The 71,551-nt window shown below is 40.7% G+C and overlaps 5 protein-coding genes and 1 pseudogene across 7 annotated transcripts; 5 read left to right on the top strand and 1 right to left on the bottom strand.

The window, feature by feature from the left end:
• Positions 1-12,447: 12,447 nt before the first annotated feature.
• EMB2410 (embryo defective 2410) lies at positions 12,448-30,125 on the bottom strand. Of its 2 annotated transcripts, XM_078576142.1 has the most exons (25): positions 29,958-30,115; positions 27,943-29,708; positions 27,610-27,828; positions 27,196-27,394; positions 27,012-27,071; positions 26,003-26,107; positions 21,420-21,560; positions 20,942-21,004; positions 20,354-20,584; positions 20,158-20,241; positions 19,225-19,379; positions 18,601-19,126; positions 18,340-18,510; positions 18,175-18,234; positions 17,812-17,934; positions 17,374-17,649; positions 16,785-16,850; positions 16,503-16,625; positions 15,363-16,187; positions 15,012-15,292; positions 14,684-14,937; positions 14,087-14,325; positions 13,806-13,997; positions 13,401-13,673; positions 12,448-12,770 (listed from the first exon to the last, which is right to left on the bottom strand). In XM_078576142.1, exons 2-25 carry the CDS (start codon positions 29,583-29,585, stop codon positions 12,624-12,626), a joined length of 6,456 nt encoding a protein of 2,151 aa, XP_078432268.1. In that variant the 5' UTR covers positions 29,586-29,708; positions 29,958-30,115; the 3' UTR covers positions 12,448-12,623. The 2 variants fall into 2 exon arrangements, 1 of the variants encoding a protein (XP_078432268.1); XR_013581654.1 differs by lacking the exons at positions 12,448-12,770; positions 13,401-13,673 and having other exon boundaries at positions 13,859-13,997; positions 14,087-14,186; positions 14,291-14,325; positions 29,958-30,125.
• Positions 30,126-30,407: 282 nt separating this feature from the next.
• Positions 30,408-31,705, top strand: LOC144703867 (F-box/kelch-repeat protein At1g80440-like). The gene has a single exon (XM_078576143.1). The coding sequence runs from the start codon at positions 30,570-30,572 to the stop codon at positions 31,656-31,658; it is 1,089 nt and encodes a 362-aa protein (XP_078432269.1). The 5' UTR covers positions 30,408-30,569; the 3' UTR covers positions 31,659-31,705.
• A 385-nt stretch (positions 31,706-32,090) lies between these two features.
• On the top strand, positions 32,091-33,293 carry LOC144703866 (F-box/kelch-repeat protein At1g80440 pseudogene; annotated as a pseudogene).
• A 149-nt stretch (positions 33,294-33,442) lies between these two features.
• Positions 33,443-35,005, top strand: LOC144703868 (F-box/kelch-repeat protein At1g15670-like). Its single transcript, XM_078576144.1, has one exon. The coding sequence runs from the start codon at positions 33,830-33,832 to the stop codon at positions 34,907-34,909; it is 1,080 nt and encodes a 359-aa protein (XP_078432270.1). The 5' UTR covers positions 33,443-33,829; the 3' UTR covers positions 34,910-35,005.
• A 23,024-nt stretch (positions 35,006-58,029) lies between these two features.
• LOC144703864 (uncharacterized) lies at positions 58,030-60,595 on the top strand. The gene is made up of 3 exons (XM_078576141.1): positions 58,030-58,798; positions 59,813-60,071; positions 60,145-60,595. The coding sequence occupies exons 1-3, from the start codon at positions 58,490-58,492 to the stop codon at positions 60,462-60,464; spliced, it is 888 nt and encodes a 295-aa protein (XP_078432267.1). The 5' UTR covers positions 58,030-58,489; the 3' UTR covers positions 60,465-60,595.
• A 2,067-nt stretch (positions 60,596-62,662) lies between these two features.
• Positions 62,663-65,929, top strand: LOC144703863 (nudix hydrolase 20, chloroplastic-like). 2 transcript variants are annotated; one of them, XM_078576139.1, is made up of 9 exons: positions 62,664-62,925; positions 63,034-63,098; positions 63,457-63,640; positions 63,828-63,908; positions 64,139-64,264; positions 64,374-64,453; positions 65,190-65,305; positions 65,394-65,514; positions 65,607-65,929. In XM_078576139.1, exons 1-9 carry the CDS (start codon positions 62,695-62,697, stop codon positions 65,674-65,676), a joined length of 1,074 nt encoding a protein of 357 aa, XP_078432265.1. In that variant the 5' UTR covers positions 62,664-62,694; the 3' UTR covers positions 65,677-65,929. The 2 variants fall into 2 exon arrangements, 1 of the variants encoding a protein (XP_078432265.1); XR_013581653.1 differs by lacking the exon at positions 65,607-65,929 and having other exon boundaries at positions 62,663-62,925; positions 64,374-64,449; positions 65,029-65,305; positions 65,394-65,427.
• Positions 65,930-71,551: the final 5,622 nt, after the last annotated feature.

Raw genomic sequence — 71,551 nt, 5'->3', positions numbered from 1 at the left:
AAGCATTTGACGAGTTGAAGAAGGCAGTCTCAAGTGAGCCAGTAATCTGACTGCCCAAATTTGACAAGTCTTACAAGGTACATACCAATGCTTCTGATTTTGCACTTGGGGCGTCTTTATGCACGATGGATACCTCATGGCGTACGAGAGTCGGAACTTGAGTGATGTAGAAAGAAGATATTCGGGGCTTGAGAAGGAGATGACACCCATGGTTCATTGCCTAAGAGTCTGGCACCACTATCTCCTTGGAGGTAAGTTTGTGGTATGCACTGAGAATGTGGCCACCAGTTGCTTTGAGATGGCAAGATTTCTTGGCGGAATTTGACTTCTTCTTGAAATACAAACCAGGGCGTGCCAATCAAGTTGCCGAAGCAATGAGCCACAAAGAACCAGAAGTTTTTGTGGCCACACTTTCATCAGTCCAAGATTCTAGATGAGATCAACTTGGCGCTGAAGGATGATCTAGAAGTTTTTTGCCTCATGAAGCACATTACTGCGAGCAAGATGAGGAGATTTTCGATTGAATAGGATATAATCTATGCTAATGGAAATCGACCATATGTGCCGCGTGCGGGTGGGCTGTGCCAGAAGCGCCTCTACGAAGCACACGATGCACCCCACGCCGGACACCCAAGACAAGAATGCACGCTTGCACTTCTGTCCAGTAGCTATCACTGGCCGACAATGGAACAGTGATGTAACATGCCGATCGGGATCGAGCGGAGCGTGTAACACCAAAGGGGAATTAACGCTCAATGCGATGTGACGATGTGAAGTGATGTGTAGGTTTAGAATTCAATGAGAACTACGACAGAAGTTAGAAGATCCGAGGCATAACAAATTGTTAACACGGGATGGGTTATGTCACGATCAAACTCTCAATGATCGGTGTAATCGGCTCGAAGGGTCCGCTGGTGTTCACACTATCGACGTGAATGAGCAGATACAATACTTCTAGAGAAACTTTCCAAACACGACGGCGGTGGTTAAGACCTATATCTAGTATTGAAATCACTCGGGACAACAGAGTAGTCATAGATCCATACTGAAAGATGCAACCAATGCTGTAAAATTAAGGGAGAGGAAGTAGTGACCTGATGTTTGGGTCGAACCAACAGGCTTTGTAAGAAGAGAATGGTCCGCTCTGAGAATTTGGACTGGATCGACGGACTTTGCTGCTTTGGTGGTGGGCGTTCCTCAAAATTGAGGGAATCAAAGCCGTCGCGTATGGGCAGAAGAGCCATAGTAGTAATGTCTTCGAGTGAGCGGCGACTAATTGGGCTTTGGACTGTGAAGTAACGGAGTCATCAAATTCCAATAGAGTCATCATTATGTGATCTCTCCAGCTCACGAAGAAGATGTGTACTAGTCCCGATCGTGGATGAAACAATAGAGTATCGGCCTAAATTCATGCTTGATCGTCAAATGAACCGGTGGGATGACAACTAGGATTCTTCATGGGTCGTATGCGTAGAGGACCACGCACGGTGGAACATGAGGTCGACAGATCCAAGGTAAGACCTCCGTCCTGTCCACCAAAAGGAGGGAGATATGTTCTCCTTGTCTGAGTGGCCAAAAACAAACCGCAGGATTGACGTGGATCCAAAAACGTCGTGTACACATGGCGCAGTGTGGTGCGGCCATGTTGCACACGGCTATTTCAAAAGAAAAATGAGAATGAAAGTTATATTTTTTCGTTTTGTTTCTCAGCCCATGTGCGCATTTATTGCATTCTTTTTTTATTTGTCCACGCTGCCCCTGTATCAAAAAAGTCCAAAAATCAATGTTAGTCCTAAATGCATTCCTGGCTTCCGAATCGTGATGCCATGATTACTCGGCTAAATGACTGGCTGATGGCAATCATTCACTAAGTTAATGATCGGTTGTTGCCAATCATCACCGATAGCTGTGATTCGTATTTGTTCGACGAATCGAACGGCGACAAATGGTGGCAGGAGATAAAGTAAAGCATATAAAATTTTCTAAAATTTATATTAAATAAAGTAAAAGCCAAAAAAATATAAATAAATATACATATTTCAACTTAGAAAAATCATGTCTTTCCAAATTTAATGTGAAAAAAAATAGAAATAAATATATTTCCAAATTTAAGTAATTTAATCTAAATAAACATTTAAATATGATCAGATTAAGGTGCTAAAAATGTATGTTATCAACCTCTAAAGGCAAGTCCATATGGAGACGACCTCACTCCCATCGCACATATTTGATTTAGATTTGATAAGCAAAAAATATTGATTTAGGGAAAAAAAATTTACAACAGCATTAAAAGAAACATTCTCGTTTGCCTTCATCAAATATTCATCCATGGACCTGTCCTCGTACACTAAGTAGAAAGTCTAACTAAGCTACTTATATGGTAGTGAATACCTTGCTTAGAGATACTCTGATGTGCATCGCCCATATCCCTTGTGCAGTCTTCAGGAACAAAAATTTCTTGAATCACTCACCAGAATATTGCCTAAGAGCCTAGAGTGGGCTATAACATCATCTTGCTTCCACGCTTTATATTTTGGATCTTCAGAATTGACTCCTCTAGTAAGAGATAAAAATATATATGTGGCCGGCAAGCGAATCACATGTTTCATATCTCGTTCATTGTTAATTAATACAATATATTCATTATAGTGCACTTGTGATGATTATAATGAAGTCCATGAATGCATGATCCTACTTTGTGAATTATGATGAGATTATAATGTGGGTATCACAAGTCTTTAAACATGTGATCTAAATATTTCTATCTGAAGGATGTATTCTGTCATAAGGAAAGAGCTCTTGGTTCATTTCAGAGGAATATGCATCTCCAAAACCCAATGTCTTGGCTTCAAATCATATAGAGCGTATATATATATATATATATTATTTGTAATGTTTAATAACAAGAAATAAACTAACTTAACTAAAAATCTTGAATTACAAGTCAAATTCTTGTGGAGATATGTGTGTTTATGAGCGTCTAGGAGCAAGCGAATTTATTAGTGAGGCGCAACTTTAGGAACAATGATTGAGTGTTAAAGATGGGATTGTCCACCCTTCATATAAGAAGATAAAAATCAAGGAAGATGATGCAATGAAGTACTTGGCCAGGGAAATGGAATAGTAGAGAAGTTCTTCGATGATTTTGAACACATCAATATTAACTCGGATGATTGATTAGGGTTTGATAGTTGATGACTGACTAGGAGCATCAAGTGGATGAGGAAGAAAACATGGTTTAATATCTGACCATATCCTCTTTTCAAGAAGCAAGATATTGTTCTAAATATTCTTATTAAGGTTTGACATCTAACAACATCATATACTATCCAAATACTTGTGTGGGTTCCAAGTATTCTTATTTTTTTCTCTCTTTGTATGACAGGTTAAAAGTTGTCCCCCACGTGTCATGAGATGCATGAAGCCAATGTTGGGTTCTAAAGGTGTTGATATAGATGAATAAATCAAAATATTCTGCAGCGAAAGAGTTGAACAGAAATCGAACAGCATCAACAAAATCATAAAATGAAGTACCTTTGCACGGATCGCATCCGTGATTTCTTAGATACCTGAGCAAGACGAGTCGAGCTGCTCAAGTGTGCAGCCTATATGATGGAAATATATGTGGTCGGCAAGCCAATCACACATTCCACATCTCGTTCCATATTCATTAATAGAACATATTCATTATAGTGCACGTGTGATGCTCATAATGAAGTCCATGAATACATGATCAGACTTAGTGAATTATGATGAGATCGTAATACGGATATCACTAGTCTTTAAGCATGTGTTCTAAACATTTCTATTCAAAGGATATGCGAGAAGGACATCAAAGTATCCAGATAGAATAGCACTATCTAGCCTCACTCATATGATGAGTATGGCCGGTCCCGTAGCCATTAGTGTGGCGACACTAAGGATAGATAGTGGGTGCTGTTTAGTGGAAAGAGTTCACTGAATTGATCCGTACGAATCCCTGAATGGTATTATACCGAACTGTCAATCAGGTTGATTCACGTCACGGTTGTGTAAGTGGTCCTTAGACCTGAGACACCAAAGACGTCTTGTGGACAGACGATTGTACTTTGGCTATGGCCAACGAGTCTCTAATCATGGGATTCTAAACGGTCTTAGTTCGGGTGCATCAAGAAGTACACGAAGGCGACTGAGTGGTCAAGATGGGATCGTCCACCCTCGGTATAAGAGGTGACAGCTCAAGGAAGACAATGCAATGAAGTCCTTGGCCAAGACAATGAAATATCGGAGAAGAGTTCTCCGATGATTTCCGAATGCATCATTACTAACTCGGATGATGGATTAGGGTTTGACAGTTGACCATACCCTAAGTCGTCCAAGGAGCGTCAAGTGGATAAGGGATTATACATACACGGTAACCGATGACGAACAGGTTCTATGAGTGAGTTGATACACATTCCTTTGTATCTTCTAGGACACGAGGTGTAGCTTGGCACCCCACGTGTTTGAGTCTCAACCTATCGATTGGGTTAAATCGATCCGATGTTAATTAATCTATATGATGATATAGTTAATTAATTTGGAAGGCCAATAAAGGTTATTGGGCCGTTGGAGTCGTTAACTAGACTGATACATGGGCCTAGAGGGTCACACGCAAATGGTCTTTTGGACGTTGGAAGATATACTTAAGTTTTGGGGGGTTTTATGAAAAATACCCACTTAGTATAAATAGGGGAAGGCCCTGAACGAAATTCACCCAGGCCAGAATTGTTCAGGGGCCTTTTCCCTTCTTCTCCACTCTCCCCACACCCCCTCTCCATCCCTGATGTGATTGGGACGACGTAACGACACCGACGGAGAAAGAACGGGGCTCGTCAACGAGAAGGAGGAGATCCGATGCACCGAGGACCGCGTGGATAAGTCTAGAGGCTGCACATTTGAGCAGCTCGACTCGTCTTACTCCGGGATCGAAGAAATCACGAATCAGATTCGTGCAAAGGTACACCGTTTTAATGTTTTCGTTGATGTCGTTCGATTCGCAAAAAGAGTCTTCCGCTGCGCATCGTTTTGTTCTGTTCATCCATCTCAAGGCCTATAGAACCCAACAGTATAGATGTATCCACGCAATCCTCGACATGTTGAATCTCCTCCTTCTCATTAACGAGCCCCGATCAATCTCCATCGTCGTCGTTATGTCGTCCCGATCGCATCGGGGATGGAGAGCGGGTGTGGAGAGAAGGTGGAAGAAGGGGAAGGACCCATGAACAATTCTAGCCTAGGTGAATTTCAAAGAGGGCCTTCTCCTATTTATACTAAGTGGGCATGTTTCATAAAACCCCCAAAACTTAAGTATATCTTCCGACATCTAAAAGACCATATGCGTGTGACCCTCTAGGCCCATATATCAGTCTAGTTAACGACCCCAATGGGCTAATAACCTTTATTGGCCTTCCAAATTAATTAACTGTATCATGATATAGATTAATTAATGTATGATCGATTTATTTGAATCGATAGGTCGAGTCTCCAACATGTGGGGTCGCAAGCTACACCTCGTGTTCTAGAAGATACAAAGGAGTGTGTATCGACTCACTCATGGAATATGTTCATCATCGGTTACTGATAACACCCTAAATTCAGTTTTTATTTTAAGCAATTTAGCATAATTTTATGCATTTAACGAGATTAAAATGGTTTGTTATCACATATTTACATGAAATTAATGTTTTCAAGTGATTTCTGGTTTTTCCCTAACTTTCTGTTAATTTTATATTTTTAGGGATTTATTTGAGCTTGAAATAATTATATTTAAATGAAAAGGCAGGTTTAAAATTTAATTTTGAGGTAAACTAGTATGGGGATGAATTACTAAATTTGCTAGAATGTTCTAGAATTTTATAGATTTTTTATAGGATTTTATTGGATTTTTTGGGAATTTATTCAAGGAAGAAATGAATTTTTAAATAGGAAAAGGATATATTTTTTTGAAAAATATGAGTTTTAGAGCGATTTCTAAAGTCGGAGGGGCTTTTCGTAAATTTTGGTTGCAATTATGCCCTCAAAAACAGCTCTCGGTCGTGTGTGCAAGCGTAAAGCTATTATTTAAACAGTTACAGGGTTTTATTGCAATTACTTAGTATTTTTTAATGGTTTTTATGAGAAAAAAGAGGAGAGAGATAGCAAAAAGGACATATACATAAATATTTTTGGGGCGGCGTCCTTTTGCATGCGCACTTTTTAAAGGGCACTTTTCTGCAGATTTCCAGGGAATTCTCTCTCCCTTGTAATGCATACACATCGCATGTACCCTTGATGGCATGGCGCATTGGGATTGGGAGACACCAGTGCAAGCGCACATACACGTGCAAAGCGCTTTGTACGGTGTTTATTTTTCTTCTATTTTTCTCTTTATTCTGATTTCAAGAAAGGGGTACGTGGTGCAACGAGAATGAACCTGCCATTTGAAGTTTAAAATTCGTCATCCAATGAGGAATCCAAACGTCATTGCGTGTTTCAAAAGAAAATAATTAAATAAATGGATTTAAATCCAATGGTTAAAATTGGTTTAAATTCATTTATTAATAACTTTTGATCCTGAAGTCTGATTGAGATAATTTTTTTATGGATTTTCTCATCTTGATCCCCTCTTTCTATTTGTTATGGGTGTTGGATCATCTAGATCAAGTCTACATTTTTGGATAAAAATTAATTACTAATTAGGGGTAAAATGGTAAGTTTTACTATTTAACCGAAGTATAAAAGCCGAATTTTGAGAGGAGGGGATCATTATGGATGGTGCTCTATCACAGCTGCAAGACAGAGAGGAGCTCCAGCTTGGATCAATTTGTTTGGTATTTTTTCATTCTTTGTGGTTGAACTTTTGGTGTATTTTGGTTGTTGTTAGTTCTTCTACTCCTCTCATCTCTTCTACCTCCGTCTCTGACCTCCTTGTCTAATTAGGTTGATTTGATCTTCATTGAAGATCAAATTAACTCTAATTAGGATTGAATTATCAAGAAAATCATCAATTGAATTAACTTACTAGCTTCCCTTGGACGATACCCTTTACTTATCACTACACATCTTAAGTAGGGTTTTAAAATTTTTATTGTATAAGCTAAAATTTACAACGACAAGGGATTAAATTTGGTAAAATTGACCCCTATTTTTAGTTTATCAGTTACCGTGTATGTATAGTCCCTCATCCACTTGACGCTCCTTTGACGAGTTCAACTGTTAAACCCTAATCGGTCATCCAAGTTAGTACTAATGCATTCAAAAATCATTGGAGAACTCTTCTCCAACATTTCACTGCCTTGGCTAAGGACTTCATCGCATCATCTTCCTTGCGCTGTCACCTCTTATACCGAGGGTGGACAATTCTATCTTGACCACTCAATCGTCTTTGTGAACTTCTTGATGTGCCCAAACTAAGACCGTTTAGAATCTCATCATTAGAGACCCGTTGGCCATAGACAAAGTACAATTGTCGTTCATAAGACGTCTTTGGTGTCTCAAGTCTAAGAACCACTTACACAGCTGTGACGTGAATGAACATGATTGACAACTTGGTATAATACCATTCAGGGATTCGTACGAAACTCTTTCCACTAAAGAAAACCCATTATACATCCTTAGTGTCTCCACACTAATGGCTACCGAAACAGCCATACTCATCATTTGAGTGCGGCTAGATAGTGCGGCTAGATAGTGCTATTCTATTCGGATATTTTGATGTCATTCTTGTGTACCCTTTGAATAGGAATGTTTAGAATACATGCTTAAAGACTAGTGATCTCTGTAATATGGTCTCATCATAAATCACAAAGTCCGATCATGTTTTCATGGACTTCATTATAAGCATCGCATGTGCACTATAATGAATATGTTGTATTAATGAACATTGAATGAGATGTGGAATGTGTGATTGGCTTGCCCGCCACATATATTTCCATCAGCCACTTGTACATGGATCACATAAGTGTACATGTGGCCTGCATGTGTCATCTGATGATTGGTTTAAAGGGAAATGTGGTGACATGAAGCGCACCATCAGCTACGACATAGTTATTAAATAATATATGAACTAATCTACTGTTATTCCCTCTATTTTGTCTTTTTCCTAAGGCAATTTGCAGTGCGATGAGAGTCATCGATCACAGTTGACTAGGAAGGATCTTAGTAAATCATCACATTAAATGTCTAGACAAGATGATGGTGCTGGCAAGGATAACGAGAAAGAAATCTTTGATTAAATAAATTGATAGGAATCGTCCAATTTCCTAGCTTGATATGTGACGATCCAGAACTCCAATTGAGCTGAAATTATAAGGGTAGCATTGTCTTTATGTCATCTATCCATCCATACAGTTAGGTCTATAAATTGAGCTCATAATATTTGTAAATAAATAATTAAGGTCACTTCCTCCTAAAGAGGTAGATTGAAAGAAAGTGAAGTTTTGAAGGTCCATCAAGGTTGTTCTAGGTGTCTATAGTGCTTGGAGAGGGTCAATAGAGAAGTGGGGAGGTTGATCTGCATCAGGAATATGTCTTGATCCTGGAAGAACATATGGATCTACGGTTAGTCTCTTTCCTTACATTGATTATTCTTCAACACACTTTGGTAGCTCCTTTCTCATCAACATACACCACCTCCATCCATTATCAAACCTCAAATTCATCCATTATCATTACCATCTATCCTCATCTATCAGCGTTTTACACCTTAACATGTTTCCTCGTCTTCCATTAAGAAAACATACATCCTTCTACCTTATTTCACTACCTCCATCATCGCATTCAGTACCATCCACTTCACGTGTCACCTACGCCATTACGATTTCGTCTCACCTTCCCATCCTTCTCGATTATAAACTCTAGCTTATAAAACCCTAAATTTTATATCTCTTAACATTCATTCCCATTTCTTCTCACGCCACCGTTCATGTCTACCTTTACCCTCTAATCCAACTCCTTGATAGTGATCCATCACTAATGTTATACTCATCCCATATTCTTAAATTACTACTACCTCCATTGTGATTACTATCTTCACCTATTCACAACCTCGTACACTATACGTAATCCTTTTCACCGTCTCGAATTAACCCGATAGAGAGAGCTCATTCCCTAATTTATGTTCCCTTTGGAGTATTATTGATTAAACTCAATTTCACCATGTCGTTATTTTTACCCTAATTTTGTGTTTGTCACCCAGTAATTCTCACAAATACCATGTAATTTTGATATTCATTTTATGTAATATATGCTCTTTTTTTCATTGAAATCGTCATAAAATAATTCATAAAAGTCATAAATATAAGGTTGAATTTATTTAAATATTTTTAAGAAGGGATAAAGGAGGAGAGTGAAAAGGGGGGAGAATAAATGGAGAGAGAAATCTGATGTCTAGGATTGCTCCAAATTGAATTGAAGATATCTGATGAGTGAAGAAGATTAAGGTAAAATTTTGACGATATTTCCACATTTATCTTCTCTATCCATCCACTACCTTGGATCTATAAATTGACCCCTCATCCTAGAAAAAATGTATCATTAGATTTTTTGTTCCTAATTACGATTAGCATAGTGATTGTGCATTCAAAATCTCATATGGTCTGTTCTTTCCCTTCAGGATCAAATGATTGATAACATAAATTTTCACCATTCAACAAAGCATCATTGACTCGGCCGCTCACCAGCATGTGTTTGCCTCCATCTCCATCGCGACCGATGATGATAAATCAACATCACTCGCCTGCTCAGTCACTCGTCTGCAGGCATCGATAGCCATCTCCACCATAATTTTGTGACAGCAAAACTCAATCAACTCTCCCCGATTCCCATCAATCGGTAAGGTGCTGCTATAGGTAACTTAATTAGATTTTATAATTTTGTGTATTGAGAAAATTCCATTAAAACTCCCTTATTATTTTAATTTTTTATTAAATTAGGCTAATTAGGAAAATTATTTTATACATATTTTATAAATATTTGAATTAATTTTAAATAGTTAATTTTACTAAATAAAACTTCATTTTTAATAAATTTATAAAAGTATAAAAAAATTAAGTGATAAACTGGCTTACTCAAATACTTTCTCCATGTGGATTCAATGTTTACTAGAGTTGTTCTCGATAACACACAATTTTAGTAGGTTTATATGACCATGTTTACATGTTTATTTGCATTGCATTGATTATATGTGCGAGTTATCCAGCCTAAAATTATTTTATATTTCTTTCTAGAATTATTTTATATTTTCATGATTTTTGTAATTATTTTAATGGTTTTTATGATATCATATGCATAAAAAACACAATTGTAATAAGATTTTTCCTGAATTTTTTGGCATTATATTTGATGAAATATCATTTTCAAAAATCAAAAATATATTTTTAATATGTTTAAGCAATAATATCTATTTTGGAAGTATTTAATTTGTCTTTGAATTTTTTCGGTCTTCCAAAATTGTTGGAGAGAGAAAATCAGAGAGTCAAGAATGATCCAAATTCAAATCACGATCTATGACAATCCAGGAGTTTTGGGGTGAAAACTTCAGTGTAGCTTTCTTTTTTCCCTCTTTCAATCCATATGGTTGGATATATAAATAAAGTCTTGGATTCCTGTAAAAAGTATCTTTGAACTCACTTCCTCCTAGAGCGGCTGATTGAAAGAGAGTAAGGTTTTTGAAGGTCCATCAAGGAGCTCTTGTTGTTTTGAGTGTTTGGGGAAGATCGACACAAAAGTTGAGAGATTGCTCTTCATCAGGAAAATGCCTCGATCCTGGAGGAACATGGATCTAAGGTTAGTCTCTTGCCTTAGATTGGTTTCTATCCTCCACATCCTTTTAGTTACATTTACATCCTTATTTTGATCATCGTATTTTCACCACTATTTTCCATCATCTCACCATACCACAGCCATCTCCGATCTCGATTTTGATCTCATCACCTTCACCTCATATAAAACCCTAATTCATATATTCCATCATCCTCTTCTCCATATCACAACCACCTATCATCTTTAAAACATCTAAATCATATTATTAGTGCATTTATCATTCTATCACTGACCCACAACATTACCTAAATATTTCTCCCAGCTGGACCAGGTCACTAAAAGAGGGACGATCACTATTTTATATACTTGGTGTCTGGTGTGTACTTGAAATATTTTTTGATTTTTCTAGAAACAGATGAATCGATTCACAAGTTCGATCCCAATATCTTTAGCTACGGCAACAACACATGGTCCTATTTTCATTAGATATACAAATCAGAAGCTGCTTATGTAGTGAAGAAAAATATTTTTTCAAATTGCTTACTTCTGTAGCCTAGAGACCAAAATATCCCTGTAAAATTTTAGAAGAATGTTATAAGTTCAGTAGAAATATGCTCCCCAACTTTATTAGTATTCACTTCTTAAGAAATCTTTGTTATCAACGAATGCTATTATTTTTACAACTCTGTTGACGGATATCTAAACTTTAACGTAAGCCAATTTAATTTGGACTGAAATGTTTACATATTTAATAGAGATTAATGCACCTTTGAAATTTTGGATTGTCCTTCGTTAAATTGGTGGAATCAACAAAATTGACTTAATCTCCTTCGTCATCCATTGAAGAATAAGTTTATAGCTCTATAAATCAAGCTCCTACGGGGATATGCTGATTATCAGCTCAAGTGGCCTTGAAAGATCTTGACACAAATCAACGGAGAATTTTTTCATAAGAAAGAATAAAGCTTCTATTACAATCAATTATTGATCGTTAGAAGCCGTTCAGAGAAAAAATATTTATTCAAATCAATCCCCAAAACTACAAATCCCCATAATCTCGTTACTAAATTAGAAATTTCATATATTATTAAAATCAATGTATTAATTCATTTCAACCATGAAATTACGTTTTAAATATATATTACACCATGAATTAACATGATTGATCTCAAAATGCACGGTATTTGATATAAATCATCATTTCCGAGATTTAAAATATTCAACCTCTCAAGTTTACTAGCTATGTAAGATGGATCGTTAAGGCATATATACTTGCCTATTTACTTACTGGCATGGATGAAATTCTGATTCTTAGTCATTTAAACGTCACAATAAATTGGAATCATTTCTGTGAATAAGTTGTCTATGCTGGTAAAGTTGTGCTTGTAAGATAATATATCTTCGTTTAAAACCTAAAATGATGACTCTTCACCTGACCACATTTATTTCATACATCCCTCATGAGTCTTATTCTTAATCGACTATTCACATTATGAAGGTATCTCTCGAGACCAGACTATCCGTTTATTATTGTTTAATATTTCATAATTAGACATGATTCATTTCATCATTTGTAACTGAAAATTTGACCAACGAAATCCTCGGTACATATTTTCTCATTGTCTCGATCCAAGGATTGCAATTTCTTTCAAGAATTCACAGTAAGTTTTGGATTATAGTCGATAATGATACATCCAAACTAATGACATCAATAAATATGTATGTACATGGTGAATAGCTCAGAAATAAGATGAGATTTTCCACAATCAAAGAATGAGACATGATACCACAAAGCCTATGTACATTGCTAATTTACATTTTAAGAATGGTGGGTGACTTACCTGAGAGATTTTCAGGCCAGCTCAATCCTGGGAAGAGGCGGAGTATTCGAACAAGAGACGTGGAGATGGGGAGGACTGGAAAAGGACGCGCAGGCGGCTTGTAAGCTTATATATTAACGTACATTGCATGGCCATCTCTGAGTCTTTCATCTGTCTCAATACCGAAGCCTGAAGAGCACAACAAAAAAAATTTCGATGTTAATTCCTAAAGGAAACAATCGTTTAATCCATTTTCTTGAAATTTCTCTTTGCATAATAGTGACTAAATAGGAACTTTCGGAAGTGATTAAAAAGTTCCGAAATGAATTTTCTTAGTCGTGTGAACGCCATCTGCATAAGCGATATGATGTAGTGTCCAAGCAAGGGATATCATAATTGGTGCTTATCATCAGCAACGATGATGATGTGAGCACGACGATGTGGTCGCCATCATCCCTGTCATTCCTCCTTGTCAGGATGACAATAATGATGATGAAACCGTTTGACGTCCTCTTTCGTTGTCTGCAGGACAATGATGAATATTACAAGGCACAACTTTCTTCTATCGTCAGCATCCCTTTGTTGACCTCACGCAGATGACCAAAGATGATGAGGAGATTGTCATCATCATTGTTAATCATGTCCTGAAGGATGACCAAATGATGATGGGTTTTCGGATGACGATGAAGATTATTTTCATTAACAGCAAACGCATTGGAAGAAACAATTACTAAATAAAATTTTAATCAAAAACTTGACCACTCTCAAGAAGAACCAATAAAGATCCGAAGATGTTCTTTCAAAAAAACTGAAATATACCTGAAGATGTTTTCCTAGCTGAACTTCAACTTCTGCGCCAAAAGAGATGTTGTTTGCAATAGATTTGAGCGGATCAGCAGTGGGCTCAACGGATAGCATGCTTGGAATCTGAGGAGCATACACAAGTCTCCATCTTGCGTGACCGAACTCCCCTTTCCCTTCGATTCTTGGCATTAACTTTCCTAGAGCTGCAGTTGCAAGTTTTTGAAAAGCAAGCTGGCCGTCACCTTCGAGTAAAGATTCAGCCAGTTCACTCTCAAATACTCTAGCAGCCTGCACCAATTTCAAACGATTGCTTTATATGTAATCAGCTAATTTTTTAAAATAAAAAAACTAAAACTCTCATCAAGATGTTTTTATTAGAAAATCCTCCGCATAAACTGATATGGTATTCCAAAGTCATACCTCAGTGGGCGAGAGAACATCTTGATCAACAGAACGTAATGACGTCACTACCAGACTGTCCTGCCAGTTACTCGCTCTACTTTGCACCTTAAATTGCCATTCAGACCCTACCAAAGCTAGGTCTAGAATCGGATCTAGGCCAAGATCAGGCTCAAACTTAGCGATGTTCCGGTGCTCGCGCTTAAGCCTAACCTGTAGTACATAAGAAAAAACAATCGATAATTAAATAATTAAAAGGACGGAAACGACTACTAAGTGTTTGAGTCCTCTGAATCGATGACCTGGGTGGCTACAAGGTCAACTTCCCCGGTTTCAAATGTCAAAGTTCCTTTCGGTCTTATCCACTTGGGACTGGCCATTCCATTAAGTTCTACTTCGCCACTGACAGCAAAATTGAGAAACAAGGGATAAACAATCTTCAGGTACGGCCCGAGCAGTAGTTTGAGGTCAGTTAATCGAACATCAACTCCTGGGGTAGTTTGCACCTGCTCGATTCCTTTTTCAGTCTCGGTCATTTTACCTGTCAAAATATAAGTAAACAACTAAAGTTATTGAATGTGATTTTACATCTCAGGCTCTATTAGTTTGACATTACTGCAACAAACAAAAGAAAGATAGCCAAGTTATAAATAATATTCATACTTTATGATTGTAAAATAGAAGTGAGACAGTGGTATAGCCACGATGGAGAAAACCATACGAAATTATCCATTGAAGAGTATACCACACGACTAAGGCCATGCATTTAAGAATGATATAATTTATTACTTATGTTATCGAGAAACCAAACCTTCACACATAGGCTGAGGGGATGATAACTCCTTCAAGGATTTGTGGAATTACAATGACAACAAAATTATGAAAATTGATGCACCTACCTAAGGACCGAGGCAATTTCTTGACAGAGGAAGTAGTTTCTGATCCAAAGAATCGTGACACATTCCCTGAGGTATTTAAAATGCTGTAACTTCCAGCAGAGAAGCTTGACCCTTTTGATGCCACTGTTTTCAATGTCTCACCGTCTCTCTTATCATGAGGTATATATGCCTCCCCATGGCTCAGTTGGATTTTACCAGAGATATTTGGTTGCAAAATGGATCCACTTATCTGCATCTGACAATCGACTCGGCCACTGCAAAAATAACAAAATTTGGTTACATTCCAAAAATGCAACTTAACGAGGGCTAGAGAGAATTGATGGAAGACCTCATGATATTCTTTGCCTGCACTTTCAGCTTTTCGCATTTCAGGTCAATTTTATCGGTGTGATACAACTCACTGGCATTGAGAGGAAGGTTTCCTTTGACAATAACTTTCCCCTTTCCGCTTACTCTGCTTTCCATGGAGCTGATACATAGCCTGTTTGATTCAATGAGGACTGTTCCACCCAAGTTCGTCAGTGGCTGTGGAAGCACTGGCGAAGATACAGACGCTCTGTGAAATGATGCTGAACCGTCTAGCACCGGTTGCTCAACAGTACCTCTTACCTGTAAAAGTTAGAAAAAATCTCTTCGGGAGTGAAATAAATGAAAAATTAAATACACTCTTAGTGCATACCTGAAGGGTGACATCAGCATAACCATGGAGCCACGTAGCATGAGGAGATAACGCTGTGATCAACATCATCCCGCCATCTTTGACATCTGCATCAATCCTCACCTCTCCATCTTCCAATAGGTTCCAATTCAACCCTCTGAGGCTTTCTGCTAACTGCACATCCCAACCTTCCTCAGTTCTCTCTCTCACAATGTTCTTCTTGGAGGTTTTATCAACCAATCCCCGCGCTTCATCCTGCATCCAGCTGGACATTGGCCCTCTTGGATCACTTTCTCTGTCATCCTCCTCCACATTTTCAACTTGGGAATAGTTATAGCTCAAGGGCACGCTTCCCTGAATGTGCACATGCCCACTTTGAACGACAGGTTCGAACTTGGCGTTGAAAAGAAAACGGCTAGTTGGGGTCAACGAAGCAACAATCTCAGCACGACCCAAGTCAATCCCCCCGACAACCCCGTCAAGCAGCCTCACTTGGACATCACACTCTGGTTTGGCAAGGCTTCCCCTAAGATCTCCTTCCATGTGAAGAACACCTTTGATTGGGGATAACATCTGGCAGAGAGAGCGTACGGAATCTGTGGCAGCAACCTCTATGATTTGAAACACCGTGGGAACTAATCCAATTGGGAAATTTAGAACAGCAAAATGGAGGTTGGTTATTGGTCCTAACAAGGTCCCATCTGCATGGAGAGTGGCCTTGTCTTTCTGGATGAAGATTTTCTCAAGACGCAAGCCGTCATTGTTGCTGTATGCACCAGCCGCTAGGACTCGCTGGGTTCTGTACGTTCCCCAAACCCAGTCCTCTCCATGAAAATCAAACTCTGCCTAAAAATCAAGAAGATTAAATTGAAAAGGTTATAACAGTTTTCAGAAAAATTCAAAATCAATTTTCTATACTGGCGAAATACAAGCGAAATACTAGCGAAACAGATTAAAGGAAGAAATACTAGCGAAAATAATTTTAATATAAAACATTGAATACTTTAAAATGAATGAAATTCAGGCAAGTATAGTTTACATCTCAAATCATTTCCCACGGATTAGAGCATCAATTACTAATCCAAAGATCTATTTATATTCTAGTCATGCCCGCAACGCGGTGCAAGAAGAAAAATATTATAGTTTAGGTTTAGAACTCACCATCGTGTCACCATTTCCACCGCCACTGGCATCAAGAGACCCACGCCAGGAACCTTGAAGTTCAGAAAGCCCGGGAATGTCCTCTGAAGAAACATCATCTGACCAATGATGGTTTTGAATTTCCTGACCAGAGGCCAATTTTAGGAAAAGTATCAAGATGAATAAAAATTTGGCGCAATAGAACTGATTTTGATACATTCAAATGCAATTAAGGGCATAGGTCAGAAACATTTGAAACAAACGACAAGCATTCCATAGAATACAGAATTATTCAGCACATACCTCAAACAGACCGCGGAGTGTTTCAGCAGAAAACCCCATTTGTTGCAAATTTTGAATGAAATAATCCTGTATCACCAAAGCCATGATTAACTTTTAGAAACAAGAGATGCCATACAAAACACCCACCAGTGCTAATTTATGATACTAATATACTAAAAATGTAAGGAACATTTGATGTCTTAAGTACATAACTACAGGCCATAAAAGAAGTAGAATGGACTTTCTTCTAGAAAAAAGGGAGTGGATTGCCAATAAACTTTATACCATTTTTCAGGAGAAAAAAGCCTAAGGCCTCAATCTTGAGTTCATCAAAGAAAAACATAACAAAGCCAAGTAGAGTTTTCATTGCACATCAAAAAGTTTAGGGAATATCAAACAATTTACTTGTGTCTGGGTTACTTGGGGAGCTTTTTGACTCGGTAAAATAGATACCAAGTTGTAAGATCGCACTCAGAAAAAGAACTACACGTTGTTAGCATGACCCAGGTTAACGATTTCTGAGTTCTGGAACAGGTTAGTAGGGCATTCGGCGATAAGGGAAATGGAAACATGAAAAATAAAGCATATTGATGAGACTTCAGGGTTGAACCTTTGATCTTGATCGAACAGCGGGATCAGTACTCCGTGAAAGCAGCCTTGCCAGAGGAAGCATCTCAAAAACCTCAGCACGAGGAACTTCAAGTCTTATGCGCCATCTTCCCATTGAAGAAATAATGTTGCCAAGCTGTCCGGCAACAGCTTTCCCAAAAATCCTTCCGCTTTCCTTGTTTGAACTATAGCGATCACGAGTTCCAGGTAACACATATTCTCCTTGAAGCTCATAGTGACTTACAGCTTGCTCTAGTACAGCTTTCTCAACTGTGATCTGATCGAAAAGGCATCACTTTTTTATTAAGGTCGATTCCTGTTTTTTCTCCAAAATAATATCTTAAATAAATATATATATAATAAGACGAGATAATATTGAACCAAGTAAGAAATCAATCGTAAAAAGTTATATGATAGAAGAGAGCAATAGGGAACTGACAACATCTCCGCTCCATCGGGCAGCCACATCCAGAGCCTCCCCAAGCACACCACTGAATTTTGGATGAAGTACCGAAAGGACTCCATGTCCTCTTCTCTTCTGAAAATTAAGCTGAAGCTCTGCCTGCAGAGAGAATAATATGCCCATGTAAAATATCATGAATCGACTGCTTAGACTCAAAGGGATAAGTTACATCGATTTACTGAAGTATCCATTTTTTAAGAAATTTACTTATGGATTCATTTTTTATAAGAAAATTCCTAAAGAGGTCATACATATATCACATGATAAAAAGAATTTTAAGATGAGAAAAATTGTCTCAGAAAGACAAGACCTGAAGAGCAACACAGATTAGAAACATACTCTTTGAATTGTTCCACGCAAAGATGCAAGCTCTAATTCGTCGAGAGGCAAATTTCTCACCTGGTGGAGCAGAAAATATAGACATTTCAGAGCAAAAAAAAATTTCGACGACAAAAAAGAAAACTGAATTGTTAAGAGAGGACCATCCAGAAAATGAGGGGGAACCTCTATGTTAGCTGAATGCTCTGGTTGATAGAAAATACTTGCTCTTAGTTGACCTTTCTGGATTGAAAGAGATACCAATTTTCGATTTTGGGTGGCATCTTCTGCCCCAACCAAAAGAGGACCACAAACCAGTATTGAGAAATTCTCATCGGGCCTACCCACGGCATCCAACTGCAAACAAGTTAAGAGAAAAAAGATAAACGTAATAAAATAATAAAGAAAGAACGCTTAGTAATCACTGTAAGGATTCTGCGAGTATACCTTCATTCTTGTGCTTGAAACACTGAAAGATCCAGCCAATTGGGGAGCTAGTATCAGTTGGTTCAACTTTATTCCTGACATAGAAATTTCACCAACTAGTCTTCTAGACTGTTCTAAATTGACCTTGTCATCAAATGCCTCATGGTTTTCTGCCAATTCCTTCTCGCCAACAAGATTTTTGGGTTTGGCTACTCGTCCCTGGAATTTGATTCGCCCAGTTGCTTTCAAGTGCATAGGTCTCGGTGAATCGAAGGACATTGATGGAATAAAGTTGGCAAATTCAAACCCCCTCATCCTCAAATCCAAGTCAACTCCCTCGACAATCAGTGGCATTGCTCTTCGGAAGTCCAAGTGGCCTCTTTCAAGCAAAGGATCATTTCCATAAACAGTCTGTACTTTCATATACAAATCAAATGCGACCGAGGAAGAATTGACTATAGTATGCTCATGAGCAATAATAATGTTTCCACGAGCATCTGAAAATGAATCTTCCGCGTTTGGAGCAGACCATTTTATATCAAATCTCCTGAACAGGAAAGAGGAAACAAATCATATGGGAATAGCTAGTGAAAATAACAATGGGTATGACTTTTTGGCCAAGAAAAAGCATAGTTATAATATTACGGTTTCAAAAGGGATCCGGATAGTTTGGTTTCCCCATGTAGTTCACCAATCTTTAAAGGAACAGGATGACTATTGGGCAGGTAACGGTAGATGGCCTTATCAAAGAGAACGGTGCCTGATAAGTTTACATCCATAGCTGAATCATCAACCTCGCCCTGTTACATAGCATAAAGAGAGAGACTAACGAATTAGAGCCAAAGAGTTAAATCTAATTTTGAAGCCGTCAAGGAGTTGATTTCAATCAACCGCAAAAAGGGTGATGTATAGCAGGGTTTTCAAAGAGAAAATGAGAAATAAAATATCATGTTTAATTAATTTAGACTGGCCTAGAGGATACGAATCTGGAATTGGGCCTCCGGCCTGTAATTTTCAGAAGGTATACGTGCACAGATGAAAGAGGAATGATGGTTTTAATAAATAATAGTGTGTAAAAATGAGGAGTGAGGATGTTGATAAATTTCAAAAACAACAGAGACCATAGTCCAGCCATCAGCATTCTGTCTGAAAGTAGATCACAATACTGCGACGAAATATCAGAGTGCCCTGTAAACTTATCTACAGAATGGTGATGCAATTTTTTTTGAAATATAAAAGGGGTGAACACCCAATGAATCAGTGAACCCCCCATCAGGACCTTAAAGTCCCTTCAACATCAATCCAAATGCAAGTCGACAAAAGCAGAAAGCAACCATATCATGGGCTGACCTCGGCACTGTCGCAACAGCTTAGGGTTTTGACTAATCTACAGCAAAAGCAGTGTTTATTCAAGATTTACTTTTCAATTTAAACAGGTCAGCCCATCCGCAGAACTTAATCTACCTATTTTCGTTCAAAGCACCACATAAACATTTACCACTCAAGTTCAACGTTCAGCAACTATCAGGACAGACCAAAATTTCTGGACGATGTGAAGTCATCATCTCCTTTTCATACCTCTGGACAAATCCAAGCATTTCCCGCGCCTCTAATTTCTCCACCATCCAAAAGCATTCCTCTTATGCCGTACAAGTCAGCAACCTGCAGGTTAGCATTGGGCTCAGATAAAAAGCAACCACCAAATTTGGGACATCGAACTGCATGGACAGGATCATTGATGATGCATCAGTATGAAACTGGTGTCCCCACTTACGCAGTTATCCGTGTTAAAAGTGAAATTAGCAGACACGTGAGAAAACGGAATCCGATCAAACGCAGCAACACAACCAGCTTCTTTGTTCTTCAGTACAGCCTCGGATGCAGGGGACAGCAACGAATTACCATCTGAATAAGGAGTTTTCCTCGAAACCATTCCACTTCCGACAAAAATAGGAGCGTCCAAGGGTCCTTGACAGTTGAATACAGCAGTGACTGAGCCAGCCAGCTGCATGATGGAAAACAAATTTTAGGAAGACAGCGTTCAGTGGATGGCTTCCGATATTTAATTTAAGGGTTAAAAGATAGAGATGCAAAGCAAAAGTCCGGCAACTCTAATCAACGCAACCATGGATCTTTTTTGAAGTAATAAAGGCAAACTATGGATACGACACGATTGTGATCAGGTTGAAATTTACTTATAAGGTTTTTCAAAATAAAAATTTGCTAATATTATGATTCAATAAAATTACAGAAGCATCAGACCCTGGAAAGGTGATCATAAAAATCTACAGTTGAAATTCCCCTGGAATAATTCACAATTACATCAAGAATGGCATAGCAGGAAAAGGACATGCAAACCTACCGAGAATAGTAAGGGCTTCATCTTCAAAGTCTTCATAAGATCGTTCACTTCAACACATGGCACCTGCAAAGAAAGGTTTAAATAAGGTCTTCAGGAATTTTCATGGATAATCCCGTTAAGCAAATTTAATAATTGTAAAGAATATCAATTGGAGGTGCGTAGATGTGTACATTTTTAAATATGCCAAACGACAAGACAATTATAACTTAAGTTCATATGATGAACATTCTGTCTTTTTAAGTTAACATATTATGTCCATTTGATAAGCGCTTTAAAACTATAAAATGTCACGACCCAGTGACCCAGATACTGATTGCAAAAGATTGGCACGCTTTAACCTGGTAAAAGTCAAAACTCTGGACTTTTCGAAGTAATTACTTGGGCAAAAGCTATGAGTGTACAATTGATCCATTTTGGCTTGATGTGCGAAAACTCCGAAATATTCAAATCAAAGGTGCTGAATAACGACACAAATCACCTGACACATTAGATGAAACTCTCCATCATCTGGGTTGATACCAAAATCACCCGACGCTTCCAAGGGAGCATGACCAAACATGCCACTAGCGTTGTGCAAAAAGATTCTCTGCCCTCTAAAACACAAACTTGCTTTAACGCCCTAGACAAACCAAAGAAAAGGTATGTGGTTATCATAAAACGATTCAAATCAATCAATTAATACTTCAACTTCCTCCTGAAAAATTCACCATTACACGTGTGAAACTAATCTTTATAATGACAGCAAAAATCCTGGACAAGTTAGAAAATATAAAGAAACTAACAGTGAAAGATGAATAATGAACTGGTTTCAATCGTGAATCTAGTAAAAATGGATAGAAAACGAACTACAACTGGACACGTAATATGAAAGAAGCACTAAAAATCAAATTTACATAATATTTTTCTTGTCGCATTGGCAAATGAAATATCAGAAACACACTGCTAGTTTGTAGAACAATAATTTATCTGAGTTGAGATTAAAAAGATAATAGACATTAACTTAACCAGATTTTTAAACCATGCTTTTCTCAGAACGTTTGGCTCATCTAAAGAGAAAGCAAGCATCCATTTCTTAAAAGCAACATAAGTAGTTGGCATCAGCAACTTAAGCAAGGCATGGGAGAAAACAGGCCCTCCAAGTTTGGGCCATGCTCTGCACGGATTAGAGGCACAAAGAGATGATGTCAACAAATCCATGGCTACACAGGAGCCTGAGACAGCAAAATTATTCCCCCATGCCCATTAGGAGACGGAACCACTTGGAGACGGATGAAGTTGAGCATACCCATTAGGAGACGGAAACCAGGCCACCTGGAAAGAGGTGATTTACTTGAGCGTCAAAATTCTCCCAAAGGTGACAGAAGACATGGGAAACCACTTGGAGGTGGAACTAGGCCTGAGGCGCGGAAGCTGCCTCTGGGCAGATTGATCATGAAGAAGGACCCCCTGTGCAAATGCATTAGGTACACAAGGAAAAAGTTGTTTGTGAGGGACAAGACAGGGGCCCCTAAAGGTGTGGTTGATCGCCGAGACGGAAGTTTACACTTCTCACAGAAGGGCACGACAGAGCAGAAAGGTGAATCGGGTGCAGAACAGGGGCCAGACATAGTATTGGAAGGGAAAGACCCCAATGTGATGGTGAGCACCGGGAAGACCAGCATAATGGTAGAGGCCAACAAGGGGTAGGGAAGCCAGGTTGAAGAGGTTCAGTGCTCCACTAGCCAGGTACAAGTGCAGCAGCAGCTAGATATGTGAGGGAGCAAACACAGGTAGGGGTTGTGCCTGCTGACCCATGAAGTGAATCTCTTAGAACGTGGGTTCAGTCATGAGACAAGGAAGGGTATAGTGGGCCACGGGATTTGCAAAAATGGGGACCTAACGGGATTTACAAGAGACCATGTTGGAGAAATATGAGGCACGGGATTGGAGGACTGTGCGACATGATTTCATTGAGGGGTTGCTTGGCCTTGAATGTAGTAGAACGATCCGGCAGTTTAGTGGTGGCCTGAAATGAGTCAATGCTTTATGAGGAAGACTCAAGGATGGGTCAATTCTGTGTGGCGGCACAACTAAAGAGGAGGAATGATGGCCTTGAATTTGTTGTCATCTCAGTATACGGCCCAGCAAACCTGTTGTTAATGGCATCCTTTTGGGGGGAGTTGGCTGGGTGTTGCCGAAATTCCAGGTTTATCATTGTTTTTTTGGTGATGACTTCAACATGACATAAGGGGCAGCGGATAAACCTCATGGAGCAGGCGACCAAGACCCCTGATCTGAGGCCTTTTGGGCATTCATCGCAGAGGAGTCTCTAGAAATGGGACCAATGGACTGTGTGTACACTTGGAGGAGCATGGCAGGTCCTACATCCTTAAATCGATTAGAGCATGGCAGGCCTATTTCACACTGAACTCCATATACCTTATTGTAGCAACGGTTTAGGCAAACATGTCAAGGTAATTAGGGATCTTGTTAGACCATTCCAATCAGCATTTATTCCAGGCCGACAACCGGTGGATGGTGCAGTTATAGCAGCAGAGATACTTGGGAAGAGGAAAAGAAAGGAGGTCTAGATGTTTATGTGGAAGGTGGATTTCACAAAGGCATGTGACTCCTTTGATTGGGATTTCTTCTGGACATCCGTGAAGTAAAGAGATTTTCCAACAGAATGGATGGGGTGGATCAAGCGATGCATCACACTCCACTCTTTCACCAAGTTGGTGAAGGAGCGCCCTGAGGCGGATGGATTCAACCGCAAAGAAGGGTCAAGCAGGGCCACTCCCAGCACCAGCTGCTTTTAGTTCTTATGGTGGATGCCCTTGCACAACTCAATCTTGTGCCCACGTCCTGTTGAAGGGATTTCAGGCCCCCAAATTCCCCAATGGATATCCCTCTGCTGCAAAATGCAGACAACGCCACATTTTTTATTGAGGGATCAGTGGTGAAGGACAAGAAACTCTTTGCAAATCTAGACCTTTTGCAGAGGAGGAAAACCTATGCTCTAGGACCTTGGGGACGCTGATTGAGACATTACCCATGCAGTATCTAGGTCTGTTGTTGATGGAGATCGTCTTAAGAACATGGACTGACAGCTGGTCATTGAGAGGGTGAAGCGGAAGCTAACGAGATGGCAGCCAGAGTTTTTTTGAGGTGTCCTGAAATTACTTGTGCGGGTCCGCAAACGCCTAGAAGACATGATGAGGAGATTTCTATGGAAAACCTCAGAGTTGGGGGAAGAGAGATAGCACTAGTATCTTGGAATGTAGTCTGCAAACGGTGCAACCTTGGGGGGGCTTGGGGTATTGAAAAAACATTTTATGAACCAAGCCCTATTAGCTAAATGGGTAGTCAGACTCATGGGAGCTGATATAGATATGGTTACGAAAGTCCTATTAGTTTGACAAATAGCTATGGGCCATGGATGGACTGGGAAAGGCTTATATGATCCATCAGTGGGTTTATGGAAGGAAGAAGGCTCGACAGCAGGCCAACCCCGAAGAGCGGGGCCCCCCCAGGTCAACACCTACTTAACCCCCACCTCTATGGAGGTTAAGGAAGGAAATCACATTGTGAGTTCTCTCCCTCTCTCCCGAGTAATTTCCCCCCCTTTCTCTTTCCCTGACCGGTCGGTATTCTCCCTCTCTGGTGCTTGCAGGTCAACATCATCTTCCCTTGCCAAGCAACAACTGTTCGTCTGATCCTTCGTCATCATCTCGCCGTTCCCGTTCTCTCTCTGTCTATCCCGGAAACCTCTCTTCTCTTGCTCCCTGTTGTTCTCTTTCTTGTGTGACATTGATCACCTTCGATCATTGAATGTTTCTATGTTGAAATCACAACTACAAGTGAGATCCGATCATGTCCCCAACCCAGGAATGTATCTAGCAGGGGCTAAGGCAGGTGTTCCCTCAAGTACAATAACTTTTTATACCAAGCTGTGGACGGCATTGTATTTCGCAACTGGTTAGATGATTAGTCAACTAGAGGCACACTAAGGGAAAAGTTCACATGCATGTTCGCCACGGTTTGGAAGTATTGGAATGTCACATGGAATCCACACTTGGTTGATAACCTTTCAGACCAGTGAGCCAAGGATTATGAGGATGCAGCAGTCCATATTGCATTTGAGACCACTGCGTGGGACACTAGAGAGTTGGGGTGAAAAGGCATATCCTTCTCTATCTGGGAGGAATTGAAGCAGATTATACAAAGAACAAGCGAGGAGGAACATACAACCACCAGTGCTTATCGCGTCATATGGAATCTAAAGATCCCCCTGAAGGTGCAGACTAGTTATAGATTGCACTTCCATTTAATAGTGGTGACACAAGTCCTGAGGAAGAGATGGCTCCTGGAAAACTCAACAGTGCCTGTTCTGTGCACAAGGGTAAAAAAGACTATGTTCATCTCTTCTTTGAATGCACATCTGCTGGGGCAGTGAGGGCCAGCCAGACAATCAGTAGTGATTGTCTCCTCAGAGGAGGTCTTTTAGGACTCTTTACAGGACAGCGTATCTAGAGGGCAAGAAGAGCTTAGATTGCCATTTTCAATGCTCTGGGCGATATGGCTCAACTGAAATAAGGTTATATTTAAAGGAAGGGAGGTATCCTCAGACAGAGTCATACAAGCAATGGTGACTCTTCTCTTTTCTTTGTTTAGAGAGATGTGATCAGAGGGTGTGAGGGGCCTTTGAATCCTGTCTATTCATTGAGCATATATATATATATATATATATCACACCAGGAAGATCACTGATCTTGGTTGATCTTCCTCTCTTTTTTCAAAAACAAATATAGATCTAACCAAGAAAGCTCATAATTTTTTTTTGAAGAAAGCTCATAATTTTTTTTTGAAGAAAGCTCATAATATTACTTTCAAAAGTTATCTGGCGACCATATGGTATGATAGTACCATAATTTTTTTTTTTGAAAAAAATGATTGGACCATAATGAAAAGTTAAAGTAACTTAAATTTTTTATCATCACTTTTACGTTATCAGATCATCGAGTTTGTGATGGGAAACTTAATACAACTACTGGTAGATTTAGATAAGAATTGCCGACATACTGAAAAGGATGATGGGGCATCAACTATCTGAAAACCCAGGTCGCTAACGTCAAGTTGCCCATGTAGATCAGGAAAGGTCTCCCCTCGCGACATGCATAAATGAACCTGGAGAAGGATAATGTAAGTTGTGATCCCAAAAGAAAAAAGGGAAAGTACAAGTTTTCACACGGATAGTCTTATGAATTGTTAAATCGCAAATTTCCTTCAATGAACATAAGTAACCTTTAGAAATAATATAAAGCTCCAAATTTATGAATCAAAATGCCGTATTGTAAAAATAAATGATGTATTGTACAGATTACATCGCTTGCCAACCTATCTCTAAAAGATGAAAAGATGAGTGTTGCAGGAAAACTGCTACTATTTAAAAGGAGATTTCAGACAGTATCTTGGGGACTGCTGCAAAGGGAAAAGTCACGCCCAAGGAAACAAGAAATGGAACCCATAAAAGAGTTCTAGTAAGCGAAATGACTAAGAAGCATGAGGAGAAAAAGAGAAAAGATTTTGGATAGAAATCGAAGGTAACAAAAAAGGCCAAGAATTATCTATTGAAAAAAGGGGAGAGGAAGGAAAAGTAAGATAACACATGAAGCGATTTCTGAAAGGAGAAGGTTTCAAGTAACATCTGCCGCATGGAAATTATTATCAAATGAGAAAGTAACAGACAATTAGGCGAGAGGCTGTCACTTTTGTCTGTTTATAAAGGAGAGCGTTCAATTGTATTCTTCGAAAATAATCGAGATAAATAACCCACTTCCATGAGATGAATGTTACAATTTTATCTTTCAATGAAGAACATTCTTCTCAAGTGAGCATTAATGCTTAGTATAGGTCTTCTGTTAGAGTCTGTCAAGAAATTACAATTGAACAGGATCTTGGTAATCTCATGGAAGTAAAAACGCAGATTTCCAAAAAAAATCAGGATATCGCCTAGTGGTTCCAACAACCGCAAATCGGTAACGGGGGAAGGAACTAGATTCGAACCAGAACAAAAAGAACAGAGAACCACCTCCCCTGTTGCTCTCCCGTTGGACCACCTTATTGGAATGTCAAGAATCCTCTCAAAAAGCTGCAAGGCAAAAGAAAGCGTCAAAGAGCTCTAAAGCAAGAGCATATCTGAATGTTTCAAGATCCAGATATTGAAGGAATACAAAAACATGCCATTAAAGGAAACAGTATAAATCATATTATACCGGAGCAAATAAGTTTACTATCTTTAGATTGGCATGCCAGTTCTGTTCGATGGTATCAACAAAGACGTCAGTGGACAGATATCCCCCATCTCTAGACATTAAATCAGATCTCCACTCCATGCAGCTGCCACTAAGTTGCACATGTATACGACTGTAGTGATTTTGAAATTTCACATGGCCATCAACGTACTCCATCTCTCTATAGGAACAAAAAAATAGAATTGTCAGAGACCGCTATTCTCCCAGCAGGATCCAGTATATGCTCAACAGAAGTGACGAGTGATGTACCAATAGATATTCTACTGGGTTCAAATATCTACTGAGTTGTTCAATAAAAAATGATCGGTTGAAAGTAAAATTTCATTGGGCTTTGCTTTAAAAAAAAATGGCCTCAGACATTTTGAGAGATTTTACCTGGGTTCCTGATCCCCAAATCCTAGTAGCATGAGACTTCCCCCGCTAAAATGCAGGGAATCCAAAGTGACAGGGAGCATCCTCTCCACACTCTCAGTGCGAACTGCATCCATTCCTCCAGAAATTTCATCCCTCTCATCATCACCTTTGGAATTCATCGATGCCCTCCATTTCTGAAGTTGACCGGAAAAATACTTGTCCAAAAAACCTTCTGTCGATCTGGAGAATGAAAGGCATTTAGCGTTGAAGTGTGAGGCCCAGACTGGGAACCTTTCCCCAGATTCCGTTCCGTGTGGTTTAAAATCTTTTACTCCATCAAAGAAATTTTCATACCTTTGACTCGGTAAGTCGTCAATGACACTAAAGCTCTTTGTTGAGTCCCTTATACCATTTCCATGAACTTCCCCAAGATTCCCTCCATGAATCGCGGAAACACTGCTCGTCATGTTCAAGGGCTTCTTCAGTGTCGATCCTACCCTTTTATTGGGAAATGATCCGCCATCATCTGGCGTAGATAGTCCAGTTAGTTTCTTTGCAATCAGTATAAACGGAAGATATATTGAGCCAAAGAGATCTGCTGCTCCACTGGAATCTCGACCAAACGCACTGCTTTTTCCACTCATATCTTCAATGCAATCTTTATTTGACTTTTTGGTCTCTTCGCGATCCACACAAATCTCTACCTGATCCTTCATAGCAGTAACCTGATATTGATGTTCTCCATTCCCATTGAGCATGTACACTGCAGAATCATAGATTCCATTTCTTCCATGGTTGTTGAAATACGCTTGTGCGGCCACCGCACTGCGCTCGAGAATTCGAAGCTTCGACAAAAAGAGAAGTTCTGCAGAGATTTTCTTGTGAGCCTCCCTCTTAAACTTGTGCCTCCGAAAACCAGATTCTGCCCTTGGCCAAAACTTGAGCCAAGACCTGGATGATTTTTTTATACCAAATGACCTCTCGAGCTCTTCATGTTTCAGGCCATACTCGATTCCCATATCCATGGAATGATGATCCCCCCAGTGTAAATGATCATCGGCGCAGAAAAAGGAACTGGGATTAAGCGACTTGAAAGGGCTGTGCACGGAATCCTTAAGCCCTTCACCTGAGGCTGGCTTAGAATATCGCATGGGAATAACATATCCCAATTTGGAAAAATCCTTGGCTAACTGAGCCCTTTCTTTTGCCGACTCAGAGGCACCATTTTCCCTGGCCATTCTCCGAGTCTTTGTGCGAAAATCGATACCCTCCTCCGAAGAGAGCCTCTGAGAAACGTGATCCGAAGGCGGGGGGATGCCCAACCATGAAAAATCTTCCTTTTGGGCAACAAGAACATTTGGCTTTGAAAGAACAGCATCAACCACTATCTTTCCTCTTCTCACACTTGCAAATGGACGAACTCTAATCTTAACAGTAGGGAGCTCGGCACAAGAAAATTCTTCACGATGTGGCCCAATGGAGCAAGATTCTAAGGTAATGCCGAGAGGTGAAATGCCCCGGACCTTACCAAAGTTGATATCCCTTTCAAGGTGCTCTGAAAGAATAGAACAAACAGAAGGAAGAAGATGCTTCTCCACAAAACTCCTGGTCTTAAAATGGCCATACCAGAGCAACAATCCCACAGTTGAAAGAACAGCGACGAACATTGAGCATCTGATTAGAAATAACCCCTCCTTCCACAGCGGTCTGAAAGATCTTATCAATGCTTTACTTCGTGAAAAAGACTCCCCCATGCATTTTGTTTTAGACCAGCTACGTGATGATAAATTCCCCAGGAGAAATGTGGTGATAGGTAAATTTGCCCTTGAAAATTTAGACCATACATGTTTATCCTGATTCTGCGGTAAAAGACTGCAACGAGACACCGCAGAGTCTTTCCCCCTGATAGCAAAGCAATTTTCATAATTCCTTCTTCTGCAGGAAGAAACTGGAATCGAAGAGCCAAGAAAAGAGCTCCGGAGATTTTCTAAATTCATTATTTTCCAGAGTATTTTTCCCCTTCCGCCCTTGTAATATCCATTGACAGGGGGGACCAAGAACACTGCCTCAGCCCCCTAAAGAAGCATCAGAAGTAAAATACTTGGGCAAGCATTTGGCGCCTGAAAAGGAAAATATAAACAAAATCAAATTAGCTCCAATACCAAAGCCCGACTTCAACATTGAAATTTCTGCCCTCGATGAGAATCGGCGCAACCCTACATCTCCCGTCAAGCCAAAAAATCAAAACAACGAAAAACTAATGAATTTTCACGAAACCGAAGAATAACAATGCCATTGAAAGACGAAGAGCCCACGGATTTCTACGACGACACTTCACCAGAAGAAGACTTTCTGAGATGAACAAGAACCTGATTGGAAGCGGAATCGCGTAGACAAGGAGCGGCGAAGAACCCTTCTTCCCTCGCTTCGCGAAAGTTCCGACGGCCGCGGGAATAACCCCCCGTCAGAAACCTCGGTCTCTTCTCCACTCGTTCATCTCCGCTCCTCTCCGCAGAAGAACAAACAACAAGAAGAATTCCCCAGACCAAGATCCGACCCGGTAGCAAGATCCGTGGACGGACGACGTTAGAACCGAACGGACGACGGACTGTACTTATTCATTAATAATCCTCGGACAGAACGAAAAGAAAGGGGCAGGAGAAAAGGCGAAGGAGAGTGGCTACAGAAGCAACTTTACCGAGGGTTTTTCTGAAAAATGTCAGTCCAATCAGACGGGCCCTATCTATCCTTATCCTGGGAGGGGGGTGAGAACGAAGAAAGAAAGCCGAGTCTTTCTCTCTCCTCTTTTAGCTCGTTTTCTTCTGGAAAGCGAGAAGAAAGCTCAAACTGGATTATCATCAACGCGATGAGATCACTCATCCGCTTGCGTATATAAGAAGAGAAGAAACTATCAATTATCTTGTTCAAACTGTTGTTATTTATCTTCTGGTTGGGGGGGAGATAATATTGAAGGGAAATCGATGGAGGAGTCGCTGATACCTGGGCTGCCGGACGACGTAGCGAGGGAGTGCCTGGCGCGGGTGCCGTACGGGCGGTGGCGAGCCGCGGGCGCGGTCTGCCGGCGGTGGCGCGAGGAGATGGCCGGACCGGAGTTCGACCGGGTGCGGCGCGCGGCGGGGATGGCGCGGCCCGTGGTGGCGTTCTCGCAGTCCGAGCCGGTGGCAGTCTTGGGCCGGGACCCGGCCAAGAAATGCGCGTTCGGCCCGGCCCACCGGGTCGCGCTGCTCGAGCCCGAGTCCGGGTCGTGGTGCGCGCTGCCGGCCGTGCCAGGGCTGCCGCTGGGCTTGCCGCTGTTCTGCCAGCTGGCGGCCGCCGGCCGCCGGCTCGTCGTGGTCGGCGGGTGGGACCCGGAGAGCTGGCTCGCCACGGACGCGGTCTTCGTGTACGACTTCCTGTCCGGGTCCTGGCGGCGCGGCCGGGCCATGCCCGGCCCGCGCCGGTCCTTCTTCGCCTGCGCCTCCGACGGGCGCCGCACCGTCTACGTGGCGGGCGGCCACGACGAGGACAAGAGCGCGCTGAGGTCCGCGCTGGCCTATGACGTGGAGGCCGACGAGTGGGCCCGGCTGCCTGACATGGCCCGCGAGCGGGACGAGCCCAAGGGGCTGTTCCGGGGGGGCCGGTTCCACGTGGTCGGGGGGTACTGCACCGAGTCGCAGGGCCGGTTCGGGCGGAGCTCGGAGGCGCTGGACCCGGCGGCCCGGCGGTGGGGCCCGGTGGAGGAGGACGCGCTCGAGCCGGGCGCGTGCCCCCGGACCTGCGTGGCATGGGGGGAGGGCAAGATGTACCGCTGCCGGGTCGGCAACGTGGCGGTCATGGAGGAGGCTGAGAAGGGCACGTGGCGCCAGGTGGCGGAGCTCCCGCGGGAAGCCAGGGTGATGCCCCACGTCGTGGCCTGCAGCGGCGGCGTCCTAGTCATCGGCGCTCCCTGCCACGGTGGCGCCCACGTCGGATACGTGCTGGACAGCCGAGCCGGGTACAGCTGGCGGCCCGTCCCCGTCCCCGAGGAGTTCTCCGGCCAGGTCCAGGCCGCCTGCTCCTTGGACATGTAATTTAACTAAATCAAAACAATACATCAAATACAGATATTCCTTTCTTATTCGGAGATGGCCTACGTGAGGGAGCCACTTGGCAACAGACGCGGCAAGTGGAGTGATGAGAGGGGGATTGGATAAGGACATGCCGAGTCGGATGGCCGCGTGGGGGCCACGCGTGGGCCAGCCTCATCCGTCCGATCTTATCGGGGGGGGAGCTTTCGTGATTCGAAGCGGTGGCCCGGGCGGTTCGGCCACTCGGCGCTTGCCATCTGTGAGAGAGTGGGCAGGGTCGGCGGTTTCCTTGCCTGCCGTTTTGATATTTTTGAAGCCCACTGGAATCGCCCAGTGAAAATGGGCCCGGAAATTAAGATTTTTTTATGGATTTCCCGCCGTTGTTCTCAAGGAAACTGCCACTGGTTTGGGGCTTCTATAAAAGAGACGGAGTCGTCCGCGGATTTCATTCAACGCAAAGAGAAAGAAAGAAAGAAGAGAAGAAAAGAGAAAGAGAGATGTCTGTGATGGAGCCGTTGATACCGGGGTTGCCGGATGACGTGGCGAGGGAGTGCTTGGCGCGGGTGGCGTACGGGGGTCTGCCGGCGACGCGGGCGGCGTGCAAGCAGTGGCGGGCGGAGGTGGACTCGCCGGCGTTCTTGGAGCTGCGGCGGGCGGGGGGGCTGAGCCGGCCGGTGGTGGCGCTGGCCCAGGCCGCGCCGCCGGCCTGCGCGCCGCACAAGCACCAGGCGGCGCCGGCCGCGGCGCCGTACTGGCCCGTGCTCTTCGACGCGGGCTCGGGCGAGTGGGCTCGGCTCCCCTGCGCGGGCGAGCTCTTCCCCCTCGGGCTGCCCCTCTTCTGCCAGCTGGCGGCCGCCGGCTCGCGGCTGGCGGTCGTCGGCGGGTGGGACCCCTCCTCCTTCGCCGCCTCCGCCGAGGTCTTCGTCTACGACTTCCTGACCGGGTCCTGGCGCCGCGGCCGGCCCATGCCCGGCCCGGCCCGGTCCTTCTTCGCCTGCGCCTCCGACGGCCGCCGCACCGTCTACGTGGCTGGCGGCCACGACGAGGAGAAGAACGCGCTGAGATCCGCGCTGGCGTATGACGTGGAGGCCGACGATTGGTCCCTCCTGCCCGACATGGCTGCGGAGAGGGACGAGCCCAAGGGGCTGTTCCGGGACGGCAAGTTCGTCGTCGTCGGCGGCTACTCCACCGAGTCCCAGGGCCGGTTCGGGCGGAGCTGGGAGGCCTTCCACGTGGCGTCCCGGACGTGGGGCCACGTGGAGGAGGAGGTCCTCAGGACCGCCGCGAGCCCGCGGACCTGCGCCGCCGGGGAGGACGGCGTGTACCGCTGCCACGGCTGCCACGTGGAGGTCGGCGGCGGCGGCGCCTGGGCTCGCGTGGCGGAGCTCCCGGAGGAGGTGCGGCTGGCGCCGGCGGTGGCGGCGCTGCCCGGCTGCCGGCTCATGGTAGTGGGGTCCGCCTGCCACGGTGGCCCCCACGCCTGTTACATCCTCGAGCCGGCCGACGGCGGCGCGCCGCGGCGGTGGCGGAAGGCGGCCACGCCGGAGCCCTTTTCCGGCCACGTTCAGTCCTGCTGTACCCTGCAAGTTTGAAATTTCCAATTTTTTGACCAAAAAAAAAATTCTATTCTTCTGAAAATCGCCTAGTCAACGAGGATTATGATAAGTGCTAACCGCCCAGTGGAGTCATCGCACACGAAACATCTAAATACGCGAGGTCAACGCAACTATAAATGCAAGGTCAACAGCGGGAGATGATGAAATTGTCAAGATGTTGACAGATCTCTAGAGAGGGAGAGGAATCGTCGAGACGGGATGAACCTTTCTGTGTGTGACGCAGCTTGCGCGTCTTTGTGCCAGAAAATTCCACTTGAATCAAGCCGGGAGCCCGCAAGAAATCGGCCGAGCTGGCGCCCTTGAATTCCAAATCCGAAGCAAGAAGAAAGAAGGCATCTTTCAATTCGCGCTTACCGGGTCTACTAGCTAAACGACGATTCCCCGGCGGCCATTGAAACCCAGTTCTCCGCTTCCGTTCCCACGATAACCTTCGAGAAATCCGCCCCTGCGACATCAAGAATTAGGGTTCTTGAGTTCTTCTTGATCTTCTTCAGCCGGCCCTCTTTCGATTGTTATCGATTCTGGGGATTTAATTTGGGGGAAAAGAAGAGAAAGGATATGATTCCTGGGCTGCCCGACGAGATCTCCCGGGAGTGTTTAGCGAGAGTTCCTCCCCGGATCATCCCGGCGGCGAGGCAAGTAAGCGAGCAATGGCGGACGGAGATCGAATCCCCGCAGTTTCATCATCTCCGCCGAGCCAACGGGCTGGCCCGGCCGATCGTCGCGCTGGCGCAGATCAACCGGCCGGGCAAGTCCATCTCCTTCTCGATCACCCTCTACGACCCGATCTCCGGCGAGTGGGCGGCGGCGCCGCCCGTCCCCGGCGGCCGCCTCCCTATCTTCTGCCAGCTCGCCGCCGTGGGGAGAGAGCTGGTCGTGCTGGGCGGCTGGGATCCCGCCACGTGGACCGCCACCAACGAGGTCTTCATCTTCGACCTCGCCGCCCACGCCTGGCGCCGCGGCGCCCCCATCCCCTTCCCGCCGCGCTCCTTCTTCGCCTGCGCGGCGGCGCCGCCGGACCGCCGCCGCGTCTACATCGCCGGCGGCCACGACGAGGAGAAGCGCTCGCTCAAGTCCGCCATGGTGTACGACCTCGAGACCGACGCCTGGTCGGAGCTCCCCGACATGGCCGCCGAGCGGGACGAGGGCTGCGGGGTTTTCCGCGGCGGCGAGTTCATCGTCGTCGGCGGGTACGGCACCGAGTCGCAGGGGGGGTTCTCGTGGAGCGCGGAGGCGTTCGATCCGGCGGCGGCGCGGTGGGCGGCGGCGGCGGCGGCGGGGGGGAAGTCGCCGGCGGGGGGCGGCGGCGGCGCCGTCGTGTCCGGCGGCGATGGGCGGCTGTTCCGGTGCTTGGACGGGCAGATCGAAGTTCTGGAAGCTTCGTCGTGGCGGAAGGTGGTGGAGCTGCCGGAGGACGGCGAGGGGAAGAAGGCGATCGCTCCACGGCTCGTGATTTTGCCCGGCGAGAAGGAGAAATTGATGGTGATCGGATCGGCCCGCCGCGGTCAGGCTTCGTTCGATGTCTTCTCTCTCGAGCTCGGCCCCGAAGCGGAGGCCGCTCCGCGCTGGCTCCCGGCGGCGCCGCCGCCGGAGAAGCTCTCCGGTGCTGTCCACTCCGCTTGCTGTCTGGAGATCTAAGCCGTCCGCGTCGCCGTCGACGGTTGGATTTGTTACTGGCCGCCGATTATGTAACTATCGGATAGATTCCCGTATACAAGCTTTGCGGTTACAACACTCTCCCTCTTCCTCTATCTCTCTCTCTTCCTAACGTGATTGATATCTCCATCACTCTTTCCCCTCTTTCTCTCTCCGATTCTTGCGTTATTTCTGAGTATAGATATCTACATATACATTATATATTTCTCTCGATCTGTTTATCTGCTCAATCTATTTATGTATTTTTGTTTATCTCTCTCTATCTCTGTTTATCCTACTCTTCTATATGTATCTCTCTCTCTATGAGTATATACGTATATCTCTCTCTATATACATGATAGATATCTCTATCACTCTTTCCCCTCTTTCTCTTTCTGGATTTATGTATCATTTCTCTCAATCTGTGTCCCACCCTATCTATTTATGTATGTATGTCTATCTCTTTCTCTATATTTCTATATCTCTATCACCCTTTCCCCTCTTTCTCTTTCTCCATTTATAAATGATTTCTGTGTATAGGTATCTACTTATATATGATAGTCATATATATCTCTATTTATCTGGATATGTCTATTTATCTGTGTCTATCCCTCTCACTCTATCTGTGCCCCTCTTACTCTGTCAATCTATGTCTCTCGATCCGTTTATATGTCTATATCTCTGTCTCTCAATTATCAATCTCACTCTATCTACCAAAAAATCCATCTAATTCTACGTATCCTTAATTATATATCCTCTATCTCTGATTCTCTCAATCTATCCGTCTCTCCATCTTCTTAGCTGTATAGATCCATCTCTCTTCCTCTCTCTCTCTGTGTCTCTCTTTCTCTGTCCATCTATATCTCTCTGTATCTCAACTATCTATCGCTCACTCATTCTCTATCTCTCTCTATCTATCAATCAATCTCTATCTTTCTCTACCTATCTCTATCAATCCACCTCTCTCTATGTATCAATCTATCTCTTTGTACATCGATATATATATATACATATATATCTGTCTCCACTTATATTTATATATCAATATGTCTCTATCTGTCTCCATTTATATTTATATATCAATATGTCTCCACTATTACTCTATCTATATATATGTATCAATAAATGTATCTCTCTCCTTCTCCATCATCTATCCATCAATGTGTATCTCTATATGAATCCATTTCTATATATATATATATATATATATATATATATATATATATATATATATATATATCTTTCTCTCTGTTCCCATCTATCTCTCTAATACTCTCTCTACCTATCCATGTATCTCTATGTCTTCATCTTTTAGGATGACTCGGCAACATTTGCGATCCATGCCACGCAAGCGGCCGGGCCGAGATCGTTATATCCAGGATAAGGCCGACACGTGGCGTCGGTTATCCACTGTGGGAAAATGACATAAATAACCCAAATTATGTGGTCTTCAGGTTAAGGTCAATTCCGTCAATTCCGTCAATTCCCAGGCTAGGCGCTGACATCAAAACTATAGCTGATGTAACAGAATCGACTGACCAGTGCCTAGTTGGAGAGCGATCCGCCATGGCCGAGCTCGAGCTCTTCTGCTACCACAGATCTGCGATTCCTCGATGAAGAAGACGACGTAGCCAGCCGTGTTGTTCGCCTGGTTTGGGAAGACGAGGCATCGCCGCGATCAAACAGCAAAAAACGAGGTTTTACATTCTTGGACGCTGCATTGCGATGCTTCTTTGCTGGCACGCCCACGCTTTGGTCGATTGATGGCGGCGAGGATCGCTCTCGGTATGGTAGAATAATTGCAAGTAATTAATATTTCAACGTCAATTGGAGCCGATCTTCGGTGTATCTATCGATGGATCACTTTGATTGGTTCAAAATCGGTATCGAGGAGCGACGGTTGTCGATTAGAAGATGATGGATGTGCTTGAATCGATAAATTAGTATAAGACAACAACCGTATCTGATCTGCCTGCGTGATTGTTAGGTAGGCAACCCGAGTTTAAAATTATAACACAAAAAAATTTGCAACCGTTGCCAGTTTTTGCTCTAGGTATCGGTAGAATAATTGCAAGTGATTAATATTTAGCCGAGAATTAGAGCTGATATTCGGTGTATCTATCGATGGATCACCTTGATTGGTTCAAAATCAGTATCGAGGAGCGATAGTTGTTGATTTGAAGATGATGGATGTGCTTAAATCGACAAATTAAGTATACGACAACAACCGTATCTGTTCCGCCTGCGTGATTGTTAGGTAGGCAACCCGTGTTTTAAACTATAACAGAAAAAAGAAATTAAATTCGTAATACTGAATTCCAAGTTTGACTTTATTCCAAATTTCAGTTGCATTGTTGCATTTGAATTTCACATTTACTCCAAATTTGAGTATAGGGGTTACACGAGTGGAGTGATTTTTAAGAGGCAAGTTCCAGGTGGGTGTATCATGTACCCATTTCCTTCTAGGACATGTGATATATAGCTTGGAGCCAAACATGCTGGTGTTTTTACCCATCACAAAGTTTAAAGTCAATCTATGTTTAATTAATTCACAGACCATGCCATTAATTGGATGTGTTCTGGGGCCTAGAGGAGAACACGTATAAGGTTATTGTGGGGTAAGTAGCCAGTTTTGATCACAAAATACCGCAAATTATAAGTGCAGTGTTCTTCCGTAGAGTTGTCCAGAGATGAACATGTTAATAATGTTGCAGATCAAAGCAGAAAATTAGGGTCTCATAGACCATCTATGAGGAGAGGAAATTCATTGTGAATAAGGTTGTATGGATATAGTTAGAGAGTGGGCATGTGCACGCATTGTGACTCACACTCGAGGAAACAATCTGCCATGGATACATTTTTGCATAAGGTGATGCAATCATGTGCTTATGTTGGGTTTATTTTCTCCCATCCAAATATTACTGATTTGAGATTTACTTATGTCAGGAAAAGTTAGTTTTATATGCATCAATCCGACTAGGTTTTCCAGTAAAAACATCTTGAATTGTTTACTTAAATTACACTCACATCTTTTTAGGGTTCACTTACCGCCCTTATTCTTAAAAGATGATTCTATCCCCTATATTTTATAACTTCTACCATGCATTTTTTTCTGTCATTATTCGTCCCTGTTAGGATTTTTTGGGTTGATTGGTGATAAAAAATTGATTCAACGTAACAAAATAACTTAAATAAAAAATGAATCATTCTACTGCCATCGGGTTCCTTGAATAAGTCTCTTCAAGTTGCTTAGGGTTTGGCCTCTCGGACTCACCGTTTAGACTTCCTGGAAGGCAGATTTTTTATAACAGTATAAGTGAGCGGAGATCAATTCAAGTCACACTTGCACTGGTGGCAAAAAATACCACCTCTGTTCTACTTAGGTACTTTCACAAAGATATGTAAAATTACAATAATTTAACAAACATTAAAATTATTATTTATGTGTCCACTTTTGTCAATGTATCAGTCAAGTTAATAACTCTCAAGGTATAATACATTTTTATTTGCTAACCTGATTAATTAACTGTGCATGCATATGTTTAATTACCCTAATCAACGATATTAAAAGATAGAAGTGAGCACTTCATGATATCATTGTCGTCGTCAACTGTCATCAATGTATAATACTTAGTCTACATGAGACTTTCGTTTAACCTTGAGTGTGTTTAATCCTTAAATCCAAATTAGGCATTTTATGTAGAGTTAGTTCATGCATGGAAAAAATCATCAAATTATACATTATATGATATTATCACTACCCCCATTAGAGATTTAACACATTCTTCATTGAGTCATACGGATATTCTATTGAGGACAAATAATATCATCTTTACCACAGAATCATTTTTCTGAATGTCTTGTTATAATCGAGCTAATTGGTTGAAATCTCATGAGTATAGACTCATAAGTCATAGTAAATATACAAAAGTCCATCCATATAGTTGTGTTGGCATCTCAAGTCTAAGGACCCCTCACACAAATGTGACATGAATCAACTTTATTGAGAGTTGGGTATAAAACTATTCGCATATTCGAATATATCAATAGAATGAATTACTTCCCTTAGGATCACCCACTACGTATACTTAGTGTCTCCACACTAATAGCAACAGGATCAGTTATGTGCATTGTATGTGCAGGATTGGATAATGTCATACATCAAAATCTTTTGTATGTCCATCTTGAGTATTCCTCATGTACAGATAGTATAAAAAATTTTGAAGACTATTTAACATAATTCACTTAGTCATTGGATGTACTCGAGGACTTTATTTTGAACATCACATGATGACAATAATGAAAAAATCATTATGATAATAATGAATATTATTCGTTATTCATTACTGGATACATGGAAATACAATTATCTTTTAGCCCATATAATATCAGTTACATTACATAGGCCGTAATCTTCTCTAAGATCTTCGGAGAATTACTGGTAGTATTTAAAAATCAATAAGCAAGTCACCCTGGTAGATGATTGGTCTTCTTTATGGAATATCTTTTGATTAAATCCTTGGGGTGAAAGTAGATGGGACTATTAGTCTCCACCATCCATAATGTTGTTAACTGACTAAATTAAAACTCTAATATAATTTATTGAATATCCCATGTTATGGACTAGTCATATTTGTGATGTGTGATGAATATTAGTCTCCACCATCCCATATACTCCACATGGTCGTCTTTCATTGATATTTATGACTATATCAACCTAATGTCCTAGAGTTCATGTAGGATTATTATTGCTATGGGTTGTGTGTGCAAGAGTCAGGTAGAAACAACTGTATAATTGTCTTATAGCTCGAAGGGATAATATGCAAGGATAATGAGATTAATGTATCCCAGTGGTAAAAGAAGAAAGAATGTATGAATAGGCTTAAACGATATAAATAAACATGGACACTCTCTTGATACTTCTTAACTTCAATCATCAAGATAAAAACACAACTCAGGCCTTGAAGCTCTCAACCAATGAGAAAGCATGAAAGAAAGGTAAAAGGGGTGTTATGATAATAATTTTCTATGCATAAAACTTCCATTATCTTTCTTCTCTCACTATGGAATTGATGTTTTTAAGGTTTAAGCCCTATCGAAGGTCCATGTCATTCTATCTAGTTGAAGTAAGAGTAACTTGGGGTTGGTCTTTGATCTCAAATTTATTCTTCATGAATGAAATTTTGTCTCTATGTGATCATTCTTCATGATTTGTTGGGGAGCATATTCCTTGATGACCAGCATTTATTTTATTATCCATTGACGTGTTACCACCACCATCACAAACATTTTCCGCATTCAACCACTCAACAAATCATTTCACATTCGGCCATCATTGTTATATCATATTATGTTGTTCTTCTATGCTAAATGCAGCCCTCGCCATTTAGAAAACATAACCTTCCATTTATTTTCTGCTCACAAAACAAAACATGGCTTTAGGATGACAACTTATCTCTCTCACATATCTTTTTGATTTTTCGTATTTGGTCTCTCTCAAACAACGATATATGACAAAATCAATTGTAGACTTGTTAATCATATCTCCTCTCATTCTTTTTTTAATCGCCATTTAAAGAGCATTAAATCCCTAATGTAAGTTCCCTCTTGAGATGACCCATACTCATCTACTATCTAGTATATTTATGTGAATGTCGGTTTACAAATTTTACAGATTAGACTCAAATACCACAACAATGTAGATGGATCTAACCAGAATAATAGTGATCAAGAAAAATTAACGTAAATCAGGTAGACAATCCCTTGGTCCTTATGTTTCTCCATTCTCATGTGCAGTGGAGATTCTCATATAATTTGGTGTTTCTACTTGATCATCCAATACACGAGGAACATCCGTTATGCATCTTCAAACTCACTTTTTATTCTTAGCCTATAAATTTTGAAAAGCATGTTCAGAATGTTTGTTACCTTTAGTACAGATCACAAGTCATGGATGGATAGAGGGTATAAAGATGAAGTTGTTTTTTTCAATAATGTCTGCTTGATCTACCTTCTTGATTGCCAAATGTAAAGGTTTGAATTTCTGGGTTGCAGGTCATTATAATATTTGAATATTCCTCGACTCAATTTTCTTGGAATTATTGGTTATTCTTGATCAACTTCTCCGAGCTTGACACATGTCATTCATGAAATAATAAACATATAGAGTAATCACACCGCATTAAATCGATGGCTTGGCAATGGATCTACTACCATACAATGCAACACACTTTCTAATTTATGCGGAGCACAATATGACACATAAGCTTATGAAATTCAAAACTTTTAGAGAATTAATGAAAATTAAACCAAATATTTTGCTATCATATGTCTGCTTTGAAATTGCATTCATTGGGATTTTAATCTTGTCTTTTATTGGTCCACGTTTATCTGCACATTAAAATTAAAGATTCATCATCTATTCATTGCCCATTATGGCATCATAGTTTTCTATGTGATACTGATGCCTTTTCAAAACCCCTTTTTATGGCAGGGGAAGTGAAATCAAAAGACCTACAATAATTATCATTGAAAAATAATTCATTAAATTATAATAATATATATCCTTTCATAGAGAAATTATATTTTTATGAATTTGATTTTATAAATTTCTAAAATAATATGGTCCCGCTTAGAAAATCATTTTTCTTAGCATATGATATCGGAAAATTCCAAAACTCTAAAAAAATGAATAATCATTATAAAAAATATTTAAGTATATTAAGCTTGACAAGAAATGTAAACCATCAATTTAATTAAAATAAACAAATACATTTTATTGTGTTTAACAAATTATCAATATCAGAGTATTCCTAACTGATTAACTAATTTAGAATTTATTTAGAGGGTGAAATCAAGGATCAATGTGTTTTAGTCTCTACTTAACTTCCCATATCTTTATCGTATTACAAGATATGAGAAAAAACTTTTAGTGAACTTTGAATCTCATTAAATGTCAATTTTTCAAAGGATATCAAAACATAACTGTAAGTTAAAAGGTTTGTACTTTATGAATTTATATTTGTTTGGAGATTCTTGCATATATAAGATTAATATGGGACCATATTTTGGTTCCATAGATGTGGTCTTTACGTTATATACACCTTATTTTTTAAGTTATTTTTTTGAAAGTTTATGTTAGTTGATGAAGTTTTGAGTTATGATTTAAATAAAAATTAGATGGTAAGATTATTTCCATTGAGATAATTTACTTTTTTTATTCTAATATTTTTTGGAATAAATACTAAGATATTTAATGATATATTTATTTCAGTTTTACGAGGAAAAAGTACTATGTATGTAGTGGTGCATACCTGTTGGGTTCTAGCATTTTGATTGAAAGCTTTAAAATACTTCTTATGCAGTGAGAGATAGAATTAATTAAGAATCGAATTATAAAATAATAGATAATGAGATTGCCTTGTGTTGAACTTGTTTCGCCCTTTACTTTCTCATTGGGGGAGTGTCTTCAAGTTGTTCATGTGCCTGGCGTATAGATGCATCCACATGATCAATGTGTTGTCATATCTCTTCTTATTATTCTCCAACTCATCTTGAAGATTTTGTAGATCTCACCATTAAGACGTTATGGTGAAGTGAGTGGAGTGAAGTAGACAGAATGGGTGTGCCCATGTCTGGCTTGCATGGGTGCCTAAAATGGATGTCCCCTTCTATGTATACTTATTTAAGGCACTTTTTCTTAAATGACCTTGTAACTTTATTTATATCCGCCAACTTTCATTAATTTTATGAATGTGACCTTCCAGGCCCATTTCAATGTAGCTAATAAAATTCTTGGTCTGATAATAGTTGTAAACTAAACTTATTAATCTATTTATCAACATATGAATTAATTATTTAAAAAAGGATTAATTTAACCCAATCAATAGCTTAAGTTTCTAGCCTAGTGGGTACCAATATACACCTCTCACTCTCAAGGATACAGAGTAGGAATCAAATTCTGTGATGGAACCTTTGTCATCATTGGTTAACATTAATTTATCATCCTTTGCCTAGATGAGAATGTTGAATGATTTAGCGTATTATTATTCATCTCACCCTAATAGGGCATTTAGTTATTACTAATGTGTAATTGGGATCATTGGAAAAATAATTCCCCAATAACTCTACTACATTAGCAATGGATTTAATGCATCTTCTTTATCAAGCTAATCTCTTGTACCGAGGGCGAACTATCCCCCCTTGACCACTTGATCACCTTCGTGTACTTCTTGTTATAGCTGATATGAGACATGATTATATACTTATGTATCTAAATCAAACGATAATGATCTATGAACAGTGGCAAGGCACGGCGGCAGGAGGGTGCGGTGGCGTGATGGGAGGCGACGAGGCACGGTGGAAGCAAGGCACATCGATGCTGCGGTGGAGAGGCACGGAAGCAGCAAGGCACGGTGGCACAACAAAGGCGAGACATTGGCGCGGTGGTGGCGAGGCACGTAGAAGCGACTGACGGTGCTGGTTGCAACCTTGGTTGTGGCCGCGGCTGTGGTTGGTGTCTCACGTCAACATATCACTTATGTTACCATGACATGAATCAACATGATTGAAATTTTAAGTATAATATCATTCAGGGATGCATACATAAAAATCTAGTGAACTTTTTCTCTAAAGAGTACCTGTTGTTTGCCCTTAATGTCTCCATACTAATGTCCAAAATATCAGCTATACTTATTATGAAAGTAGGATCAGATTGTGACATTCTTTTTGGATAGTTTGATACACATATTGAGTATCCATCCAACATGCATATTTATAATACATACTTCAAGACCAGTAATCAATGTATTATTATCTCATCATAATTTTCTAAGTCTTTAGAAGTGTCATGAATGTCGTTATGAACATCACGAAAGAGTAATAATGAACATACATATACTTTAATGAACTTATACTTAACATGGTTGCATTATTGGCTTGGTGACCATATATTATCCATCAATACCCATGTTAAATCACTATCAGTTGTTTGAAATATTAGACAATGACTAGTAGTAATACAAGGTGAATTGGTGTCCTTTGGTACCTTTTGATATTTATAATTTTATTTTTTTGGTTTCATGAGTTTAATCACTCAACCCAATATTATGGACTACATATTTTCTCTTGGGTTTGGGACAAATGTTACATACATTCAGCTTCCTTGGGCCCCAAGGTCGCCATTGATAAACTCAATATAAGTACAAACTTCTACTAAAACTTTTTGGCTAGTGATGAGTACAGATCGTCTCCATAGGAAACAATAAATATGGATTTAATATTGTATTGTAGTGGGATGAAATATGTATTAAAGATGAAAATTGAGTGACTAGAAAATGTGAGGAGAGATAGTGATATTAAGTACGAGATATTAATAATTAAGATTTGAGAAACCAGAGTGAGTTCAAGGATGCATTGATATGATAAGGAGAAGGATGACAGAAGTGAGGTAGAAAATGAGTCATGTAAGTAAATGACAAGTAATTTAATGATAAGAATATGGCGTGGTGGTGTTAATATACAGTCAGAGAGTGGACAGAAATGACGTGATAGTGAAATTAATCAATGCTAATGGCAATGTCTAGAAAGAACAACATAATGCGATGATACTTAACGTAGATCTTTACATTCCATTAAGATCACGACAATTTATGAGTGCAGGCAAGCTACCCTTTTCTATGTTGCTTCTCCCTACACATCGGGGACACCAAGAACAAACTTGATGGATCGTAGAAACTCACTACCTTTTAATCAGCCTACATAAGTAGGAAGCAAGTTTAAGAATGGATTGGGCACGGGTCCAAGACTCTATTCGCAATGGGGACGAAGCATCCCTGACAATTTCAGATCAGTTGGACCTCTAGATTGTCAGATATCAAGCTTTGAAGAAGACAAAATCTTAGACATCCATTTTTTTCTCCTTGTTATCGATACTGATGCTTTATCGTTTTCCATTGGTAGTTGAGATATCCATCAGCTATTTAATAATATGTTGTCGCCCAAGCAGATAGTGCCTTGTGTACCTGCAATAAAGAGGAAAAAAAATCAATAATTTTTCATTCTTGTGATGTGGTGGTGCGTTGCCACACTCCACATCACAAGATTATCTTTTTCTAGTCTTTTCTAATGAAAATGACATGACATCAGAAAAGGGGGAATATTCTGCCATAATAACTTGACATGACATGTGCGCGTGCTGTGTTTGCCTTTATTTCTTATTTTAATCAATTGCGGTGGTGCATGTGTGTATCACATGTACCATCACAATTTTTGACTTTTCTCTTTCTCCTTTTTTATTCTTTCCTGTCTCCACTATCGCATCTCATTTATCGCGATTACAATCATGCCTTTTTCTATTGGTCCACATCACCCATACGAATAAACACCAATTAGTCAATGATTAGTGCATTGTGGCATCATGGTTCACAATGTCATAATTTCACCTTTTTGCAATTATTAGCCCAACTAATCATTGCAGACACTGTTTATTGGTCGCCATTTGAGAAATCGAATGACGACACATGGCAGGCGCATTTTAAGGTGAAAATAATTAAATAATTCATTATAAAAATAACACTGAGTCATAAAAATGTGATAAATATATATTTTAAATTTGAAAATTTGTAAATATAAGGTCAAAAAATCATAAAAAGATAGTCTGAATTAAAAAATTAATTTATGATGGAAAATCCTAAAAAATAACATTAAATCCACAAAAAACAGAATATCACTCTAAAAAATAGATTTAATCATTTAAAGGTTGATGATGCACATTATAATTATTTTAAATGCATAAACATGTGTATATTTCACGTAAATAACCCAATAATTTGTTTTAAGCACGCTCTATTCAATAGTTTCCCTCTGGAAACAAATGAATAGCATCCAAATTACCAACAAGTAAACTATTAGGTTCCTCCTTAAATCATCAACAAGAATCCTTTAAAGTTGAATCAGCGATTCCTTTTTCATGATTAGCAAAAAGAAATAGTATCATTTTCAAATTATTCTTATTGACTAATCTTCGTCAACATAATAACATATTTGTTTAGTCAGTATCATACTTAAAATTATTATTATTATATTTCCAAATATGATCAATGAATTATACAATATATTATTGCAAACACATCGATGACAATCATCATTGCATTGTATTTTTTCAAGTTTATCACAATAATATTATTGTAATACTCACTGTTATTTCCTCACTACTTCTAGTTATTGGGACTGGATCAATCAAAATAATGGTGAATCCCATGTGAAAGCTATATAATTAAGTGTAGTTTTCCTTTATCTAAAGAGAACACCCATTCATCATTGTAGGGATCGCCCCTCTCGATACCGGTATCGAATTATCCTATCAGGACAGATGTTGTATCAGATACCGAAAAGAAAATTTCTGGTGTCTGCCTTTTCTGATATCCGGATATCGGATATCGATATCGGATGTCGATTGCTCCAGTAAAAATATCCGATATCGATATCCGTCTCGATGTCGTCATCCACCTCCGTCTTAGGGGGAGGATGGCGATGTCAGATAGCAATGTTGGATATCGAATTCCGATATCAAATTCTGATATCAAATTCCGATATCGAACATCTATAACCTAATTACCTAATTTTCATTTTGAAAATTTTGGCACCTTGGCGGACAGTGGACAGTGCTGCAGCGGCAGACGTCGGGCGGCGGCACAGCAATGATGGCGGCATCGACGGACAGCTGTGAGTTATCTTCTTATTCTCTGCTTCTTCTTCTCCTCTTCCTCCTTTATCTTCTTCTTCTTAGTGTTCTTCCCGTTGTTCCCCATATTCCCCTTCTTCCCCCTCTTCGTCTTCTTCCCATTCTTTCTGATGTCGGACGTCATGTAGGACGTCGTTCGGTCGACACCGAATATGATGGTTTGGTGCTGATAAGGGATGATGGTATCGAACGTCGACGGTGTCGTCGTTCAACAGATCAAACCCCTAATGGGTCGATGTAACTACGATGCAGTGAATGCCCTACATGTCGTACGCGCAGGCTCCGACTCGAGGGAGGTGCCGAGCTCTAAGGTTGGACGGGGTCACTGGATGATGACGACAGTGGCCTCTCGAACCTCATTGGAGCGACGAAGGCGTATACGACCGAACAGAATCTATCCTTAGAGCTCGCACGTAACGGACATACTCATCTGTACCGGTAAGACACTCATAGAGTCGTAGTTTTCTCTCGATTTGTCTCTCTCACCTACCTAGCCCGAGCGCGGTGGAGTCGAGATGAAAATATACTGCAAAAGGTAAATCACGAGAGACGGGAGAGGATGGCGTACCTCATTGGCATGGCTCGTGGTGCAGGGTATCGTCGATGTCGATGGAGAGTTAGAGCGGGTGGAGTGGAGAGATGCCGGAGAGCGTACGGCGGCTCGACGAGAGATGAAAGGCCGGAGCTATGTGTGAAGGTCGGTAGAGAGGTTGATGATGAGTTTGACAGTGAATGTGGCTCCAACCAATAGACGACCCGGCAGGACGATAGGCCGGGTCAGTTAATTCGGTCGGTCGGAATGATCGGGCCGGCCAATTCAGTTGGTCGGGTCGATCGGGTCACTCAGTTTGGTCGGTCGGGTCGATCGGGCCGGTTGGTTCGGTCAGTCAGGTCGACTGGACCGGTCGGTTTGACCGGCTAGTTCAGTTGCTCGGCCGGTCGGATCAGTTCGGTCAGATCGGTCGGTCGGATCGAACGTCCGCTGACCAGATCGAGTGGTCGACTACGACCGAGCGATTGATCAGGTCGAGGATCAATCGGCTGATCGAGGCTTCGACGGGCAGTCGATCGGAGCGATCGATCGTCTGAGGGTCAAACCGCCGGTCAAGACTGCGACGGAGTGGTCGACCAGGGCGGTCGACGAATTGATGGCCGATCGGCGTTCGAGGATTCGACGACGGCGGTGGGGCTGCGGCGTCGTGAGCAGCGGCGGCATTGAAGCGCGAGGAGCTGGACGGCGGTGGCTGGCGGAACTAAGACCTCGTGCGCGGGCTGCGGCGGCGGCGCGTGGCCGACAGGCGCATTGGCGGCGGCGGGCTGGCGGCGGGCTGGCGGCGGGCTGGCGGCGTCGCACACGCACGCAGTGTCAGCACGCGAGAGGGTGGAGCGACGGCGGCTGGCAGCTGGTGGCGCTGAGCCTCCCTCTTCTTCTCCTCCTTCCTTTCTCCTTCCTCTTCCTTCTCTTCTCCTTCCTCTTGCTCCTTCTTCCCTCTTCGTTCTCCCCAAGGAGGGATGGGTTGAGATCAAGTTAGAACAACGTCAATGATTTTCTTCCTGGTCTAAGAACTTAGGGCGCCCATCTCCTCCCTTATATAGGGGGGGGGGAATGGGCCCCTAAGTGGGCCTTAAAGGGTCCATTTGGGGAGCCCTTATAGATGGGCTCCCCCTTAAAACATAGAAGGAAACAAATAAGATAAAAGGGGGAAATTAAAGGGGAAATAAGAAGAGAAAAAGGGGAGAGGCAAGGGGGGAAGGGTTAGAGAAAGGCCCATCCCCCTTGATGACAAAATGACGGACGGACGAAAGACGTCGCGAATGCGACGAAACACAATGAAAATGGGACAGATGAGAATGGAAAAGAGACAAAAACACGAGATAGAGAGACGAGAAAATGAAAAGGATAACTCTAGCAGCTTCACCCGGTTTTCAACGTCGAGGGTGCGCAGCACAAATGATGTCGATGACAACTTTTGATGGCGTGCGCCATCACTTTCCTTTCTTCCCCTTCTTCTTCTTGGAATTCTTTCTTCTTCTTCTTCTTCTTCTTCTTCTTCTTCTTCCGCTAATTCACATCTTCTTCTTCCGCTAATTCTCATCTTCTTCGTCTTCCGTTAATTCACATCTTCTTCTTCCGCTAATTCTCATCTTCTTCATCTTCCGTTAATTCACATCTTCTTCTTCGTCCGCTAATTCTCGTCTTCTTCTTATATTATTCTTTGTTGTAATTCACATGGGTTCAGTTCTTTCTAAGTAAAATGTTGAAATTTCCATCAAGATTGCATGTTTTTCAAGAATTCCATTTCAAATGAAAGTATCTGTAATGATGATTTATTTATATTCCTCAAGGGATTGAGCTTTTGCGTTCTAGTCTTGTAAGTTTAAATTTGTCTTTTTAATTTGATCTTTTGACCCATTATATATTTAATTCTGTGTTGATTATTTATTTATTGTTTTTCAATACATTTGGGAATCAGTAGATTTCTATAACTCATGTATCACACACTATATAACTCATAAGACTCATGTAACAGATTTCTATGAAAAAGTTTTATGTTGCATTTTAATTTATCAGCTTATATGATTTTTAATGAACAGTTTGACTGTTAAGATATTCAATTTGACTTCTCTTCTCCTATTTCTTTTTATTCTCCTCTTCTCGTCTTTTCTCCTGCTCTCCACTCCTCATTCTTTTGTATTCTTCTCTTCTCGCCTTCCTCTTTGTTCTTCTCTTCTCTTCTCTTCTCACTTTTTCTTCTTACTTTTTCTTCTTGTCTTATCTTCTTTCTTTTTCTTGTCCTATTTCTCCCTCCTCTCCACTCGTCATTCTTTTATCCTCTTCTCTTCCCTTCTTCCTCTTTCTTCATTTTTTTCCTCTTTTTCTTTTTCTTGTGCTCTTCTCTTCTTACTTTTTCTTTTGCTTTTTTTCCCCTCCTTTTATTTTTGTTTTTCTCTTCTCCTTTTTGTTCCTCTTCTATTCTCCACCTCTTCCTTACTCTCTTCTCGTATTTCATTTTCTTCTTCTCCTCTCCTCTTTTCCCTCTTCTCTGCTCATCTTCTCGTCTGCTCTTTCATTTTATCATTCTCTTCTCCTCCTCTTCCTCTTCCCTTCTCCTCCTCCTCTTTCTTCTTCTTTTCTCCTATTTCTTTTTCTTCTCCTCTTCTCCTCTTTTCCCCTGCTCTCCACTCATTATTTTATCTTCTTATCTTCTATTCTCATTTTTTCTTCTTCTCGTCTCTACTTCTTATCTTATCTTCTTTCTTTCTCTTCTCCCCTTCTCCTCTTTTTCCCTCCTCTCCACTCCTCATTCCTTTATCCTCTTCTCTTCCCTTCTTTCTCTTTCTTCATTTTTTTCCTATCTTTCTTTTTCTTCTTCTCTTCTCCTTTTTGTTCCTCTTCTATTCTCCATCTCTTCCTTAGTCTCTTCTCTTATTTCATTTTCTTCTCCTTCTCTCCTATTTTCCCTCTTCTCTGCTCATCTTTTTCATCTTCTCATCTTTTTCGTTTTTTTTATTCTCTTCTCTTCTCCTCATCCTCTTTCTTCTTCTCTTATCCTATTTCTTTTTTTTATCCTCTTCTCTTATTTTTCTCTCCTCTCCATTCCTCATTCTTTTATCTTCTCCTCTTCTCGTTTTCCTCTTTCTTCTTCTCTTCTCTTCTCACTTTTTCTTCTTCTCTTATATTATTACTTCTTATCTTATCTTCTTTCTTTGTTTTCTCCTCTTCTCCTCTTTTTCCCTCCTCTCCACTCCTCATTCATTTATCCTCTTCTCTTCATTTCTTCATCTTTCTTCTTCTCTTCTCTTCTTACTTTTTCATCTTCTCTTATCTTCTTACTTTTTTTCTTCTCTTATCTTCTTTCTTTCTCTTATCCTCTTCTCTTCTTTTTCCCTCCTCTCCACTCCTCATTCTTTTTTCCTCTTATCTTCTGGTCTTCCTCTTCTTCTTCTCTTCTCTTCTTATTTTTTTTCTTCTCTTCTCTTCTTAATTTTTCTTCTCATCTTATCTTCTTTCTTTCTCCTCTTATTCTCCTCTTTTTCCCTCCTCTCCACTCCTCATTCTTTTTCCTCTTCTCTTATTGTCTCCTCTTTCTTCTTCTCTTCTTACTTTTTCTTCTCATCTTATCTTCTTTCTTTCTCTTCTCCTCTTCTCCTCTTTTTCCCTCCTCTCCACTCCTCATTTTTTTATCCTCTTCTCTTCCCTTCTAACTTTTTCGTCTTCTCTTCTCTTATTATTTTTTCTTCTTCTCTTCTCTTCTTACTTTTTCTTCTCATCTTATATTCTTTCTTTCTCTTCTCCTCTTCTCCTCTTCTCCTCTTTTCCCCTCCTCTCCACTCATTCTTTATACTCTCTTCTCTTCTTACTTTTTCTTCTTCTTTTCTCTTCTTACTTTTTCTTTTGCTTTTTTCCTCACTTCCTTTTTGTTCTCCTCTTCTCCTCTTTTCCCCTCCTCTTCATTCCTCATTATTTTATCCTCTGCTCTTCTCGTCTTCCTCTTTCTTCTTCTCCTCTCTTCTCAATTTTTTTTCTTCTCTTCTCTTCTTACCTTTTCTTCTTCTCTTATATTTGTAAAAAAATATTTACTGTGTTATTGATTATTTTTTTGTCCGTTATCTTCCCATTGTGCTTAGTTGTTTTACTATTCTAGCTTACTCCTGTGTTTATCTTTGTTTTTTTGTGTACGAAGTTGAAATATTATATTCCTTGTTTAGATAACCGACTTATGCTATTCAGAAAAAAGAACCCACCTAGAGGTAATGCCCTGCCCCCAAGATTACTCTGGGGCAGGAGCCAACGGTCATGAAGATACCAATGCGAGAACATCTCGTGATGTATAGAGTCACCCTCGATCACACCGATCAGTCATCATGGACTACTTCGAACATATTGGCGATGGGTTTTATGCATGATTAATGTGCCATGAGATGAACCTGCACAGTAAGAGAAAAGCGATCAAGTGGCAAGCTGACAAGAGCACCCATGTATTTTGGGGACATTTCAAATCTTGTCATCATGCTTGTCATTTGGAGCTAATGGGCACTATGGTGGTGAACACGGATCAGTTGCTTATAATCAAGGCCATGGATGGCCAACCACAGGGAGGACCAAGCCGACGAGGACCTATAAGAGGGCATACCTCTGATGAGATGAAGAACATCATTGGGCGTTTCATATGCTTAACAGATTCCCTGTGGAGCATCATTCAGAATGTCGCATTCAAGGAGTTGTGGCGCTACGAGACATAGTTGGACTTGGACCCCCCAAGTGCGAAGGTCATGAAGTAGTGGACAATCCAAATGCATGACCGCATGAAGGGATACTTGAAGAAGCTATGGGAGAGCGTCGACCGATTATCCCTCACTGTAGACGCATGGACTGCAGTGAACGATATTTGTAGTGTTTGCCCGTCCTGATGCTGGTATCGGATACCGGTATCGGGATGGATGCTGAACCGGATACCGGAATTGAATTTTCCGGTATCCATTTTTTCCGATATCCGGATACTGGATATCGGTATCGGATATCGGTTGCTACAGTGCCGATATCCGATTCCGGTATCCGTCCGATACCGGCATCCGTCTCCCGTCTCAGGGGGACAAATGACGGTACCGGATATCAGATGCGGATATCGGTTTTTGATATCCGCATCGTATACCCTTATCTCTCCCTCTCTCCCTCTCTCAGTCTCTCTCTCGTTCTCGCCCTCTCTCTCTCGCTCTCTCTCAGTCTCTCTCTCTCTCCCTCTCTCAGTCTCTCTCTCGTTCTCGCCCTCTCTCAGTCTCTCTCTCGTTCTTGCCCTCTCTCAGTCTCTCTCTTTCTCGCCCTCTCTCAGTCTCTCTCTCGTTCTCGCCCTGTCTCTCTCTCTCTTAGTCTCTCTCTCTCTCTCGTTCTCGCCCTCTCCCCTCTCCCTCTCTCTCTCTCAGTCTCTCTCTCTCGTTCTCGCCCTCTCCCCTCTCTCTCTCTCAGTCTCTCTCTCTAGTTCTCACTCTCTATCCCTCTCCCCCTCCCCCTCCCTCTCTCCCTCTCTCTCTAACTTTTCATGCCTCGCTCTCTAAAAATATGAGAAGCACATGAAACCATGTTTCTCTAAAACTATGGACGCCTGACATTTCATATATCACGGGGGTAACGTTGGCAAGGGGCACCAGAAGAAATTGTTATTTTGTTATACAACCAAGTCATTATATACACGTTACTTTTTTTTATTTGTTCCATATGGGATAAAGGGATTCTAGGCTTTGTGGTAAACTCGGAATCCCTTTATCCCATATGGAAAGATAAAAAAAAAATTGTTACTATATAATAACGGGCATTGAATACATATTGAAATCTACTTATGTTAAATTAACTAAGTAAAACTATGCCAGATGAATGATTATTTTACCAAAACTGGTATCGGATACCGGATATCGCGAAACTGATATCCGGATATTGGTTTTCCAATATCCGGTATCCGATACCGTCTTCGTCCTCACCCCCCAGTATTCGATACCAATATCCGTCTAACCCCTGATAGACGGATATCGCCTGATATCCGATATCCAATATCCTGAACCATCCCATTTTTTTCCAGATATCGGATATCGGTTGTCCGATACCAGATATCGGACGAATATCGAGACGGTGAACACTAGCTATTTGTCTTCTAAGCATCACCGTGCATTGGGTGGATGAGAAATGGGTGTACTGGGAGCGAGTACTTGCCATTCGAGATATTGTCGGCAAGCATGATGGGGACACCATGGCATGCATCGTTCTCTAAGTCCTGGAAGAATTCTGCCTGTGACCAAAGGTCATCATTGAACACCAAACTTATCTTGGAAACTAAACATGTGCTTTTACACATGAATTGTGTTTATGTAGGATTACGCTGTAACTATTGATAACACCTTCGCGAATAAGAGGATGTTTTTAGCGATTGGAAAGAAGATAAAGAGCATGAACTCGACGTTTAGCGTCAGAAGACATATCCCTTGTGTTGCACACATATTAAACAGTATCGTCCAAGTGGCAATTAAAAGCTTTGGCATTCCTTCGACCCAAGTAGTAGAGCCCGCTGAAGGCGATGTGGGCAAGACAGCTGAACAATTTGACATCGACGAGGACAACTTGGATAGATATATATTCCCCACGACTGAAGACAACGAAGGAGCATGTCATCTGTTATATTTGGGTGATGTAGTAGCGAAGGTGTAGACGCTAGTGCGAGGCATTTAGAGCTCTACTCAACAAAGAGAGGGGTACGTGAAAGCACAAGAATACAACCCTAAAGTTGAAGATTCTAACATGGTCATGTTTGAGTTCCGACCGGTTGGAATATCATATATAATTTGTCGACGAAGATGTAGAAGGATGAGTGGGAGTTGGTGAAAGAATTATGTTGCATCCTTAGGAGGTTCTGAATATCTAATGATCGTGTTTGCCAGATAGAGACACCGACCATATGTGATGTGTTATTTCTCATCGATGGTCTCATGCGCCACATGGAGGAGGTAGTCCATAAAATTGAAGAGGAAACCTTCTTCACCTTTGTACGGTGGCTGCATGAAGGAGATCGTTGTAACATGGTGCATGCATGCAAGGTGTTGCTATGCAAATTAGCGTAGTATGCAGAACTCATGTGGGCGAATGAAGCAATCACTGTCACGACATTAATGGACCCATTCCACAAAGGGTCCATGCTCCATGAGGACATCAAAGAGTCAACCATTGCCTATGTACGATCTCTCTTACCATGTGACTCGGCGACACATACAATGGCTGGTCACTTTGAAATGAACCACCCAAAAGGTAGAGAGTTGGATTCTTGGCTACAGAGCATTATGCAAAAAGTCCAACCTGCAGAAGACTTCAATCAATATATGGCAGAGGTCGTGCCGAATGAGGGAGTGTTCACCCCACTATCTTGGAGGGCCAGAACAGGGGCAAAACGCTTCCCCTTACTTGCCTCCAATTACAAGGGAGCTATTGTCCGTTTGTGTGCAATAAGCGTCCTGTTGAACGCATGTTCTATGCGGTTCATGCTATTGTCACATACAAGAGAGCATGTTTATCATTTATAAGCATTAAAACATTCATCACTGTGAAATGTTGGTTGTGTGCGGACAACAAGCGATGGTACAATGATGTGGAGCTAGATTTGGATGGTGATGATGGCGAATATGGGGTAGTTGCATCATGTCAAGGTACACATCCCTTACATCATCGCTCGTGTAATGCATTTTAAATAAGCACCATGTTTTATTTGTTGTCTTTCACTATGTAGGTGATGACCAAGTAAGTACAAATAGTTGATGGAGGAATGGGAAAAGAAATTCTATGATGAAGGGCGTATTTTGTTGCAAAATTTTTGTGTTAAACTTCTTACCATTACAAGTACTAAAGTATAGAAAATTTCCAATATTTAGAGACATAACTAGTGTGCATAATATAACACAAAGTCCATTTAAAGTGTTTAAAGTTTGTGCATCATCAAAAGGGCACAATAATATCTGTATCATTAGTTAGATTCTTGGACATTGAAATTTTATGGACTGATATCCAACATCCTCACAAAATAAAAAACAAATTATTACTCATTATTTCATATCATTGGGGGATCTCAAAATTGCTTTCTTCTCCATTTTTATGTACTATCGCCCATATTTATTTTATTCCATCAATGTATCACATTCCTTATTTTAGTTTTTCATGCATTGTCTATTGCGCAGTTGGTGCACCATCTATTACTGTCCTAACTAATAAATACAAAGTAATGATATATCTTGAGGTAGGTAGCTATTTGTATTTATTATCAATTATGTAAGGTAAAATAATATTTAAACATTTTTGTTTAAGTGAACTTCAACATAATAACTAACAACCCATGAATTTGTACAACATTCAGAACTCTTCCATCAACACTTAACCAATTTTTAAAAATGAAGTTAATTGATATTTCCCCACCCCATATATTCACTAGTAAGATTTCAGCTTAAAATTTTTTTGAATATGAATTTATCCACAACAACTTGTGATTTTATGTGGCCTGTACATAAAAGGTGTGTCTTCAGATGTTATTTTCAATAATTATAAGGGAAGAGAGAATTTTACCTATGACATCATCAGGGGTTAAAAAAACCTGCACAAAGATCAGGTCAAATCATTTCATATATCCCTCTTTATTGCATAGGTTCATAATGAATTATCGCTGCAATTTACATAGTAATACTGGTGTGTATATATGTTCCTCAGTATTTTAAAACCCAGTGACCCGATCATAATTTATCTGATTCTATATTTATCCAACATGTGTACATTTTATTACACAATAGTAAGATTAACATTTAGTAATATCCAAGTCACGACACCTGACGTAGATATTCATTACACAAAAGTTAAAGATAATTTATAACTTACCATGACTTAAATTAGATGCCCCTTTCTCAAGTGCTCTATTCTGAAAATTCTAAGTTCATGTAATTTGCAAGCGACTTGATAAGGGAGTGCTCCATGTGTTTTTCATATGTGTATTATGGGTCAGACTCATCTATACTTAATGGAAGAATGCAAGCGAGTTCACCTTCATCCATCATCCATTTTCAGGTTACATAGCACGTAATGTGTGATCATATTAAAAATATCTACATCAAATTATCAATAACTATTTTCATTAAATGAATTATCTTTAGGGTTTTCACATAGATTAATTCATCAAGGATAACACATAATTCACTAAAAATGTAGATCATGCACAAATAATAATCACAATATTTAAAACATGCACTTAAATTTCCTAATGTGATGTGCAAAGTGATATTAGCTATCTGGTGTGTATGTATTTAATTACCGAATGTACATCATGCAAAATACTAATAAAAATATTTAAAACATACACTTAAATTTCCTAATGTAATGTGGTGCAAAGTGATATTACCTATCTGGTGTGTATGTATTTAAAACATGTAGAAGACCAATATATTATGGGGATTAATTACTGAAATTTCAAGATTTTCCTACAAATTTCCTGATTTTTTCAGGGATTTATTTCTGGATAAGATGACATCTTCACTAGAGACATGATATAACTATAATAAATATATGCTCTTAAATTAATTTCCGAAGTCGAGGAAATTTTTTTAACTATTCCTTAGAAATATACCCCTTAATAACAATTCTTGGTTACAAGTTGCAGGAGTAAAAATCCAAATAAATTATTTATAGGGCTTAAAAAATTATTTTTTATTTTCCTATAGTGAAATTTGGAGAGTAGAGAAGCAGAGGGGCATTTCTCCAATAATTTTACGGGCTGCATCCATTTGTGCACACAACTTAATATAGGGTCTTATATGAAAAATGACTGGACAACATATATACTTTTCAAATTTTTAAAATTCCTCCATATGGGATAACAAGGGTCTGGAAAAAAAATCCAGATATTGATAACCGATATCCAGTATTCGAGATCTGTCTTGTCCTCTTACCCATCTGACATCTGTCTTTGATATCCGTCTGCACCTGAAGGACATATATCGTCCGATATCTGATATCAGACACCATCCCATTTTTTTTCTGAATATCGGATATTGGTTGTCCAATACCGGATATCGGACGGATATCGTTAGGACAATCCCTCCGTCAGAGTGATTTCCTTTTCCTCTATGGGCCCTAGAACTATTGGCTTCAATCTCTGTACCGAATCACCCAGATCTAACTAGGGCTTGGGGATTGAGTACCCAATTGGAAATTATGATCCAATCAGATCAGATCACTGATGTTTGATCATGATCTGAGCAATTAACAGAGGGAAATATTGATTAGTTCCTATCAGGTTGATATTGCCCATCAATCCCCGACCCCTAGCACTGACCAGGTTAGGCGTTGACACTGATCCTTCACACGAGATTATCCAACAATTGTTGTTCCACCTGTGGCCTAACCTGAATATTTTTATTAACTCCCCATCCATCTTATGCTTTTTTTATGCAGTTGAGACTCATTCAGCATATTAAAAGTGTAGATTGAACTAGGGTTCACAAGTCATTCTCAATTCTCCAGTCAACAATATTCAAGAGAACATGGGCCAACAAGTGGCATATGCTGAATATTTTATTCATCCCTCTTCTAAGCAGTTATTTGGGCCAGCCCATCAATTCTTATTGGGCCTAGACGGTCAAACAAGTCAAAACCAATGTTCTAAAGGGTTTTGAGCACCACCCGTCCATATCCTCCCCTCCACCGTTGGATATAAACGATCACGTGACTGATCAAGATCTGACGGTCAGGCGAGCCTGTCGGCGACACGTAGGTGTAAGCGTCGTCGAGACCGGTACGTTGTACCTGCGCAGGGAATTTTCTTATCGTGTCCTATTCGTACCCTAATTACCTCACCTCTTCCCCCTCATCTGTTCTTCTATCGAGTCCCGTTCGTTCTTGCTGTGTTCTTCCTTTCTGGGTGCTGCCGAAACCCTAACTCGACACGGCTTCTCGTAGAGAGGTCGTATCTTGCCGATCTGTTCGTGGGTTTTTTGTGGAGGAGCTTCCATCGGGCCTATCTACCTCGATTTTTCGTCTTCGAGTAGAAAATAAAATTCTCCCGTTTATTCAATATCGTGGCTCGTGAAATTCTGAATCTTGCGCCGCCCTCAGGAAACCCAGAACTTTCTCTCTCACATTGCCTGCGAGTTTTTGACTTTCCTGAATCTTGAATTTTTAATTTTTGACTCCCTTTTAGAAAATTTGATTTTAGTTTAATTCCTTGTTTGATTCTTGGAGCTATACTTTAGAGTAGAGAATTCGGGTTCTGGGGCTTTTTTTTCTGGGCTTCTTGGGATCTGTTCTGTGAATCTTGTAATTGGAAGAAATGGTTGGAGGTGGGAGGAAGAAGGACGATGTTCCGTCGGGAATTAGCAACAACAACGTTTTTGCTGCCCTTGAGTCCCTTAGGAAGAAGAAGAAGTCTGATGGTTCTAAGAGCAAAGCTGCGGCCAAAAAGGAAATCAAAGAGCCTGAACCGCAAGTTTTTTGGACTCCAGCACCGTTAAATGCAAAGTCTTGGGCAGATGTCGATGACGACGACGACGATGATTACTTTGCAACCACTGCCCCACCTCGGCCTATTTGGGACTCATCAGAGCAGCAAGATAAGGAAGCTGCGGCTGCAGTTGAAGAGGTATACCTCATCTTCAACTCATGTTTATTGTTAATTCCGCAGATTGAAAGAATCAATTCACCCCGTTATTTGCGTTGTTTTAATTTGTTGGATTTTTTAGAGAAAGGTGTTGAGAAATTTCGTTGTTTTAGTTTGCTTTCGTTTTATCTTTTCTGTGAGTTTCGGCCAAGCTCTTATTCATCCCTTGCTTCATCTGTCTTTTGTCGCGCAATTCTAAGTTCTGTTCTAATAGCTGGTTTTTATTGGAATTGACTTTTCGTAGTTTTCATTACTGCTATTTCAAACAATTAAAGACTATGAAGAACTTCCGCGACATAGACTTGGCATAAAACTGTCTCCTTTTGCACAATTGCCGAGGGAAGCGATTCAGTGTTGAAGTAGAACGAATCCATCCACACTTCTGCGTTTCTTCATGTGCTTTATTCTCTACAAGCAACTTTTTACCTGATATTTTCTCCCGTAAATTCATTCAAATTTTTTTTTTCTCCCGTAAAACTTTTTTTCAAATTCGTTATTTTAGGTCCGTGGATATATTATTTTTCTATCCTTCTATTTTAATTCATTTTTTAATATAATTGTTTGTCCGTCACTTTTCGGTTTCATGTGCTTCTGGTGTAGGAATGGTGATGTTTGTTCATTGCCTTAAAATGGCGCACGTGAACTGCAGAATTTAATAAGCTGTTGATGTTTTGAAATGATTTAACTTTCTCGTGTTGGATGTAATCGATACCTTTCAAAATTTACTGCAGTTAGTCTATAGTGGGTTGCAGACCAACTGTAAAATTAGTCACGGGTGTTCGGTTGACTGTATTGTCATATTTGACAACTTCTAAGCCAATTTAATAATTTTTCTTTCTATTTACACTTTCACTTAAATCTCTGTTGCCTCATTTTATCGTATTTTAGTCATCCCTTACATCTTTGTTGCCTCTCCTCTTTGGTAAAATAAAATGTATCCTGTTTTTTTATCCGTGTGATTCCCACGGTTCAAAATACGTTTTTTTCTGCTCTCAGGAGAGCGAGAGTGAGGATGATGAGCTTGATTTGGGTGATGACGAGGTCGATGAAGAGCCGGACCACGAGCCCGAAGCTCAGCACGAGCGAACCGAAGCAGCCAAGAAACCTCCCATTCCTCCCATCTCCAGGGACGCGGAGCGACAACTCTCTAAGAAGGAGCTGAAGAAGAAGGAGCTCGCCGAACTCGATGCAGTCCTCGCCGAGCTAGGCATATCCAATGCTCCTGCCCCCGCCCAACCCGATGCTGCTGCGCCCGGTACTTAATCTCTTTCTCCGGCCCAGTCACCAAGACGGCGCGATGATTCTCTTTGTTCTTGTCTGGTTTGCAGTGGCAGCAGGGGAGGAGAAGAAGACCGAGGTGGCCGTCGAGAGTAAGGCCTCAAAGAAGAAGAAGAAGAAGGACAAGGACAAGGAGAAGGAGAAGGAGAAGCCGACGGAGGAGGCCGGCAGCGGAAATGGTGCTGGCGACACGCCGTTGGTGGCCGTCGAGAAGCTGAAGAAGCTGGCCGCAACGAAGAAGAAGAAGTCAGCCAAGGAGATGGACGGAGCGGCAAAGGCCGCGGCAGTGGAGGTGGCGGCGAGGACTGCCAAGCTCGCCGCAGCCAAGAAGAAGGAGAAGAACCACTACAATCAGCAGCCTGTGCGGTAGGCTGTGGCTCTTCTCTTCTTGCTGTCTCAGTTTTGGAAGACGAGTTGATTGTTAACACTCTGTACAACCCGATCAAACTCTCTCCCACCTCTCTTTTCTTGCCATGTCCCAATAAACCGCTTGTTTCTCTCTTTCCTCATCCCCTTCGCCATCCCTAAGTTTGTTGGATATGTTAAATTCTGTCAGGACACAGTCTGCCTAGCATTCACTCTCACTGATAAGTGGTCATCAGTCAAGATTTCATTCTGATCCATCATCATACTGTTAGTGTTTGCGGCTGCCGAGATGTAGGTGATCAAAATAAATGCCTAAAAAGAATTTGCTTTCCATGAAAAGGAGGTGATCAAAATTAGGGAACGGCAACTGTCATCCGTCACGGTGATGGCAACGTAACGGGCGACGTGATGGTGACGGTGATGAAATTAGGGGCCCGTGATGGTGACGGCGACGGATGATGAACTGGGAGTGATGGTGGCGGAGGGCCTCGGACGAGTGACGCAATGGGATGGCCGTCATGGATGACGGCCGAGACGGATTTTTAAAAATGGCCAAAAAAACTTAAAATCGTTAGATTTAAGCTTTTTGACGACCGAGATTTCGCCACATGGTGTTGCTAACTCGATTTCTTGGCATTTTGCACAAAAGACCCTGCACTAATCCACGCGCGCAAAAGGATGCCGTCCAAAGATAATTGGAGATATGCCCCTCCAATTCTTTCTCCTCCGCATGGTTGTTTCTCCTGTCACACATGACGGTGGCACTGTCCGGTGACGGGGACGTGACGGGGACGCCGCAAACCATAATGATGACGTATTTTTCCAAAATCCTCGGACGTGTGACATGACGGCGACGTGACGAAACTTTCATCACACCACCGTCCTTCATGGATTGTCATCCATCCTGTCACGTCCGGGTGTCACGTCCCAGACGTGCTGTTTCCTAATCAAAATAAATACTGTTAAGGACAGAGATACTAACTATTGGGGCCAAGGCCTTGTACATGTATTAGCCTAACCCTAGGGCATTAATGGATCCACTAACATCCCTAGAATGCTGCTAATGGACCACTGGAAGGCCCATTAGCAGCCCAGTAATGGTCCCTTAAGGACCCATTACACTCCCACTAAGGGCCCATTAAGGGCCCATTAGTGAAGGCCCACTAGGGGCGTAAATATCAGGCCCACTAAGGGCCTGATATGTTCTGGGCCTGTCTAGGCAGGCCCAGAGTCCAACGGCTAGCAGAAACTAGCCGTTGGACCCCTTCCAACGGTTACTTTTTGAAAAAGGTAACCCTTGGAGGCTACTTGTTAAACAAGTAACCTCCATAACACTGTTTGAAAGGGTCTAGTGACCCTGGATTTCTTGTATAAAAAGGGGAACTATGTATGAGTAAAAATATACTTTAAGCCCAATCTTGTGCACTCTCTCTCTCTCTACTTTCTCTCTCCTCCGATTTCTTGAAAGAATTAGCTTTCCGCGAAAAGGAGGTGACCCAGTCAAACCTTTAGGTACGTATACTTTGCTACAACTTGACCTCAATCACTAAGCCTTGCCTTCGGCATCCTTCCCTCTTTCAGTTAAGGTAACGAGCAGAGTGTGATGATGTGACACCCAGAGTGTAGAAGGCCTGGAATGCATTCACCGCCCTTTGGCTGACTGGCGATTAGCAACGATTCTTGCTTCAATATTGAAGTCTTATTTTTGTTTTTTCCCAATATCAGAGAGTTATACACCAAATATCGGGACAGATATCGGAAGCCAAACACTAAACTCTGTATTCCAGACCGAACTAGGACCGTACATCCTCCATTGAAGGTTGACAGGTTTGTCAAACAGGTTTAGGTCTGATGGTCAAACTGGACGGAACCAAAAGTATATTACTTGAATTTTATTTTATTTTTTTTATGAAATTCTGAAATTATCAAATCCAACTCGACCAAGAGGTTTCTATTAAGCTCAGCACAGACACCAAATATTTGACCATATGTGGGCACCCACTTGATGTATCCGATATTTAACATTGTTATGGACATAAATTTTCTATTTCTACATTGACTATTCGACTGAATAGAGGAGAGGGTCTTCCCAAACACACTGAACCACAAATAATACTGAAGGGAAATAATTCAGTTATGGTTGACGGCGATGGTTGACGGCGATGGTTGACGAGATGACCCTATATAAACCGGCCTTGACCGGTAGATAGAGCTCGAAGTTCAAGGAGTGGAAGATGGAGAGCTGCCGCGTTCATGGAGGGCTCGCCCCTCTTCCCGTCGGCGGAGGAGTGTTCTTGCGGCCTCCGATCGCCGCATTTCGAAGGAATCTCCGCCACGGGGCTTGCGCGATGGCCGTCGGTGGCAGGATTGCTTGGGACGACGTCTTGGAATTGTCTTCCGATGGCGGAAGAGTTTCCGATCTCGCCGGTTACTTCGAGAGAGTTCGGTGCTGCAATCGAGGATCTGTGAGGCATTCTTCTTTCCCTAATTCATCGGTTGGCGCTGCCAATGCTCGTTTCTTCGTCTGGGAGGGCTGATTTCGCGGCGCTTTGTTGTGCGGGTGTTTTGTTTAGGAAAATAAGGACGAGTTCTTGCCTTTCCTTGTTGAGGAGCAGACTGTTGGATACATCCACCCTAGGTAATGCTGATCCTCTTTGTTTTTTATTTTTTTTCTTCTCTTTGCTTGTTTTCCACTTGTTCTGTCGCGAATTCGAGGTCCGATAGATGGAGAGAATTCTTTATCTCAGAAGTGAAGACTATTTCGGCGATATAATTGGCAAATCTTTAGTGTTCGAAAATCTCGTGTTTCGTTCCCTGATTTATAGGTGTTATTGATGATATTCGATGAGTTCTTTTATATCATTTGCATAAGAGAGAAATTTGAAAGAGTGAGATATCAATCCAGATTCCCATTGTTTTATACCAAGTTTTTATTCAATCAACTTTTTTTCAGTTTACCTAGTTTCTTATCCTTATTCCATTCTGTTGTGGCTCAGTTTTGTCGACCAACTGAAGAGCTTCAGCGACGTGTTTATATTGAAGCCTGGAAATGACAAAGGAAGCCGAAATGCAACTTTTATAACTCTTCATCCATTGCTTAGATCATCGGAAGAGAGAACTATGGCGGTTGGAGATGTAATCAAAGCCATGGGCAGTCGGATTCCAGGTATAAGAAATGAGGTATTCCATCTTCGTTCGCTCAATTGTTGCATGTTCTCCATATTAAGCTTGTGATATCTCCATGATCATGGGTAACTAATTTAGGATTTTAACTTTTCAGTTGTGGGTTTCTCGTTTACTGTAAAATTAACTGTTATAAACCTTATAAACAGAAAATTGTTGGTTAACCATCATTTATTACATGCAGCTGTATCCTGTGAGCTCCTCATTTGGGCAGCCAGCATTCTTCTCCCTGGAACGTGCTGCCGCTCCTTACTTTGGAATAAAGGTTTGTCATCTAGCTGCATTTCCTTTTCTGAAACTTTTTGACGATTCTTTCATGGAATATGCTCAGGAATGGGCTTTTTAGTCCCGTGTTATTTGCAGTCGTTTGCTTTTTTCTGCTCGAATTTCTAAAAGGAATTTCAAGAGAGAGATAAATTCATTATCAAAAGAAACCTTCTGGAAGCTTAGGCTTATTACATCAGCTCTTTCTTTTTTTCTTTATTTTATTCCCAGGCATATGGCGTGCATATGAACGGATATGTTGAGAAAGAAGACAAGAGATATCTTTGGATAGCAAAGCGTAGCAATAACAAGCCCACGTATCCAGGAATGCTGGATCATTTAGTTGCCGGAGGACTGGTAACAAAATTTATGCACTTTTCCTTTTCCTTCTCAAAAAAGGTTGATGAATTTATTAAATATTTCTAATAAAATTATGTTAATTTCAAATTCACGTTGTTTATTCCAGCCGCACGGGATATCTTGTAAAGAAAACATTATCAAGGAATGTCAAGAGGAGGCAGGGATTCCTGAATCCATCTCCCGTAGGTATATTCTTTAATGCACATGAGCCCAAATCATTAATGTCAATTGGGTTTTATATTTCTTCAAAAAAAATAGGTTTTATATTAAATACACAATTATCAAGTGGATGTCCAATTTTTTTCCCATTTTCCAACATCTAATCTTCATCCATTATGACTCTCTGTGGTGTTATCAATATTTGGTCTTTATATCTTCCGAAGGTGTTTTCTTTATGCGTATAACCACACATAAAAAAAAAGTCGATTTTTTTTTTAAGTCTCAAATGTTCAAGTATCCAGCCTGATGATATGTTTTCCATTTTTTCGACCTTAAACCTTAGCTATCATGGTAAGTTCTAAGGAGTAAGTACTATCAATCTATGATGCTATCAATTTTCCATCTTGATATCTTCCAGAGATTAATGGCTAGGATTACCGCATTCATGAGGTTGGTAATTTTTCTTGTGTAAATCATTATTCATCATTGATTAGTAGCTTTTTTCCATTTTTCAACCTTAAATCCTCATCTACCTTGATATGTTCTGAGGGGCAATTACTATCCATTATATTATCAATACTTTACTTTTTCACTTTCTCCAGGATGCAAAAGTAGCGACAACCTAACGACGCCTCTTCTCAGAGATGGAGAAATGTTCCAAAGAAAAAGATTCAATTCGATGAAAATTAACTGCGATTGAATTTTGAGTTGAATGACATTTTGCATTTTGGTCTGCCATAATTTTTGTAATACCATTTAACAGAGCTGTACCTGTGGGAGCAGTTTCGTATGTCGACATAGATGGTCCCAGGTACAAAAGAGACGTGCTCTTCTGCTATGATATCAGACTTCCCCAAGAGTTTGTCCCCAAGAACGAAGGTAAGAAACAGTCTTTTACTCATGCGGGTGCGGGATCACAGATAGGGAAAGCAGATCAATATGTTCAACTCTTTTCTCTTGAGCTTAGATGGTGAAGTAGAGAGTTTCAAGTTAGTACCCGTGGAAAAAGTCGCCAGCATCATAAGGCAAGGGGAGTTCTTCAAGCCAAACTGTGCCCTCGTCATCATTGATTTCCTCTTTCGCCATGGGTACTTGTCTTCTTTCACACATTCAAGAAATTATTGTTCTAAAAATGATAAATAATCAAGCTGATCAAAACCTGATTCTTCATCTTGCCCAGGTATGTGTGCCCTGATGATGCTGGGTACTTGGAGCTTCTGCAACTCCTCAGAAGTGGAGCTTCTTCATGAATAGTTTGCATCAGTATACATTTTTTGCAACTGATATCCGATGTCGTTATCCGATATCTGGATATCGGAAAAAACGGATACCGAAAATTTGATTTTCGGTATCCATTACAGCATACGTCTCGTTCTGTAATCGGAACCAGTATCGGGACGGGCGATCCCTAGTTACAGGTCTTATCATTGATTTCACAAAAAAATCAAGGCCCTTGTCCTCATTCTTGAAAAAATAACAGATTTCCTCTGATTTGTTCTGACAGCGCACATATGCAAAAAATAGGCCTAACAACACTTAAGGGCACCACATACATGATTACATGCAATAAAGTACTAGAGAGTGATACTGCTCACTTACCTCTTCCTCTTCGACTGATTTCCCAATCCCATTGTTTGCATTCCCCCTTCGACTTTCCTCCTTTGCTTTGCTGTTCTTCTCACACTTGATTCCTAAACTCTAGTGTTGGATTTTGGAAAACTTTAGGTTTATTCCGTGTTTAATCAATGAGAGATAGAGCACACATACCACCGAGATAGATCCCGCACGGTTTTATCAATTGGTATTAAAGCCAATCACCACTGCTGCCAGCTTGATACCTTGTCTTCCTTAACACTCTAGGTGACCAAGACGATCAGTTTCCCATGTTCTCTGTCTCTTTGGAGCTGGATCAGCTTTGGCATCACAGCTGGTTTATCTGCACTAGCCTTGACTTGCTGGCCGAGCTGATGGTGGAGTTCGTCCTTCACTACAAGTCAAAGCATGACCCAATGGCCTCGTCCATTGGTGACTTTCCTTTGATTGACCAAAGACTGCTTTTTGCTTCGATCCTGTCGTCTTGTAATAGGGCTTCCTTAGCCAGTCTCTTGTTGCCCTTATGCCTCCACTACCACCTATTGACCTTCCATATCCTTTCCCACAAAGTGCCCTCCTATTGCACCCACCGCCACAGTGTGGGACTGGATGATCTCACGGTTCTAAATGAAAGGGTGTTTACACTTACGGTTAGTGAGATAGGCCTTATATGGCTAATGGGCCTTGTTCTATTAGCCCATTAGCCCTTTATCCACATTCTCTCTCCTAGGGCATATATACCCTCTCTCTTGTAACCAGTTGGCATGAGATTATTCTTCTTCTTGTTCTCATCACTCCTCTCCTCCTAACCTAACCTAGGTTAGGATTCCACACTTACTATTGTGACGTGGGTGGTGTCGTTAAGGATACATCACCTCGTCCTTGCTCATGACAGGCCCCAAAAAAACCTCAAATTATAGGCCCACTGTCCACTACTGTTGTGTGTTATATGCGTTGAGATTAATGGCTTTGACAGATTGCTTGAAATCAAATTTCATGCCACAAAAGATGGAAATTAGTTCATAATTGATTCCAACCTTGACTTGCTACATAGAAGAGTTTCTTCAAGAGGTTCATATGTCTGTCTCTAGATGTATCCACACGATTGATGTGATGATAGATCCCTTCATAATCTCCTTCAATCCTCCTTCAAGCTTTAGTTGATCTTCCCACTATAAGGAGGGCAATTTTGGGAAGGGAGAAATTCAAGCAGGGATGACCAAATCTAGATGAGAGGGAGAGGGGCATCTAAAATGGATGCTCCTATTTATATTTATTTGAGACATTTTCACATGAGCCCTTATATCTTATGTATATCCATCGACATTTATAGATCTCATGCGACTGCCCCTCTCGGTCCATTTATCAGTCTAATTAATAACTTTAATGGCCCGATAAAATTTATTGGCTAACCTTATTCATTAAATATATCAAAATATACAATTGATTAATTAGTAATCAATTTTACTCAATAGATAGGTAAATTTTCAACCCATGAGATTCCAAGCTACATCTCGTGCTCCACAAGATACATAATAGCAATTGAACTCTATCATGGAATCTTAATCTTCACCAGTTACTATATATGTATACTATTTCATCCATGTGAGACTCTCAAATGATATGGGTATGTTTAGGGAATCATTGAATCTCTAATATCTCCATTACCCTAGCAAGGGATCTAACTCATCTTCTTTCTCTAGTGGATATCCTCGTATACCAAGGGCGGACAATCCCATCTTAATTACTAAATCACCATCATGTACTTATTGCTATACTCAAGCTGACTTATTTGGATACAGTGATGACTCAAACATCTTAGCTAAAACATAACCTTCCATGTACATGACGTCCTTGGAGTCTCAGTCCAATCGACCACTTGTACCAACATGAAATGAATCACCCAAATTAAAAATTTAAGTTTAATATCATATATGATGCATATGGATTGATTCGGTGAACTCTTTCTATAAAGAATACTCACCATTTGTCCTTATTGTCTCTACACTAATGGCCATATGGTCAACCATTCTTAACATATATGTGTAATCATATATTTTGGTGTCCAGCTCAAGTATCCATCCCATAGGAGTATTTATAATATATGTTTAAAAACTAATGATCATTGAATTATGATCTCATTATAATGCACAAGTAATTTCACATATTCATGGAGCTCAATATAACATCACATGAAAAATATAAAAAATATATATTTATTTAAATAAACTTAAAGATGACATATAAGTATGATGTGGTAGATGAATATTTAATATCCCTCATTAGGCTGGATCGATGATAACATACAAATTATTGGATTATTTTGATAAAATTTATGTATTTATATACATTAAAATAATTATACATGCATGTTATCATAGTTTAAGTTATTCAATCTATTTTTAGAGTAAAATTATATTTTTCTGGATTTAATGGTATTTTATGAATTTTTCCAACATCATATTTGAAAAATATTAATTTTCTAATTCAGAATAAATGTTTTATATTTTTGTGACATTAGATCCATGGAGATATTAACTCTCTAAGTCAAAAAATATATTTAATTTATTTTTATGAATTAAGTTTTACTTGATAATGATTTATTAAAGCAATTTTGTGTTTAAATGATGACGCCACGTGTCACCACTTGATTCATTTGAATTGGGACTAATCAAGAGCTTTGATTATGACTGGTTTTACCAATCATTGAGTAAATGTTCATTTGTAGCATTGTAAATCACGATGCCATAAGGTTTAATCATTATAGACACTTTTGTTTTTTTATTTGGAAGGGAGATGTGGAACAATGAAAGAATTTTCAGATTTAAATAAGATTAAATAAAATTCTAAGATTGAGGAAATTTTTTTTAATAAATCACTTTAAGAAAGTCAATAGTTGTGTCAATACAAGTGGGGCTCACATGTACCACCACAATTGATTAACAAAAAGAGAATCACGTTGACATTTTTGGAAATATGAGTGGCTTGCAAGTCTATCACACATTACACGTCTCATTCTATATTCATTAATAAAATATATATTCATTATAATGCACACACGATGCTTATAATTGAACTACATGACCGCATGCAATGACTAAATAAATTATGATGATACCATAATATACTTATCACTAGGCTTTAAACATGTAGACTTATAATTTGAAAAATACTCAAGAAGGACATCAAAGTATTTGAACAAAATAACATTGTCTAGTCCTACACATATAATGAGTTTGGGCCATCCTGTAGCCATTAGTGTTGAAACCTTAAGGACAAATAGTGTGTCATCTTTGGGGAAATGATTCACAAAATGAATTCGTATGAGTTTTTGAACTGTATTATACCTACCGTCAATGATGTTGATTCCTGTCATGGTTGTGTATGTGGTCCTTAGACTTGAGACACCAATGATAACTTTGTAGATGGATGGCTGTGTTTTGACTATGATCTATGAGTGTCTAAAAATGGGATTCCAAACCAACCTAGTTAGGATGCAGCAACCAATCAATGAAGGTGATTGTGTGGTCAATACATGATCATATGGCCTCAGTATTAGAGGAGATTGACTCACGGGAGATAATATAGTTAAATCCTTGGCCATGGTAGTGGAAATATTAAATATGATGAACTCTGATGATTTCACCAAGCATGAATACTATATAGAATGTTTGATTAGGGTTTGATGATTCACCATACCCTAGGTCTTTTGAGAGTCTCATGCGGTTGAGGGATTATACATGTACGCTAACTAATGACATCAAAGGTTCCATGAGAGAGTTGACGTACTCATTTGTATCTTCTAGGGCATGATGTATTTCTTGACAACCCACGAGCTAGAAGCTTAACCAATTGATTGGGTTAAATCAATCTTTGCTTTATTAGTCCTTATGCGATATGGTTTATTAATCATGTCGGGTCTAATAATGGTTATTGGCCAGGTCATTGAAGTTGTTTAAGTAGATTTATATATGGGCCTAAAGGGTCACACACATAAGGATTTTAGACATTGGTGGATATACTCATAATTAGGGAACTTGAATTAATTATTTGTGAGGACAACGACTTTATCCAGTTTTTCTTGAACACTATAAATAACATGGGGTACCCACTGTGTTGGACATAGTGGAGTCCATAACGAGCAACTTAAGACTTCTAGTGAACCCATGTGTACATGCACTCATTGAAATTGCATGAATGCGAACTTGTTAACCATTTACACTGTTAATTCTATTCCATAAGAGTTGTGTAAAGAGAGTGAAGTCCAACTTTATGAATGGAAAGTCTAGCCCATAAGATGAGGCTTGACTCAGATAAGATGGAGTTGAGGACTACGAGATATGGATTTTATGGATATCCAAATTGAAAATTTTGGATACTACTTTTACCATCCTGAGGAACAAAAGTGTTTTGTTGGCAAAGGATTGTCTTGTTGGAACACATATCTTCTATGAGAAGATAATGGGAGCAAAAGTAGTCTCTCAAGGAATTCCAAATCCATAAATATCATAATGTCATTGGATGAGAAGTTAGTCCTAAACTTGTTCAGAAGTATACAGAAGAAGTTCATATGTTTGGTAGAAGAGACTAGATAACTCGATCATAATGTTGGACAACGTGATTTCCAGTTAATGACAAAACACTCTATCTAAGAGATGGTGTTCTCTATAGTAAGTAATATTTTGATAAAGATTAGGTGCTGATGGAAAAATTGAAATTGTTCAAAGGAAAAGTTCATGAAGCAAGGGTTTGCACTAGTTGCCATGATACAGTCCACCAGAATCGTTCTCGCGAAGAAGCACACTATCATTATGGAATGAAGAAATGGATGAAGGTGTATTTGATACAACCTAAAATTATACACCCAAGTGTGCAAGCTGCCAGAATCCAATTATGGATTGAAGCAAGAATTCTGAAGTTAGAATATGAGTTTTGTTAGAGTGATCAAATCTCATGTCTTCATTGAGAATGAAGAACAAGCCATGCAAGTATGCATGACGACCAGTGAGAGCACAAATACAATCATAATTATCATATTCATTATGTAGAGTACATTCTAATTATTGAGAATGATGTAGGAATGTTATACTCGATAAAAGAATGACTGCCAAATATCTTCTCCATGAAGTGATTTTGGAGAAGTAACCTACGTATTGAAAATACTGATCTATAGAGATAAGTCAATAAGGTTATCACTACTCTCCAAATCCATAAACATAGATATCATCACCAAAAGGAGTTTTGAGATGGGAAACTCTGAAAGAGGTTCATTGTGCTATGATAATAAGATTAATCACGCACATCATTCTATATGCAAGGCCTAAAGTGGCCTAAGCGCTAGTTATGAGCACTAAAATAATATGAGATGTGTTCTGGATATCTTGAGAAGATAAAAGGAAATATTTGAGTTCATGGAGAAGATGGGTTCAAACTCAAGGGCTACATAAATTTGAGTTTTCAATAATGTTCAAATGATAGAAAGTCAATAGTTGTGTCAATACAAGTGGGGCTCACATGTACCACCACAATTGA

The sequence above is a fragment of the Wolffia australiana genome, chromosome 5 (assembly GCF_029677425.1).
Source record: "Wolffia australiana isolate 7733 chromosome 5, ASM2967742v1".
Taxonomy (NCBI): Eukaryota; Viridiplantae; Streptophyta; class Magnoliopsida; order Alismatales; family Araceae; genus Wolffia; species Wolffia australiana.
Note: the sequence above shows the minus strand (reverse complement) of the source record. Positions and strands in the feature narration are given on the sequence as shown.

Coding starts and splice junctions, on each gene's coding strand:
- LOC144703868 (XM_078576144.1), top strand. CDS start 33,830: ATGATTCCTGGGCTGCCCGACGAGATCTCCCGGGAGTGTTTAGCGAGA.
- LOC144703867 (XM_078576143.1), top strand. CDS start 30,570: ATGGAGGAGTCGCTGATACCTGGGCTGCCGGACGACGTAGCGAGGGAG.
- EMB2410 (XM_078576142.1), bottom strand. CDS start 29,585: ATGAATTTAGAAAATCTCCGGAGCTCTTTTCTTGGCTCTTCGATTCCA. Junction 27,072..27,195: donor TAGTAAACTTATTTGCTCCG/GTATAATATGAT, acceptor TTTGCCTTGCAG/CTTTTTGAGAGGATTCTTGA. Junction 21,561..26,002: donor ATGCCCCATCATCCTTTTCA/GTATGTCGGCAA, acceptor TGGTTTGTCTAG/GGCGTTAAAGCAAGTTTGTG.
- LOC144703863 (XM_078576139.1), top strand. CDS start 62,695: ATGGAGAGCTGCCGCGTTCATGGAGGGCTCGCCCCTCTTCCCGTCGGC. Junction 63,909..64,138: donor CTCCTTACTTTGGAATAAAG/GTTTGTCATCTA, acceptor TTTTATTCCCAG/GCATATGGCGTGCATATGAA. Junction 65,515..65,606: donor GATTTCCTCTTTCGCCATGG/GTACTTGTCTTC, acceptor CATCTTGCCCAG/GTATGTGTGCCCTGATGATG.
- LOC144703864 (XM_078576141.1), top strand. CDS start 58,490: ATGGTTGGAGGTGGGAGGAAGAAGGACGATGTTCCGTCGGGAATTAGC. Junction 58,799..59,812: donor CTGCGGCTGCAGTTGAAGAG/GTATACCTCATC, acceptor TTCTGCTCTCAG/GAGAGCGAGAGTGAGGATGA. Junction 60,072..60,144: donor ACCCGATGCTGCTGCGCCCG/GTACTTAATCTC, acceptor TCTGGTTTGCAG/TGGCAGCAGGGGAGGAGAAG.